At 35.5% G+C, this 71,736-nt stretch overlaps 6 protein-coding genes across 8 annotated transcripts in view; 3 read left to right on the top strand and 3 right to left on the bottom strand.

Annotated features, from left to right (window-relative positions):
• The window catches only part of LOC145566181 (putative WRKY transcription factor 72), a 4,317-nt gene extending 2,405 nt beyond the window's left edge, over positions 1–1,912 (bottom strand). The window contains exons 1-2 of the mRNA XM_081625689.1: positions 1,751–1,912; positions 1,483–1,590 (exon numbers count right to left, since the gene is read on the bottom strand). Coding sequence (XP_081481815.1) covers positions 1,483–1,590; positions 1,751–1,912 — 270 coding nt within the window. The remainder of the gene's footprint in view (positions 1–1,482; positions 1,591–1,750) is intronic.
• A 27,807-nt stretch (positions 1,913–29,719) lies between these two features.
• Positions 29,720–39,156, top strand: LOC145568432 (putative aldehyde dehydrogenase). Its single transcript, XM_081627854.1, has 16 exons — positions 29,720–29,915; positions 31,433–31,512; positions 31,805–31,908; positions 32,060–32,127; positions 32,261–32,318; positions 32,446–32,559; positions 32,874–32,957; positions 34,129–34,233; positions 35,126–35,239; positions 36,211–36,342; positions 36,423–36,512; positions 36,633–36,722; positions 37,825–38,034; positions 38,189–38,299; positions 38,696–38,775; positions 38,867–39,156. Exons 1-16 carry the CDS (start codon positions 29,830–29,832, stop codon positions 39,003–39,005), a joined length of 1,665 nt encoding a protein of 554 aa, XP_081483980.1. The 5' UTR covers positions 29,720–29,829; the 3' UTR covers positions 39,006–39,156.
• Positions 39,157–40,535: 1,379 nt separating this feature from the next.
• LOC145568431 (germin-like protein subfamily T member 2) lies at positions 40,536–41,180 on the top strand. The gene has a single exon (XM_081627853.1). The coding sequence runs from the start codon at positions 40,536–40,538 to the stop codon at positions 41,178–41,180; it is 645 nt and encodes a 214-aa protein (XP_081483979.1).
• A 672-nt stretch (positions 41,181–41,852) lies between these two features.
• LOC145567287 (nuclear ribonuclease Z-like) lies at positions 41,853–52,894 on the bottom strand. Of its 3 annotated transcripts, none has more exons than XM_081626547.1 (8): positions 52,634–52,894; positions 51,733–51,895; positions 51,545–51,615; positions 51,340–51,435; positions 50,527–50,640; positions 49,548–49,616; positions 49,389–49,463; positions 41,853–42,252 (listed from the first exon to the last, which is right to left on the bottom strand). In XM_081626547.1, the coding sequence occupies exons 1-8, from the start codon at positions 52,865–52,867 to the stop codon at positions 42,178–42,180; spliced, it is 897 nt and encodes a 298-aa protein (XP_081482673.1). In that variant the 5' UTR covers positions 52,868–52,894; the 3' UTR covers positions 41,853–42,177. The 3 variants fall into 3 exon arrangements, with proteins under 3 accessions (XP_081482673.1, XP_081482676.1, XP_081482674.1); XM_081626550.1 differs by lacking the exon at positions 41,853–42,252 and adding an exon at positions 48,213–48,878; XM_081626548.1 differs by lacking the exon at positions 41,853–42,252 and adding an exon at positions 48,213–48,860.
• A 6,525-nt stretch (positions 52,895–59,419) lies between these two features.
• On the top strand, positions 59,420–68,546 carry LOC145567286 (uncharacterized). Its single transcript, XM_081626546.1, has 13 exons — positions 59,420–61,186; positions 61,663–61,837; positions 62,784–62,896; positions 63,294–63,389; positions 63,482–63,551; positions 63,921–63,976; positions 64,403–64,453; positions 64,885–64,989; positions 65,079–65,123; positions 65,723–65,810; positions 66,750–66,955; positions 67,919–68,005; positions 68,130–68,546. The coding sequence occupies exons 1-13, from the start codon at positions 59,807–59,809 to the stop codon at positions 68,292–68,294; spliced, it is 2,637 nt and encodes an 878-aa protein (XP_081482672.1). The 5' UTR covers positions 59,420–59,806; the 3' UTR covers positions 68,295–68,546.
• Positions 68,547–69,292: 746 nt separating this feature from the next.
• LOC145566180 (pectate lyase-like) lies at positions 69,293–71,449 on the bottom strand. Its single transcript, XM_081625688.1, has 4 exons — positions 71,271–71,449; positions 70,106–70,763; positions 69,607–69,849; positions 69,293–69,517 (listed from the first exon to the last, which is right to left on the bottom strand). The coding sequence occupies exons 1-4, from the start codon at positions 71,447–71,449 to the stop codon at positions 69,293–69,295; spliced, it is 1,305 nt and encodes a 434-aa protein (XP_081481814.1).
• Between the last annotated feature and the right edge of the window lie 287 nt (positions 71,450–71,736).

Genomic DNA, 71,736 nt, shown 5'->3' with positions numbered 1-71,736 from the left:
AGTACGAGTAGTATGCTAATAAGATGGGAGAATATTTATAAACGAGTGGTAAATCGTACTAGTATTTAATTTGTGAAAAATAATTACATATAGTCTTTCAGTTTTTTTTTTTTTTTTTCTTTTTTTGCATTGCATTGGTAACAATCACGGCATGCGGAATACTATAGTACGGAAGTCAAAGAGGGTTGGATATAGGGAGGAGAACAAACAGGGTATATCCATATATGTAAGAAATGAAAATCAAAAATATCGAAGAGACAATATTCAATATTGTACGTTTGATTTTTATAAAAGTATCTTGCAATTTAGCATGTACTCCGTATATATATTGACTTAGGAAAAAAAATAAAATTAATCCCAATTATATTTGCAAAAAAAAAAAAAAAGAAAGAAAAAAAAAAGGTATTTCAAATGAAAATGTGAACCCTTTTCTATTGTATCAATAGCAATGTGTACACTATGTATTTTATAAAATACAAACTTTTTGTATAAAATATAAAAGTTACCTCTTTCAAAAAAAATATAAAGTCACCTATTTTTAACATATGAAATTTACTCATTTTACAAGAATTACACGTATAAATCACACAGTCACTCATAAGAATAAAAGTATATAACCATGCAAATATTACCGATTATAAAATATAAAGTACGGAGTATATTCCAATTAAATTACCTTCCAATTAAAAATAAAAATTATAGTTACCTTAGCTAAGGGCCTGTTCACATTTACTTAATTTTAGTTCAGTTCAGTTCAGTTCAGTTCCAATCAGTTCAGTTCAGTTCAGTTCAGTTCAGCTCTTAATTTCCCTCTCACATAAAATATTTATTTCAGCTCAATTCAGTTCAGTTCAGTTCCAATCAGTTCAGTTCAGTTCAGTTCAGTTCCAATCAGTTCAGTTCAGTTCAGTTCAGCTCAGTTCAGTAAATATGAACATGCCCTAAATCTAGTTAAAAGTTAACCTATAATTGGCCGATGTACTATTAAAAAAATACGGAGTAATGATTAATGTAAACTGATCAAGTGTACATACACAAAAGTTTTTACTTTTATCTTGAATTTTATACTAATTAACCTTTTATTTAGGTTATTTTTTATTTTGACAATTATTTAGGTTATTGAATATCCCATCCTAATCTCATCATTTTAATTTAGAATTAGAGGCAAAAAATCATGGTTTTTGTTTTCCTACATAGGTTTTTTTTCAAATAACAATAACAATAATATTAAATTTTTTTTTCTAAAAAAAGATACATCGGTATCGATTAATTAGTACTAGATATAGGGGGAAATGAATCTGAATCTAAATATATAAATACCAATATACTAAGGATTTTATTTTATTTATTTTATTTTATTTTATTTTTTATTTTTAGTTTTGCTATCTATCTAGATTTGAAGGTTTCCAAAAAAAAAGGGACCATCATGGTAGATTTACAGCATAGGAGTACGTAATACACAAAAGATAATCAATAAATTACCTGTTTATTAACGTCGGAATCTTCCTTAATATTATGCTCAGCAGTCGATTGTGTCAAATTTTCATCCTCCTTTTCAATTTCCTTTCCATTACTCCCACCTCCATCATTCTGCAATCAAATATGAACAACAATTGTAAGCTAAGAGGCTTAAAAATTCAATTAATAACAAATTATATTACGACCTAATTTATCGTTTTAGATAATAAAGAATTACGAGTAATAGATCAAATAATAGATGAATCGATTTATAATTTATATGTATGTATACCTTATGAGTTTCATCGTTGAAGCTAGTCGAGGGAGATGATGATGGATCGACTCTTTTACGACGATTATTGTTATTAGAATCTTTCTCTTCCTTGATTTTCCCTTCATCTTGAGAAGAGTTGGCTCCTCCATGTTGTTGTTGCTCCATACTCGTCGTCGTCATGCCTTACTCTTGCTTTCTCTAGCTCTCTTTGTTTTTGTTAATTGTTTGTCGTGTTCAAACTGTAAACTGTGTGTGTTCGTTAAATTATCTGCCTCTTTAAATTATAGAGGCAAGCAATGTAAGGGAGCCTTAACTGTTTGACTTAACCTATTTTATATTTCTGATTACATTTTATTAAACTAAGTTGCAACTATATGAGTTATTATTAGTCTATTTTATACGAGTATTCAACATTATCGACTATAATACTATTGTACTAATATAATAAGGTTTATGTCCTTGAAAAACTCCCTCTTTCAATTCGTATGTTATATGTTGATCAAGGTACACTTATTACCCTCATTTCTCCCTCGTCTTTTGATTTGTTTAATTTTCATTTATTACAATTTGTAGGTATTTTGGTTTATAAAAAGTCACAAAAGATATATAATGATGTTAGAGGAGAGGCTATAAAGGGGCCTCTTAAGAATAATAAAACCTAACATGTACTTCGTTAAAGCTAAGCTAGTTGATTTTCTGTATTGAATTGAATCTCTCAAAAATTATGTCTGACTTTACCCTTGAGTGATGCAATGTATGCGGTATTCGATTATCAAATTTGATTGGTATGTCATATATTCTAAAGACTTTAAAGCCCTGTTCTTTTGAGCTTCTGGGCAGAGCAGAGTAGAGCAGAGCAGATTTCAGCAAAGCAGAGCAGAGCAGAGCAGATTGAAGCAGAGCAAAGCAGAGCCGAGCAGATTGAAGCAGAGCAAAGCAGAGCCGAGCAGAGCAGAGCAGATTTCATCATTGTTATTATTATTATTATTATTACTAATATTGTTATTATTACTATTATTATTATTATTATTATTATTATTATTATTATTATTATTATTACAATTATTATTACTACTACTACTAATACTATAATAATAATTGTAATGCTTTATTATTGTTATTAAATATTAAATATTATTATTATTATGATTATTATTATTATTATTATTATTATTATTATTATTATTATTATTATTATTATTATTATTATTATTACTACTACTACTACAACTACTACTACTACTACTATTATTACTATTATTATAATCATTAAATTTTATTATTAAAAATTAATTATTATTAATAATATTAATATTATTAAATATTAATTATATTATTATTAATATATTATTATTAAATATTAATTATATTATTATTAATATTATTATTATTAAATATTAATTATATTATTATAAAATATTAATTATTATTATTAAATATTAATTATATTATTAAATATTAATTATATTATAATTATTAAATATTAATTATATACTTCCTCCGTTTTCTTTTACTTGCAACACACCTTTTAAGCACGCAGTTTTAGGAGATGATTAGTGAGGGTAAACGAGCGATTTTATCAATATAATTTTTACACGAAAATTAGAATAGAGTTAAGTATCATTTGTAAAAATTATAATGAAAAATTTGTCCATTTACATTACATAAACCAGAGCTCAAAACACGTGCCACAAGGCTGTGTTGCAAGTAAAAGAAAACGGAGGAAGTATTATTATTAATAAATATTAATTATTATTAATAAATATTATTTATTTATTTATTATTATTAAATATTAATTATTATTATCATTAAGTATTAATTATTTATTATTAATTTTATTAAATATACATTATTATTATAATAATTCAATATTAAGTATTAATTTTAAGCAGAGCAAAGCAGAGCAGGGCAGAGCAGAGCAGAGCAGATTGAAGCAGAGCAGAGCAGAGCAAATTTCAGCAGAGCAAAGCAGAGCAGATTTCAGCAGAGCAAAGCAGAGCAGAGCAGAGCAGAGCAGCTCTAAAGAACGGGGCCTAAATATGGCAAACTAAGTAGTTGATTGTAATAAATACGCAAAAATCCTTACTTATTGTCAAATAAATATTACTTCTTTCAAAGTAAAACAAGAAATGGTGTCTATTGTTATGTCATGGAAAGGGTAACATCATTCACATGTACGCCATACCTCCCTCGTGAAAAGTATAGGTTTTAATGTGGCTCATCTATATAATATACGAAGTATATATTATTCCGATCCATGTATATATATACCATACTATATTACTATGGAAGATTAATTATTAATTTATAATGCTGTATTATCAAGATATTAACATTACTTGAACTATAAAACTAGTCCAATTCAACGATTTAAAATTAGATTAGCAAAAAAATCCTATCATTTACATCAGAGTTGAAATTCTGTCAGCTGAAAAATTGGTTAAAGAAAAGAAGTGGTACAGAGAGAAGACTTTTTTGTACGAGTGAACGTTGAAGTTTCGTACATTACAGAAGTCACATGTTGCCGAAGGAGAAGGAAGTCGGATATTAATTTTTAAGGTCAAACTTCAACTTCTAAATTCTGTCTAACAGTTTTTTAAGCCATTTTGCCTTGTTAATTAATTATAGGGGGTTTATAATAATTGTATAAAAAGTAGTATAACACTATGAATATAAATAAATAGGAATAATATAGATTTATTTGTTTGTTTCTTTTTTTTCTATTTTTTATTTTTATTTTTATGGCGGCTCTTCTAAATTGGAAAAGGGATGAGTTTTCAAGTTCTATAAAATAGAAAAAGTCTCTACACCTTAATGCTTATTTATCCTTTGCAATTAACCTTTTTGTAGTCTTTGTAATTATATTATTTGTACTTTTTTGAAACTCCATACCGTTTATCAGTTGCTTTAGGCATATGTGTGTACAATTGTATATAATTCATAACTTTGAATTATTTTTATATTTTAATATAAAAAATACTCTCTCCGTTTTTAAATACTTGCTTCACTTTTCATTTCCAGCCGTTTTTAAATACTTGCCCCATTTCCTTATTTGGAAAATTTTTACAATATTAAATTAATTTCTCTCACCTAGTGGACCCAACAATGTTAATTCTATATTCTCTCTCCTTTAATTCTCTTCACTACTTTTGATTTTTACAATTTTTTATTCTTCCACCTATCCCACTATCTCCATTTTTTGTTACTTTTTCCAATTTCTCCTAAAACTCCGCGTATGGAGAAATGGAGCAAGTATTTAAAAACGGAGGGAGTACAATATAATCTTCCATCTTTATATTATTAGAATTGAATAAAATAATTATAGACATACTTCATATAATATAAGAAGAAAAAATAGCCTTTTCGATCAATATAATAAGTTTGAACACAAAAAAAAACTTTCTCCGTTCTTTTTTTTTATTGCATCATGAGTAATTTCACGCTTGTCAATGTATTACTTTGCCTATTAATATCTTTAATTATACTTTTATAAAAAATATAAAATGTTGATATTTGAAAAGTAGCAAGATTTCAAGATAAACCTAACTAGATTCTACGTGACTATATTTTTCCTTACGAATAAATTAAATCACAAAAGATGATCGACTTATGTGAGTAGGGTAGGTGCAATAAAAGAAATACAGAGGAAGTATATTTTTATTACTACTAATTTGGATCATTATTATAAATTTCAAGTGCATCATCCAGCATGGTGAATGAGTAATATAATTAACCTTCATTGCTAATTTTAGAGAAAAGATCTTATACAGATGAGATAATTGTAAAGTAGGTAACTCATTGTGTGATGACTACAGTAATAATTTTTGCAATGGTTGTCGAGTTTTCGAATTTGATTGCAAGCTTGGGTTGGTGGTGGTAGCCTGAGGTGGTAGGTTTATTAAGGATGCAAAATAGGACTAGGTGTAATTTTTTTATTGGACAAGTAGGACTTGGGGGTAAACCTGACTGAGAGAATCAAGATTAAATCAAAAGGAGCTAAGTAAGAAAATTGCCTACTATTTCTTGTACAACCCAATCCAAACAGCTTATCATCAAGGGTTATACGATTGAGTAATTAACATACTTATTAGCTAGTTGACTACTTAATTAATTAGCGTAACATGATAGATTGATAGGGATGCTAACTCCTAAGTCCTAACTGGCTAGCTATAGGATAATGTGCGCTGAACCCTTTATTTTAGCCATCATTAGCTAATTTTATGATAAATTTACGTTAATGAATGTCAAATTATTAGTATGACATTACTTCTAGTAGTACAATTCCGCACGAGTAAACAATTTAATTAAATCATGCAAACTCCTCTAATTTCTAGCCAATTTGGTATTGGTGGCGCAATTTGCTCTTTGAGAGAATAATAGGTTGTTCACACAAGAATATACTTTCTACTTGTATTAATTAAATAATTATGATACTATATTAAGTAAATAACTAAATATAATTGGTATCGTCTGCTCTACAAATTGTTCCCCATCGCATGACATTGAACCTTCATTTAGCATTTTATAATATATAGCATGATGCCATAATATATGAAATTTAATGTTGTGTTGTTCATTGCATGAGTTGAAAGAAAAAGGGTCAAACCCTTTATCTAGGGCAATTAATTGCACCCTAATTGATAGTACTTGGAGTATTATAAATCATTTTTTCCATGAAGTAGTTAGCAGCCAATTACCATGTCTCCTCAATAGTTATATTATTAATAAGTTGATAATTTCACCTTACTTATCGAGTTCGTTATACCGACATAGTAATGTGTTTTAATTTATGTCACTCGATCTATAATAATATGCATTGGTGGTTAACTTTTTCTGAATCTTGTTAAAGAGCTATCAAAATTACGAATTGAAGCAGTTAAATGTTGCCTATAATTCTAAGTTTCTAACCCTATAGTTTTGCGTACATTTATGCTCATCAATTTATGTCTTATTTTAATAAATCAGGCAAAATAAGTTTTAATACTGTAATGAAAATAAACTATATATAGTGCATGCACTCATCATATGTACTCCGTACATGCATAACATAAGGTATGCGTTTAATACTATAATATATAAGTTGAGAATTCATATGATAAATCTAGTGTTCTTATATTCTAGTGTTATTGCATGTTTGATTTTTCTACATCATAATTACATGCATTTTGCCATTTTCCTTAAAATATACTTTGGAAAATCTTCTTCAACAGTGATTACAGATTTGTAAGATTTTTGTTGATTAATAATAATGTGAAGCTAAGAATTTAATAAACTGCGAGCGTGAGAAGTGGTAGGAGCAACTTTAATGAGAGCCAAAGTAAGCATTGGGATCTAAGCCGTTGACGCCTAATAATTGACTACCAAATAAACGTGGTTTGATCCGAAGATATTGGTCTTTTCTGCCACTTTATACTATACAAATAACTGAATAAGTACATTATTATGCTACGTACTCGTAAATTTTATTTATTTATTTTTTTTTTCCCTGTGATTTTATTTAACTTATTATCTACCAGAAGATCTTTGAAGTATGAGTTTTTAGATTAAAGATTTATTCAATTAACAAGCTTGATATGGAATGTGATAACTTAGATAGTTCTCAATCTTGTTCGTTGAATCAATTACTCTTTCAAATGTTTTTCTATAACGCCATATTCAATATGAAAATGGATTTTTCGAGCATGCATGTGAAATTTAATTTTGACTTCATTATTACAAACTTATAGGATAATATATTTCCGCTTCTACTTGTGCGTCGTACAAGGCTCCTAGAAGATCGTCATATTACGGGTATACTTGTGTGGAAACACTTGTTATGAGTATAAATGTTTATGAAGACTACAAAATGATCAAGTCCAACTTTTTTATATAATACATTCGATATGACAAAAACAAACTACTAATTTGTTAACTTACATAAATATGTAATGAACATATATAAAAAGTTGTGATGAATAAACTAGTTGTGATGAATAATAACTTGTATTACTAACTTGTTTGAATATGTATGGATTATGGAATATAATTAAACTAGTCGGGATGAATAAATTTTACTAAGGATATAATAAATCTCTTACATACTGTATAAAATTGAAATAAATAGATTAATGTAAAAAATAGTTATAAGTTGACTTTTATTTATTTGTAAATAGATTGACCATTTCATTGAGTTAATTGATAAAAAGGATACGCCAAGTGATGTAGGAGACTTGTGCGGCTAAATAATGTAGCATGACATTTAGTTGGCAATATTTTCTAAATGGTCAATTAATTTTTAATGCATATAAAAATTATAAGTTGGACAAATAAAGACGAAACAAAAGAAACGGAAGGAGTCAACTAGTCCACGATTTTGCAATTTGTTTATAAATCATGGATTATTTGATCCATGTGAAAATGAGCTTCCAAGATTGAACATAGTTGTCAAATTCGAAGCCAATGCACCAACCAATAGCAAGCAATGTGCTTCCATTGACCTAAATATTTCATCAATTTTCTTACAATAAGATCTTAAATCTCACTTTCATACTTTTTATTATGCCATGGTCCTTGCAATTTATTTAATCTACAACTAGGATATAATCTTGCCAATTATATTATTTGAATTACTATATTAGATTAGATATTGTTCATATTAATTAGTGATCTAAGATATGAGCTACATACAACATACATTTCTTGTTTTAAAGTCAACTAAGTGTTCCATACTCATAATTAGAATGTCAACCTAAGTTACAACTTACAAGCAATAATACGATAATCGACAAACAAATCTTGTAGTGAAGAAATATAGAGGAATAATGAATTCCATATGACAAACCACATTATTTTTATTTATTTTTTTTTTTTTTTTTTGGAAAATTCTCAATGGTAAACACTAAAAAAATAAATTACAATGGTAATCTATAATTTGTAGAACTAATTCAGTGGTAACATTAGTTAAGCATTTTAAGAAAATATTAACCATGGTTAATGTTTTAAAAGGGGGAAAAGAGAAATGTCTAAAGTATCCCTATTTAAAAAATAAAAATAAATTTTTTAAAAAAAACCCACCCACTTCTTCTCCTCTCCCCCAACCGAACCCAGCCCCTACCTACCCACGACCCCGGTGCCGGCACCAACCCCACCGATAATTTCCTCTCTCTCTTTCGTGGCGCCCACCACCACCACCATCATCATCATCATTTTCACTATTAACAGAACACCCATCATCATCATCATCATTTTCACCATTAACAGCAACCCTAGATTTCGACGCAGATTGAATCGGGCTACGGAGGTTCAACGAATCGGGTCAATTTCGTAGGTGTATCTCGACTGCGACGGGTAGAAGTCAGTGTTAGATCATCGGAAACCGCCACTGAAGGAGATTGAAGGTTTTTTTTAGGGTTTTTCTCTCTTTTCAAGATTTGTGTTGATGGTGTAGTTTGGGTTGGGTGAGTTTTCATAGTTCCATCCTTCGGAAATTGTGACGGATTTTTGAAGAGAGAGTTTTCTGCAAATTCGAGAGAGAAAAAATTAAAATTTATGAAAAGGGTGGTGGTTGGGCTGAAAAGGAGAGGGAATCGGGGGAAGGAGATATGTGGGAATCGGGAGGAGAGGGTCGCTAGCGCCGGGGGAAAAGAGGAAGAGGGCCGCCGGTGCCAGGGGAAGGGAAGGATAGGGTCGCCGGTCGCCGTTAGCAGGGGAGGGGGCTAGCAGTGGGTTGGGGTTGGGGTGGCTGGTTTTTTTTTTATAATTAATAGTGTTATATTAGTCATTATGCCTTTAGGTTAACTATGGTTAACCTAATAATTATGGATTAATTTTATTAATATTTACAACTAATTATTTTAACAAATTATAGATTATCATTGATAATTTGTTTTTTTAGTGTTTACCATTGAGAATAAAAGAAACCTTAAGAGCACCTTTGAGAATTTTCCTTTTTTTTTTTTTTTGAGGATTTCTTTATGCTATGTACCGATCAATGACTAGCAATAGACTACTTTTATTGTTTTTAATTTTATCCTATTTAAAATGTTAAAGGAGTAGAGAGTTTGGACTACTTACAAAGTGTAGACGATGTTCCAATTTATGAGAAGTGTAGCTTCCCTGTGATGAATAATTTAATATATATTGTATTTTTTAATGTGAGACAATTTATATGTGTATAGAAAATATGAGGCTTCAGCATTATTTCATTACAATTAATTTAGTATTACATTACAATTAATTTAGTATTACTATGTACTTATTAGTAACTCTACCATCAATTATACAACAATAACATATCACTAATCTAATTTTGGAAGTTAATTATTGAACCTAAGCTAAGGAAACATAGAAATTTTTTTTTAAAAAAAAAAAAAAAAAAAAAAAAAAAAAAAAAAAAATTTACTAGTGAGCCTAATAAACTCCACATGGTAGCTGCCTATCTAGCTGGGGACCTTGGGGTAAATAACTAAATATTAAAGGTGTTCAAAATATAACTTGACCAAAATTACTCCACATGGTAGCCTAATAGGAATGTTGAATTAGTTGATTATGTGGAGGGTCATACCAAAAACTATTTCCATGCCTTATTTAAATTCTCTCCTGATAGTAAAGAAATCCTTTTTACTGCTGTTCATGCACCCTCATCTCCTGCTAAAAGGCACAAATTGTGGAATGATTTGAAAGCCTCTCTCCCTCCTGATAATACACCATGGCTGTTCTTGGGTGATTTAAATGAAGTTACTCGCCCTTCTGAAAAATCTGGAGGTCTTCGATTCAGACAATCTCAATGTGCTGATCTAAACAAACTTGCCGAGGCCGCATGCATGGTTGATCTTGGCTTCTCTGGCAACCCTTTCACTTGGAACAACGCTAGGGAAGGTCTCGATTTAATTCAAGAACGACTTGACAAGGCATTAGGAAATCCGAGTTGGCTGAATACTTACCCCAATACTCAGGTATCTCATCTTGCTCGAACATACTCTGATCATTGTCCTATTTTAATTTCTATTTTTAATAATCGAAAAGGAGGTCCTTACCCCTTTAGGTGTAAGGCTGCTTGGTTGGAACATGTGGAATTTTCTAGCTTTTTTGTTCATAATTGGGATTTGCATGATCATGATTTCCTAAAAGGTAGATCTGAATTCTTGGGTAATATTAAAAATTGGAATCACAATGTGTTTGGGAATATCACTAATAAAAAAAGGAGGTTGGTGGCTAGGATCGATGGTATACAAATTGCTTTAGCTAAAAATTACTCTACCTTTTTGGTTAATTTAGAAAAAGATCTGCTTTTTGAGTTAAATCATATTTATAAAATTGAGAGAATTATTTTTGCTCAAAAGTCGGGTCTAGATTGGAGGAAAAATGCAGATTGCAATACTAAATATTTCCATTTGCTTGCTAATATTAAAAAAAGTAGAGGAAAAATTTTATCTTTGCAAAATGATGAAGGAATTTGGATTAATGATCTCACTGTTTTGAAAAGTATGGCTCGAAATTATTTCCAAAATATTTTCCAAAGTCAGGATATTAATATTGATATGATGAAAAGCTTTCACTATCTTAAAAATAATCCCACTTGTTCTAATCCTAGTTTCAGTCTGCCTCCATCTTCTGATGAAATCAAGTCTATTCTTTTTCAAATGGATTCCTTTAAATCCCCTGGTCCAGATGGTTTACAGCCTATTTTTCTTCGGCAGCATTGGTCTTCTCTAGGTCCCTCAATCTTTTCTTTCATCTCTGATTGTTTCACTAAAGGGTCTATTCCAAACATTATTAATGATTCCTATATTTCCCTTATCCCTAAGTGTGACTGCCCTAATACTATGAAGGACTTTAGACCTATAGGCTTATGCAATTCTATTTATAAGCTTATCACTAAGTGTATTTCTAACCGGTTAAAACCAATTATGGATGATCTTATAAGCCCTTTTCAAGCTAGTTTCATTCCTAATAGATCGATTGAAGAAAATGTCATTATTATAAAAGAAGTTGCCCATCACTTTAACAAAGCTTCTAACAAAGCTAATCTTATGGCTCTAAAGATTGATCTTTCTAAGGCCTTTGATTGTTTAGAGTGGGGATTTATTAAAGACACTCTCCTAAGCATTAATCTTCCTTCTAACATTGTTAATCTTATCCTTAGTTGTGTTTGCACTCCTCGTATTTCTCTCCTTTGGAATGGAGAAATCACTGAGTCCTTTTCCCCTTCTAGGGGAATAAGACAAGGTGATCCTTTATCTCAGTATATTTTCGTTCTTTGCCTTGATCGTCTTTCAAGTATGATCCAAGATAGGGTTAATGATGGATCATGGAAGCCGATGAAAATTGCTAAAAATATGAGTATTTCTCACTTGTTCTACGCTGATGATGTATTTTTATTTGGTAAAGCTACCACTAATAACATTAACACTATGATGGAAGTTCTTGATAACTTTAAAGCTATCTCGGGTCTTTCTATTAATATTCAAAAATCTTCGGCCATTTTTCCTAAGAAAATGAACCATAATATTAGAAAATCCATTTGTGAGGTTTGCAATATCACTAATACCACCAACTTTGGGAAATATTTAGGTGTTATCATCTCTCATAAACGATTAAGTCATATAGATTTTTTCCCTCTTTTAGATAAAACTTGTGCCAAAATTAAAGGTTGGCAAGCTAAATTGTTAAATATGGCCGGAAGATGTACCCTTATTAAATCTGTCCTAAATTCCTATCCGGTGTATTCTATGCAAACTAATATTTTACCTATGAATGTTATTAATGACCTTCAAAAAAAATGTAAACAATTTTTGTGGAATAGAGTTAATCGTTCTAAATATATTCCGAGAACTAATTGGGGAGTTGTTTGTGACCCAATGGCTAAAGGAGGATTAGGAATAAGAGATTTAAAAATATGGAACATTACCTTTATGGCAAAACTTGGTTGGAAAATTCTTACTCAATCTAATAAATTATGGATAAATATTTTCAAAAATAAATATCTTAAGTATTCCAACTTCTTAGATTATACCCCTAGACCCTCGGACTCAGTTATTTGGAAGGATATTTTGGCCGGAAGAAATGTTCTAAAAAAAGGAATAATTATAAATATAGAGGATGGCAAAGACATCTCCCTTTGGTATCATCATTGGATAGGTGATTGTCCTCTTTATCTCATTCCTAACATTCACATTCCTAATTCTAAAGGTCATTGGCGAGTTAGTGATATTATTAGGAATAATGAATGGTTTTTAGATAATGTAATTCATATTATTCCCTCTAACCTTGTCCCTTTGATCTTAGCTTACCCTTTTCCCAAGCTAGTCACAGTTTCGGATAGACTTAAATGGACCTTACACAATTCTGGCCAATTTACCATTAAGTCAGCCTATAATTCCACTAATCCCCCTTTTCATCTCAATACTTCCTTTCTCACCTCCTTTGCTTGGAAAAGTTTGTGGAAAATTCATGTCCCTTATAAATATAGAATGCTTCTTTGGAACCTTATTAGAGGAATACTCCCGGTTGCTACTACCCTTAAAAGAAAAATGAACTTCATAGATCCTATGTGCATGAGGTGTGAAGCTCCTTTAGAAGATAACATTCATCTTTTTAGAGATTGTCCTAATTCAAGTACTTTTTGGTCTATGGTTTTTATGCATTTTAAAGATTTAAACATTGATTTACAACGTTTTTATAACACAAATCTTATTGAATGGTTGGATTTTAATCTCACTAATACTAGTACTTGGAAAAAGATTTTCAGTGTTGCTATTTGGCACATATGGACTACTAGGAACATGGCTATTTTTGAGCAAAAAATGATGTTTATTCAAACTACTTTTAACAAATTCTATGTTGACTATATTTGCTGTTTGAGAATACATCATGCCCCTGCCATCGACTCTCCTTCTTCATCTACTTCTCAGATTCCTAGGCTTTGGGCACCTCCTCAAAAGGGGTATCATAAACTCAACACAGATGGTTCGTGGATAAGCGTGGACAATGCAAGTGGAGGTGGGGTAATTCGGTGTGAAAAAGGTCTTTGGTTAGCTGGTTTTGCTTCCAAATTCAATGCTGTCTCTGCTGCTTCTGCTGAATTACTTGCCATAAGAGACGGGTTACTCTTAGCTTGGGAAAAGAAGCTCAAATTTGTTGAGCTTGAAACTGATGCTGATAGCCTTAGCAAGATGCTGAAAAATCCAAAGTCTTTTGAGGATGGTGACTTAGGGAACATAATTCGTGATGTGGCTTCTCTTTTGGAAAGAGACTGGGAAGTTTGTGTGTTTCATGCTAATAGATGCGTGAACTTTGTTGCAGACAAGCTTGCTTTTATGGGAAGAACCAATTACAAGACGGGAGAGAAGGTTCCCTTCTCTTACCCTCCTCCAGAAGTCTACCAGACCTATGCCATGGAGATCCCTGAACTGCAGGATCAGTAGTGCTTTTGTGCAGCTCTTCGACCCTACTGCTGCTTTAAACTCTAATTATCTTTTTATATTTTTTGCTTATGTTTTTATCTTCTGTACTAAGGATAGCTTAAGCAATAGGATAAACTTTGATAATCTTGGGTGGTTTGTTTTTACCCTTGATTATCTTCCTTTTGGTCTGTTGATTTATTTCGACAGATGTTTTCCTACAGTTGGGGTGCTGGTTTCTATCACCAGCATCTTCATGATATAATTTAAGTTTATCCCTTTTGTGTTGAAAATATAACTTGACCACGAATACAAATGGAAGGTTGACGATTGTTAGAAGTTTAAATTTTATAGGGCCAAAATTTGTACCGACCAAAGCTTGGCTTATTAGTTCACAACCATGAGTTTATTAGATTAAACATTAAATTTTTTTGTCAATATAAAAAATTACACATCAACTTTTAATTGGAGGTTGTTTAGAGGTGGCCAAGTGGGAATTCAATTCCCTTAACCTCCCCGGCCACCCCTTCCTCCTTAAGGGTTTCGCTCCAATGGAGGGGCTACAATAACGCCACAACAATGTGCTCTGTATAATTTCTCAAAATGAGGCCCACGGTCAATACTTTCTTGTCCACTTGTCATGCATCCAACATCAATTTTGATAAAACTAAGGTGGCTAACGCACGTGATGCGTGACAGGCTAAAGTCGTATCACCTAATCAAAAATAATTACCTAAGTCCACTAACTTATGCAGATAGGGAAGTAGGGTCGGATCCACAGGGAAACAAGTCTTTCTACTCCTAATTAATTAAAAATAGCCTAAATTATTAAAGTAACCAATTTGTTGTGATAATTAGCTATACTACGAAGATTATGAGTAAAGAGAATGATTAGGGAAGAAATCAAATATTAAAAGGGCCTAGGGCATAGGTTCACTAATAAACAATATTCCAGGGTAAAACACAATAATCAATCATCAATGCATTAATCAATCAGATCATAAAGGGCTTTCGCTACGTATTACAATCACAGAATTAATTTACCGGTATTAAATCTCATCTCTCGAATCTCGACCTAACCATTTATAAATTAAACTGCCTATTGAAACTAAACCTAAACATCAATTCTCATCTCTCGAATCTCGAATCAATATTGCTAAACTCATACAATTAAACCTGGCCAAATCTAATTGCATAGCATTAAAACAATCAATAGGAAATCAATTAAGCATTAATAATCAACAATCATAAAATTACCCCCTTCATATTATTTATTAGATCCCCATAAACCCTAGAAGGAAAACTACTCAGACATAATTAAAACTAAGCAAAACATAATAATTAAACAAGACATGAAAGAAAAATAGAATGAATAAAATACTGAGATTAATTAAGAGAGAAATCGTACCAAGACGGCGGAATTACAATAGAGTTGAGGAACAAGAAAGAAAATAAAAGTCTAGAGAGAGAAAGTTGAGTAGAGAGAAGGAAGAGAATAAAAACTAGAGTAAGTAATAATGAAGAAGTCCTAATCTTGCCTAATAAAATTACATTAATACTAAGCAAGAATTATCCGCTAAAACAAATTAATCGGAAATCAAATTCCCTAAAACCTACACGCGCCCGGTCGGGCAAGGGGCCGCCCGACCGGGCCCGCCTTTTCCTCCAGAGTTGGCTTCTCGCGCCCGTCCGGGCGCTCCTCATGCTTCGCCCCGCCCGGCCGGGCGCGCCTTCGGGCGGAGCCTTGTGGCTTGGGCGAGGCTTTTTAGCCTCGGTCTTCTACCTTTGGGCCTCCGAACTTGGCCCAAATGCCATCGAACTGAGCCCTTAGTCACCGATTTGATACCTCCAATCGGCCTTGGGCTATCGAACGGAGTCGCGGTCCTCCAATACTTGTAGATGCTCCTCGAAAAGCCCGGGAAATTGCTCCAAGTACGCAAATTCTACAAAACTCAAGCAAAACTACCAAAGCACTGGAAAACACAAATCAGTAATAAAAGTGGCTCGTAGGAGCCAAAAACACTACTAATTACGACCAAGGGACGGGGATAAATATATATATAAAATGAACACATCAAACTCCCCCAAGCCAAACCTTTGCTTGTCCCTAAGCAAAGAGCTCCTCAATGAACAATAAAAACATGCCTCACCCCAATATAAAAATCAAGCACAAACGATTCAAGGCAAATCAAGTGAACATGCTTCAAAATCAACCAATCCTATCCATCTAATCACCTTTACTCCTCAACAATTGTCAAGTAGAGCAAACCACAAGAGCATATAGAATTCAAGACTAGTGCTCACACACTCAACTCTCATTTATGTGGCGAGTAAAAGATGTACTCGATCGCTCTCCATTCCAACCCCTTTATGTGAACAATGCCCTCCCAAACTCACAACACTCGCGTGTTTAAAAAGACATATACTCAACCTAATAGTCGACTCGGAATATGTCAAGTCATAACTTGCATTGATAAACAACACTTTCACATTTACACAACTCTATGCACAAGGTCAAAAGGTCTTTTAAAGCTTGTAATGTAAGGCTAGGGTAAAAGGGTAGGATAAATTTGGGAATATGTGAGAGAAAAGCCTTGCTAAAAGGGAGCCATATCCTAATAAACCCATGACCAAAAATAATGATCATAATCATCTCCAACAAAACTAACTCCAACACAAATCCACCAAATATACTCCAATCATAAAAATCAATCCCAAAACTTACAAAATTCACTCATAAAAATATGATAATATGGAACAAGAGTGAATATCAAACTTTGAACTCAAACTCAAATATTTACAATGAAACTCAATTTTTTCTTTCTTTTGATAAACCTTCACTTAGATAATTTGAACATGAAACTTTTTTTTCTTTTTGCTCTTTTTTTTTTCTTTTTGCTCTTTTTTTTTCATTTTTTTTCTTTTTTTTTTTTTTAAGAAGTTCACTTTTTTTTTTTATTTTCTCACTTTTTTTTCTTGAACTTCTTTTTTTTCTTTTTCATCACACTTTTATTTTTTTTCAAATATATACACAATAAAACTCATTAAAACAAAAATATGATCAAGAACAAATAACTTCTCAAACCCACCCAAATTGTGCAAATAAAGTGCACACTACAAACTCCCTCACCTCACTCACTAATAGCTCCCCCAAGCCAAGCTTGGGACTAGTAACCAATGGGGCAAACATGGCTTGTAATGTGGCTAAAAACAATAAAAGGGCACAAGCAACAACATGGGTAGCAAGAAGGGAACAAATGTATCTAAATAAATCTGAAGGCTACCTAAAAGAACAAATGCCTTCGTCCTCCTCATGTGCATAATAATGAGTTATGAAACACTACTCATCGTTGCAAATCAATACTCAAATTCATTGACATACCAGGAACTAAACACACATTCCTAACCAAATCAACTAGTCAAGCACTATATTCACATGTAGTTGGACAAAATTGACGCATGTTAAGGTTTCAAGGCAATCAAATATCAAATCATGATCAACTAATCCACAATGCTCAAAATCAAATACCAAGAATCAAAACAATTTTTCTCAAGTATGGGGCACAGGGAAGCATGATTTACAGTTCATTGGTTCGTATTTTTTATTTTTTTTTATTTTTCAATTTTTTTTGTATTTTTCAAATAAGGAAAGCAATAAACTAATCTAAAAAGCAATAAATCTAAACTAACAAAACACACCAAAAATAAACAAAAATAAAGAAAAAGGAAGAAGAAAAATATATACCAAATCCAAAAATCTCCCCCAAGCCAAGATCGGACAATGTCCTCATTGGCTCGAAAGTAGCCCAGCTGGCTACTCATCCTCATCCTGGTCCATCCGAGAGGACCCACCTGCTCCACCACTGGAACCTGCACCATCTGCACCAAAGGAGCTACCACCAAAATAGTTAGCATGAAAAGTCCCCCCCGGCGGTCCCCCAAAAGGAATGTCCTGGCCGTACCCATGGAACGAGGAATAGTCTGTGTAAATACCATGGGCAGTGGGATCCCTATCGTATCCCTGAGGTGGGGGCTGGAACCAGTCTGGGTAAACAACATCGTCGGGAATGTTGCCCCGACGAGCGTAATCATCATAAATAGGGTAGAGCCCCCTACCCTGGTTCCTCTCTAGGTAGCCTAGCCTATGGTCGACAGAGCCAATCATCTGTCTGAACTCGGTCTGGGTCTGCTCTATGCGACCTATGGCCTGGCCAATACTCTGCAAGTCCCAAACTGGGTCAGAGTCACCGTGAGGGACGGAATAGGACTGTCGGGGTGGTGATGGTGGCTGTGGAATGAGTTGAACTACAAGCTGTGGTTGGGCCTGGGCCTGCTGTGGATCCTCACCCCTAGCATGGGCAACTAACAGGGCATAAGTGTAGGACTCTTGCCCTGAGGGAAAGGCGGTCAGGTCTGGGTTGGGAAAAGGAAAAATGGGCAAGGGTTGTTCAGTCCCTGTCCTAATGCACCCATGGGTGACCTGGTTCTCGTCTACCCGCAACCACCCAAGCTCCTCAAGGTACCTAGAGGTCATGTAGGTGTCGGGTCCCATGTTAGTCATCCGGTGGGGTCCACTCTCTACAAAACCGGCCTTCTTGATGGCTATCCTAGTGATAAGGCCACCAAGACGGATGGGGGTAGTGTGGTGGTTGCTGGCCGTAGCATGCCTACCTAGGTGGTGGATGATATACCGGGCTATGTTCAATTTCTCATACCCAAACATGTAATGGCCAATTACAGCTAGTTCATTGGTCTGACAGTTATGGGGTTCATTCCTACCTAGGAAACATACACCGGCAAATCTTTGCCACATTTTAGGGACGGGGTGGTGAATAGGCCTAGCACTAGCGTGTTGTGCAGAAACATGAGAAATGCCAGTCAAAGCTAAATACACATCCTCCATTTTAAACTCAGCATTCCATTGTTTATTTAATTCAGGTTCCAGTTCAAACAATTTACAAAATTCCACAAAAGAGAGAGTGATGTTTTTATTATTAAGCCTAAAAATTAATTTTGGACCACTTTTATGGTTTTGAATAACAAGAGAAGATAAAAATTCACAAGTTAATTCACGGTATGTCGAATAATGCATATCTACAAATTTACGCATACCAATATCGTTTAAAAATCTCCTAACAAAACCATAAATACCTAAAGCTTCTAAATTGGGACGGTGTAACCACCGTGAGGGAATTACCTCTCGTCCGTAGAGCACCTCCAACTTCTCCCGTTGCTCCGCCGTCGCGATCTTGATCGTCGGCCATTGAGGGAGTTGAAGAGCCGGGTCATATTGTTGGGATGACCCGCTTGAGCTACCCCCGAGAAAGTTTCTCGCCCTTTTAGCCGCCATTGGGAGTGTGGTCAAAAATTTAATTTGTGGAAAATGGAAATTTTTGATATAGGAATGTAGAGGATGAAGAGAGGAGTAAGAATATGTGAAAAGTTTTGGATTTGGGTAAGAAATGAAGGAGAAATCTTAGAGAGAAGTTAGAGGAAAATATGAATTTAGAGAGAGAAAGTGTCGAAGGAAAGAATGGAAGAAGGAGGAAAGAAGAAGAAAAGAAAAAGAAAGAAAGAAGAAGGAGAACCCGGGTGATCGCGCCCGGTCGGGCGAAGCTCTGCCCGATCGGGCGATCTACACGTCCAGGGTTCTTCTCTCGCGCCCGATCGGGAGCCTCACCGCCCGGTCGGGCGATTTTATTCGATTTCAAGTTCCTCTTCTCGCGCCCGGCCGGGCGTTCCTTCGCCCGGTCGGGCCAATTAAATGTCCGTATACGTCAACTCTCGCGCCCGGTCGGGCGAAGCTCCGCCCGGTCGGGCCCGAGAGTAGGGTTGGACGACTCAACTTTCTTCAAATTTGGCTAACTCTTTTCCTCTAATCTGTACCAAAAATTCATGAAATTCATTAAATTCCCTCATCTCTCCTCTCATAAGAAAAAAAGAAGAAAAAGAATAAAAAATAAAAACAAGTAAAATACGGGTTGCCTCCCGCAAAGCGCTGGTTTATCTAGGTCCCGCACGACCTTCTTACCATAGTATTCTCAAGGTGAGCTGGAACTAGTTAGGTGTAGTAGTTCAACTGCACCAATCGTAGCCCCGTCATGATAAATCTTAAGCCTCTGACCATTTACCTTGAACTCATTACCATGCTCATCAAACAACTCTACAGAACCGAATTTGTTGACCCTTTTTACAGTGAAAGGACCCGACCACCTTGACTTCAACTTTCCTGGGAACAGTTTAAGCCTAGAGTTAAATAACAACACCTTATCACCCTCTTTGAATTCTCTCGGAAGGATCATTTTGTCGTGCCATCTCCTAGTCTTCTCCTTGTAGACTCGCGCACTATCATAGGCCATCAACCTAAACTCGTCAAGTTGGTTAAGTTGTAGAAGCCTCTTATCTCCCGCTAGCTTAGCGTCCAAATTGAGCTCCTTAATAGCCCAATATGCCTTGTACTCTAACTCCACCGGAAGATGACATGCTTTACCATACACAAGTCTATAGGGAGTGGTACCTATAGGGGTCTTAAATGCGGTTCTATATGCCCAAAGGGTGTCATCCAACTTATCGCTCCAATCTTTCCTAGATTTTGCTACCACCTTCTCTAAGATGACCTTAATCTCGCGATTAAACACTTCGACTTGGCCACTAGTTTGGGGATGGTAGGCTAGCCCTGTCCTATGGTAAACACCACACTTCTTTAGGAGGGTATCTAACTTCCGCTCATGAAAGTGGGATCCTCCGTCACTGATTATGGCTCTAGGCACTCCAAATCTAGGAAAAATAGTTTTCTTGAAAAGCCTATGGACCACCTTGGCATCATTGGTAGGAGTGGCAATGGCTTCTACCCACTTGGATACATAATCTACGGCGACTAGTATATAACGGTTCCCTCTAGAAGAAGGGAACGGTCCCATGTAATCAACACCCCAAACATCGAAAATTTCAACTTCCAAAATCCTAGTTTGAGGCATCTCATGCCGCCGCGAGATGTTGTCAGTCCTCTGGCAAGAGTCACAAGCCTGCACAAAAATGTTAGCATCCTTGAACATGGTGGGCCAATAGAATCCTGACTCGTTTATCTTGGCCACCATTTTAGAGGGACCATGATGTCCTCCATAAGGTGAAGTGTGGCAGCTAGTGAGAATACCATGTACCTCCCATTCGGGGACACACCTGCGAAATAATCCATCTGCACACTCACGAAACAAAAAAGGATCATCCCAAAAATAATGTTTAACATCATACAGGAATTTCTTTTTTTGTTGGTAGGACAAGTCAAGAGGTAGAGTACCACCCACTAAATAATTCGCAAAATCGGCGTACCAGGGGTGTTGCTCTACAACTGCATACAGGTTGTCATCAGGGAATGAATCATCTATAGGGAGAAAATTTTTACCCTCATCATACCTGATTCGTGACAAGTGATCTGCCACAACGTTCTCTGCACCCTTTTTGTCCCTTATTTCAATGTTGAAGTCCTGGAGCAAGAGAACCCACCGGAGTAGCCTAGGCTTTGATTCAGCTTTGGCTATCAAGTACTTTAAAGCTGCATGGTCAGTAAAAACAATAACTTTAGAACCAACTAGATATGATCTAAATTTTTCTAAAGCATAAATGACAGCTAAAAACTCCTTCTCCGTGGTGGCATAATTGACTTGAGCCTCATCCAAAGTTTTACTAGCATAGTAGATAGCATGTAAAACTTTGTCCTTCCTCTGTCCAAGCACGACTCCTAGAGCAAAATCGCTTGCATCACACATGATCTCGAAAGGAAGATTCCAATCGGGAGCACATATGATGGGTGCCGATATCAAAGCCTGCTTAATCCTGTTGAAAGACTCAAGACACTCGTCAGTAAAAACAAAAGGGGCATCCTTAAGCAAAAGCTGAGTCAGTGGTTTAGCAATTTTAGAAAAATCTTTGATAAAACGGCGATAAAACCCCGCATGACCCAAGAAACTCCTAACTCCCTTAACATTAACTGGGGGAGGTAATTGCTCAATCACTGAAATTTTAGCTTTGTCTACCTGTATGCCCTTATCAGATACAATGTGACTTAGGACTACTCCCTCTGTCACCATAAAGTGACATTTCTCCCAATTTAAGACCAAGTTGCATTCTTCACATCTTTTAAGGATTTTAGCTAAATTAATTAGACATGAATCAAATGAAGAACCATAGACACTAAAATCATCCATAAAGACTTCCATGATAGACTCTATGAAATCAGAAAAAATGCTCATCATGCAACGTTGAAAAGTAGCAGGTGCATTACATAAACCAAAAGGCATTCTACGATATGCAAAAGTGCCATAAGGGCATGTAAATGTAGTCTTTTCCTGATCTTCAGGGTGGATCGGAATTTGGAAAAATCCCGAATACCCATCCAAATAGCAAAAGAACTTATGGTTAGCTAACCTCTCAAGCATTTGATCAATAAAGGGGAGAGGGAAATGGTCCTTTTTAGTGGCGACATTTAATCTACGATAATCAATTCACATACGCCACCCTGTAACAGTTCTAGTGGGAATTAATTCGTTTTTATCATTTTTAATCACTGTCATCCCACCCTTCTTAGGAACCACCTGTACAGGACTTACCCATTTGGAGTCAGAAATAGGATAGATAATACCTGCATCAAGTAATTTCATAACCTCTTTCTTGACCACCTCTTGCATATTGGGATTCAACCTCCTCTGGGGTTGAATGCAGGGCTTGTAGTTGTCCTCTAGGTGTATCCTGTGCATACAAAAATTTGGGCTTATACCCTTGAGATCATCAATACTGTACCCTATTGCCCTTTTATGGGTTCGGAGAACCTCTAGAAGTTGGGAAGTTTGTGGGTCATCAAGTGCAGTACTAATGATCACAGGGTGCATTTCCTGCTCATCAAGAAAAATATATTTTAAATGAGAAGGGAGAGGTTTTAGTTCAGGTTTCTTTACCTCTGCAGGTTCCGATTCCTGAACTAATTTTACTACCTTCTTATTCTCTTTGTCATCAAGTTCTTCTATGGCAAGAGCTTTCTCAATAATATCCACCTCCTTGCTCCAGACACTCGCATCACCTGCAGACAAATTACCACAAAGTATTTCTTCCAAGGGATCCCTTGCAAGAATCTGTGTCAAGCTATCCTCACAAATATCATCCATTATATCAATAACATCAATCAAACAACAGTTTTCCTCAAGCATAGGACCTTTTAAAACCTTCCCTAAATTAAAAGTAATATTATCATCACCAACAGATAGGGTTAGTTTACCATTTTTAACATCTATAATGGCTCCTGCAGTATGGAGAAAAGGCCTACCTAATATAATGGGTATTTGTGTATCCTCAGCCATGTCTAAAACAACAAAATCAACAGGGATGAAAAATTTACCAACTCTAACAGGGACGTCCTCTAAAATACCTAGGGGATATTTATTAGAACGGTCTGCCATTTGCAAAGTAATATTAGTAATTTTTAATTCACCCATATTCAATTTAGAACAAATAGACGATGGCATTACACTAACAGAAGCACCCAAATCACATAATGCTTTATCTATGAAGACATTACCAATATGACAAGGGATAGAAAAACTACCAGGATCCTTTAATTTAGGGGGAGATTTATTTTGTAACAATGCACTACACTCCTCAGTAAAAGCTACAGTTTCTACCTCATTAAAGGCCCTCTTCCTAGTCAAAATATCTTTCATAAATTTAGCATATGCAGGAACCTGTGTAATAAGTTCAGTAAAAGGAACCGTTACCTGCAAATTTTTAACAACCTCCAAAAACTTACCAAACTGCTTGTCCAACTTAGTCTTTAGTTGGCGATTAGGGAATGGTAATTTGATAACTGGTGGTGCTTCCCTACTCTCCCCCTGGGGTGCATCCTTCCCTGAGGTTGTACCCTGCAATGAATCATCAAAAATATTAGCATCAGGAATTTTACCCTGCAGCCCTGCAGGGGAAATTGGTACAACGGAATAAGGATTAGCAATATTAGTTAATTCAGGTTCATCCTCTTTGGGCATCTGGGGCCCATCGTAGTGTGAACCACTCCTTAAGGTGATTGCATTAGCATGATCCGTAGGTTGAATTCCCTGCGCTGGTAAAGCTCCCTGCTGACGAGATTGAAGGGTAGAGGACAATTGGGCAATTTGGGTGTCCATGACTTTATTATGGGCTATAATAGAGTCAATCTGTTGGTCTCTACTCTCCATATGTTTTTGCATACTGGTCAGCATTGCCCTAATTTCTGATAAAGCAGGGTCAGAAGATGTAGTAGGGGGCTGTGATGGGGGTTTCTAGTTAGCATGAGGATGGTAATATTTCTGCTGTGGAGGGGGTGCTTGTTGTGGTTGTTGTGGAGGTGGAGGATTTTGAACATTGGTGCTACGGTAAGATAGGTAGGGATGGTTCCGGTAGCCAGGATTGTAGGAATTGGAGTATGGGTTATATTGCTTGTAGGTTTGAAAAACACTAACTTGCTCCATTGAACTCCTGCAATCTTGTTCATAATGACCTACACTTCCACAATTTTCACAGAAAGCATCATTAGCATTATTAGAAACAACAGAAACATTAGCAACAGAATTAGGATTGTTAGTAGTAAGATTATCTAGTTTCTGACAAATAGAAGTAAGCTGGGCTTGCAATAAAGTGACTGAATCAACATGATGCTTGCCCTTGTTAGCATAACCTCTAGCATTCCCATATTGGGAATTATGGATTGCCATATCTTCAATAACCTGACCTGCATCATCAACGTTTAAATTCATAAATCTACCGCTAGCTGCGGAATCTAAAATTGTCCTAGATGCATTTCCTAAACCATTGTAAAAAGCTTGAATCAACTGCCACTTCGCCAAATTGTGGTGGGGACACTCCCTCTGCAGATCCTTGAATCTTTCCCAAGCTTCATATAATGCTTCATCTGTCTCTTGGGCAAAATTCTGGATAGCGCTTCTCAATAAAGCTGTTTTCTCTGCAGGGTAATATTTATTATAAAAATTCAACGCAAGAGTCTCCCAGTTAGTAATACCAAGTGCAGCTCTATTCAAACCATTAAACCATAATTTAGCTTTTCCACATAAAGAAAAGGGAAAAAGAATCTCCCTGATTTGATCCTGCGTTACCCCATTCTGCCTAATAGTATTGCAGTATTGACAGAAATCTGCAATATGAAGATTAGGATCTTCACCCTTTGCTCCACTGAATTGCTTTCTTTCTATCATCGTTATGAACTGGGGCTTGATCTCGAACTGGACTCCCTCGCGATCGGGCGTAGGAGAAAGATGTGGAAAATCCGTCAGCGATGGTTGCGAATAATCGCTAAGCTTGCGAGGTGGAGGTGGTGGTGGTGTACCCATCTCTAGTTCTGAATCAGTAGAATGCTCCGAATCACTAGAAGTAGGTAATGGATTTCTAGGAATATTATTACTCCCAAAACCTGCTAGGATCTGCCTGTAAAAATTCTTTTGTCTATGAAACGAGCGTTCGATCTCAGGATCGAATGGAATGTAACCTGATCTGGAACACCTGGGCATAAACAAAGAACTAAAAAGACAGATATTAGAACTACCTCAAAGAACTAATGTCCTTTGAGGCAAAAGGGAAAAATAATCTAAACTAAAAAAACAATTAGAAATAAAAATAAAACCGTCTCCCCGGCAACGGCGCCAAAATTTTGACAGGCTAAAGTCGTATCACCTAATCAAAAATAATTACCTAAGTCCACTAACTTATGCAGATAGGGAAGTAGGGTCGGATCCACAGGGAAACAAGTCTTTCTACTCCTAATTAATTAAAAACAGCCTAAATTATTAAAGTAACCAATTTGTTGTGATAATTAGCTATACTACGAAGATTATGAGTAAAGAGAATGATTAGGGAAGAAATCAAATATTAAAAGGGCCTAGGGCATAGGTTCACTAATAAACAATATTCCAGGGTAAAACACAATAATCAATCATCAATGCATTGATCAATCAGATCATAAAGGGCTTTCGCTACGTATTACAATCACAGAATTAATTTACCGGTATTAAATCTCATCTCTCGAATCTCAACCTAACCATTTATAAATTAAACTGCCTATTGAAACTAAACCTAAACATCAATTCTCATCTCTCGAATCTCGAATCAATATTGCTAAACTCATACAATTAAACCTGGCCAAATCTAATTGCATAGCATTAAAACAATCAATAGGAAATCAATTAAGCATTAATAATCAACAATCATAAAATTACCCCCTTCATATTATTTATTAGATCCCCATAAACCCTAGAAGGAAAACTACTCAGACATAATTAAAACTAAGCAAAACATAATAATTAAACAAGACATGAAAGAAAAATAGAATGAATAAAATACTGAGATTAATTAAGAGAGAAATCGTACCAAGACGGCGGAATTACAATAGAGTTGAGGAACAAGAAAGAAAATAAAAGTCTAGAGAGAGAAAGTTGAGTAGAGAGAAGGAAGAGAATAAAAACTAGATTAAGTAATAATGAAGAAGTCCTAATCTTGCCTAATAAAATTACATTAATACTAAGCAAGAATTATCCGCTAAAACAAATTAATCGGAAATCAAATTCCCTAAAACCTACACGCGCCCGGTCGGGCAAGGGGCCGCCCGACCGGGCCCGCCTTTTCCTCCAGAGTTGGCTTCTCGCGCCCGTCCGGGCGCTCCTCATGCTTCGCCCCGCCCGGCCGGGCGCGCCTTTGGGCGGAGCCTTGTGGCTTGGGCGAGGCTTTTTAGCCTCGGTCTTCTACCTTTGGGCCTCCGAACTTGGCCCAAATGCCATCGAACTGAGCCCTTAGTCACCGATTTGATACCTCCAATCGGCCTTGGGCTATCGAACGGAGTCGCGGTCCTCCAATACTTGTAGATGCTCCTCGAAAAGCCCGGGAAATTGCTCCAAGTACGCAAATTCTACAAAACTCAAGCAAAACTACCAAAGCACTGGAAAACACAAATCAGTAATAAAAGTGGCTCGTAGGAGCCAAAAACACTACTAATTACGACCAAGGGACGGGGATAAATATATATATAAAATGAACACATCAATGCGCACGCCATAGACAACAATATTTGGGACTTCGTTTTGGTCTTGTGTAACAACTTTATTTTTAGTAGCAATAATGAGTAAAAATATGTAAAACAAATATTTTTAGGGGTATATATGTTAGCACAACACTATTCTTAAAAGCTTTAAAAAAAAATTACCATTAATAGAGGCAATTAAGTAAATAATAAACATTTTAAAGGTTATAATTGTCCAAACACTATTTATAAGAGTTATCTCATACTTTTTAAAGGGTAGGGAAGGAAGTGTAGTTATGAAAACTTGAACTCAAAACTTTACACACAATACTCGAGCACCTGAACAACAGCCTGAGATTCATTTTTTTTTTAATTTGGTGAAACTAACTAATTAACATATATCCAAAGATTGGGCCCTTAAAAATTAGGGGTCTTGTTTCATCAACCATCCCTAAGGGTCTGTTCTCTTCAGCTTATTTTTAGTTCAGTTCAGCTTCAATCAGTTCAGTTTAGTTGAGTTCCTAATTTCCTTCTCTCATAAAATATTCAGTTCAATTCAGTATATTAGAAGAGGCCCTTATACGTAGCATACTAAAACTGAACATTTTGTACAAAATGAAAATTTAGCATATTAAAAATGAACATTTAGTACATAAAAATTGAAACAAACGCATTATAAGTATTAAACATATGAACATATGCATTGGTTCCTTGAAAGTGAACATATGCATAAAAAATATATGAACATATGCATTTAAGAAATTGAACATAAGTATTCAAAATATGAATATATGCGATCCCAGAAAGTGAACATATGAATTTCAGAAAGTGATACATATGCATAAAAAATACAGTATAAACATATGCATTTCAGAAAGTGACCATAATCATTCAAAATATGAACATATTTTATAAACACTAATACTTAAGAATATTTATCACATGAACAACAAATATTTATATTATGAACATTTCAAAACATTTTATGAACATAAGGTATCCAAATAATAAACATGCACTAATATAGACTAAATTGGGACTTGCGCCTCGTCTGAGTCGTCTCCAACAATATATATATATATATATATATATATATATATATATATATATATATATATATATATATATATATATATATATATATTCTGTATATTTTCAAAATATTTTATGAACATAAGGTATTTAAACTATTTAGCGGAGATAAAAAGTACTTTGTTTAATTGTTAGAGACAAAAATCCACATGGAGAAGAAATTAAATTCATAAATTTAATTTTGAAATGATTAAAGTGTTTTTTTTTTTTTAAAAAAAATATAGCAGTTGAGAAGTGATGGGTTTTTTGTAAAATTTTGTGTAGGTGAGCTGCATTTTTGTTTGGGTCGCATTTGTAATTGGACGCGTTTGTAATTGGATTTCTTCAATGGGTTGACTGGTATTGCATCTATTGTAGCTGCACAAGGGTGCGGCTTAGACTAATTGCTCCCTTTTCTAATTTAAAACACAAGCCCAGGGGCCGAGTTTGTGTTAAGCTGTAGTCACTTTGAACAATTAGAACTGACATGCATGTGAATCATGGACTAACTAACGGCACGATTAGTCAGTATGATGAACTACAAGTATATGAAAATGACACCATTGAAAATCCCAAGTATAAATTAATTAACAATTCATTTACAAATACTTCGTATTAATTAAAAAAGGTTAATCTTAATTGAAAACAAAGTCTTTAAGCAAAGTCCATCCTAAGTTAAACACTTGTCACATAACCAAATAATGTACAAATTTGCTTGCTACTCTACATGCGTTGAATGATTCCCGTAAATATAGATCTGATTGTAATATGACTCACCAACTTATCTAATTCTGTATCAGTCGTGAACAACGGTCAAGGTTTCATAGGAATCACCAAATCCACTACATTAAAAATTTTAAACGTACCATTTCACATGTTACTGATGTATCATGTATGTTTGTTAGTCATACAGGAACCGAAAATGTTAAAGCACTTAAACTGTCTTCCTTTATAAAGTTATAATGATGTTAACCCGTTTTGACGATGCTCGTACAGTCCTTATATACTGATTACAAAATGCAAAGTAAAAAATTTTGAAGTTGGGTTTATCATAATCAATCAACATAATCCGGAAAATAGTCAATCAATTTTGTCCAAGTTAGATACGTGGATCAAATTGGTATAAATTCATTTCAAAAATAGCTCAAACAATTCAAATCTTATCATTTCTACCAAGGTTATATTAAGAAATGACAATCGTATGACAATTATAATACATGACCATTATTAGATTAGCGGGATGAAAAACGAATTTAAATTTTTTGTTTATATAGAAATAAACTTTCATGACAAGGATAGATCACGAGTTGAATAAAATGCATGACAGATTTAATCGGATTTATTTTAAGCTAAAATCTCAATCGAATATTTTCCCACCAGTCCGTGAAATAGTAAACCGGGTTAAACCCGAATAACCTAATGAGTGTTTCCATTTCTATTTAAACTTTTTGGTAAATTAAACCCATGTTTAATTAGTTCATTTTTCTATAACTCCAAGGAGGAAGTCAGTCTCAGTTAACTTATAAAGAAGAGAGACAAACAGAGAGACGAGGAAAATCGAAATCATCTTTTTTACACGGAGTATCGCTTAATCATCATGCATAGATTTGCAATTCGCAGAGAAATGAGGACGATTATTTCCAAAAAAGCTGTTTCTTTGCTTGATTCTTGTAAATTTCCCAGGTATTTTTAATTTTTATAATTGTAGAATTAATATCAATTGATCAATCAATTATTTTCAAAATTTCAGTGAATTTTGCAGAGAGTTTTGGTTTCTGGGTATGATTTATATGAGTTAATGTATCTGGGTTTTTGAGGGTTTTGTGAAATGATGAGAATTTAGCTTGATTGAGTCATCTCAATATTTTGCTATGTTTAATGATTGAATTTTATTTTGTGATTGTACTGTTTGATTGATATTAATTTATTACTTTATGATTTTTTGCGTCAATTCTGAGTTTGGTTTATAGGTTTGGGAAATTAATTTAATTGATAAGATAGTAATTTACTTGACTTCAAATGAATTTTGAGAATTTTTTATATTGATAATCATCTCGAGTGAGGGAAAAACTTATAAATCTATAATTAGTGTGTGAAAGCCGTATGCCCCTTCTAGGAATTGGAGGGATTAGATATTTTTTCTAGGCACGTAACATGGTTGTTTTCACAGTAGTTTTATATTTATGGTTTAAAAAACAATTAGTTTAACACGATATAACTATTGAGATACCAAGACGTGACCAATTGATTTAGGTGGTTTAGTTAAAGTAGTAAATCAATGTGCAAATACATATGAACAAATTCGGTCATATTTATGTCAAGAAGAAAGCAAGAGGATTTGGTAACTTCATCTTACATCACATATGTCATACTTCCTCTATTTATAGAGACTACGCACCAAAGTGAAAATGTGTCATTTCACCGAGACACATTGCGAACAATTCGACCTAAATGTGTCGGGCAGTCGGGACACATTGTGAACAGTCTACCACTAAAAAAATGAACTTTCTGATCACATATATATATGTTGTATCTTCTAACTGGCAAAGACTGTAAACAATTAAAATATCAGGGCAACCATTGTTGGCATGCATAAGGTAATTGTAGTAGTCAAGTAGTTTGCACATTAGAACAAGGTTATAGGGAAAACGCTTGAACCGATAGAAATGCCATCCAGTGTGAGTGCTGCTTAGGAGAAGTTGTTGGTACATACAAACTTCTTTTGCATATTGCTGTTCTTGTAGCATTGTACTTAACAAGTTGAGCAATAATAGTGGCAAGTATTGGAAAGTACTGTTGAACATTAGTAGTTAGCAATTAACAACTCATTTATATGCCTGCTTGGCTTGATCGTACATGTAAGATGTAGCTGTGGTTGGTTAATTAGATCAGGGAACAAGTGTTTGCATATGAAATGATACCTAGTTGTCACAGTATGAGGGCAGATCACCAGTTTGGTCTTTGAATCCTCAGCCCAGCCTTCCCCACATGTGCAGTCATGCAGATTACATAGAAGCACAACTAAGGATGAGAAATACAAACATTATGGGATTTCTTGTGCTTTATCCCCTGTACTAATTTTTTGTTTTAGAATGTCAATTGCATATGCAATAGCTTGTATGATTGACACATGTTTATACAACTATGAGAGGATCACTTTCTCCTTCAGTCTAATTTATCTATAAATCCTTCTTGTGCAGGTATATGAGCTTGGCAGCTTTTCAAACTGTAGATGCAGACAAAGTATCCGGTTCTGAACCAGCTAAAGTGCTTAACTTGGGTATGTTTGAAAAAGTGTAGATGTGAGGTTTTATTAAAATTTAAATAAACGAATTGGGATATTTGCTGTCACTCTTGTCTATTTAATTCAACTATATCATTATGTCACCCTCCTTGCCTTGCTGCTACTGACCTTAATTTCACAGGATTCTGATACTAGTCTGATACTGGTGCTCTTAACTTCTGTTCTTTTAGGATTGGCATTAGTAATTTTTGTTAAGCAGTCCATTCTTAAGAAAAACTTGCACATTCAGTCTAAGCTGTTTTTGATAATATAATTGTTTGATCTTCAGTGAATGGGAAATGGTTCGAGTCTCCTTCCTGGAATACAATTGTGGATCCATTGAACGGTGAACCATTCATCAAGGTTGCTGAGGTTGGTGAATCAAATATAAAGGTATGTCATGGTGCTCTACTTTTTACCTTCTACTAGTGATAGTTAACAGCTTTTTCATCTCCCCTTATTTCATCCATTCTGTGAAATCATTTCGGACACTATGCATATACTCATCTGATGTTATTATTTTTCATGCTTACTGCCTATACAGCCATTTGTAGATAGCTTATCCAGGTGCCCTAAACATGGTCTTCATAATCCTTTCAAGGACCCAGAAAGGTTTGTGCTTATGTCATTCTCCTATTTGTCTTCCCTTATATGATTGTTGCATTATGCTCTCTCCACAGTTTCCTATTGACCGTTGTGCTCTTAATTATGAGATTTTTTTATGCTAAAGAGGCTGAATTTTCAGATATCTTCACTTAGGAGCCATATCAACTAAAGCAGCTGACAAGCTTTCTCAGCCTGAGGTATTCATTGGCTCATTTCTTATCTTCTTATTTTGCCGTCTTTTTAACCAACTAGTTGTTTGATGTTACTTGCCTTTGTTTTAAAAAAAAAAGAGTAATTAGTAAATTTATTTGTGTTACATTCCAGATTTCAAAGTTCTTTGCTAGGTTGGTTCAAAGGGTTTCTCCAAAGAGTTTTGAGCAGGCTATGGCTGAAGTATCTGTTACACAGAAATTTCTTGAGAATTTCTCTGGTGACCAGGTATCTGGAGAATTGTCTTAACAAAAACACTTCATTACTAGCATTTTATTATTTAATAGTAAACTCAGTTTTATGTTTTAGCTGGTCGCAAACTAGAGGCTGTGTCCTTGAAAGTGAAAATTAGAAAGCATATTTTGTATTATATGCTGTAAATATATACATAGAAAACCTTGTTATGTTAATTTCTTATCTTTCCCAATGATGTTGTAGATCCTTAATCTAATAAGACCTTCTCAGTGGACAACTAATTATAATAGCAACTCATTTTTCTTCAATTCAATATGTTTTTGTTGATTATATTTACTTTTGGACAGGTTCGTTTTCTTGCAAGGTCATTTGCAATACCTGGGAATCATCTTGGTCAGCAAAGTCATGGTTTCCGTTGGCCTTATGGTCCGGTATGTTACCATCTTACACTCATTCCTTTATTAATTTTGAGTTTTTTTTTTTTTTTTTTTTTTTTTTTTTTTTTTTTTTTTTTTTTACACCAGTAGAATGCAATGTCAAGTTGGAGCAATGGAGGCAAAGGTTGGAATCTAGAGGGTTTAAGCTAAGTCGGAGTAAGACTGAATATTTGGTATGTCGTTTTGGCACTCAGAGGGGGACAAGCAATGAAGTGGTGAGTTTGGATGGAAAGGATTTGACCATGAGTGAATGTTTTAAGTACCTAGGGTCGATCATCCAGAAGAATGGTGACATTGATCAAGACGTGACCCACAGGATTAAGTCAGGGTGGCTTAAATGGAGAGCGGCCACGGGAGTGTTATGCGACCGCAGCATTCCCTTAAAGTTGAAGGGAAAATTCTACAGGACTGCCATAAGACCAGTGTTGCTCTATGGTACAGAATGTTGGGCTTCTAAGAAAGAGCATATTAAAAAGATGGAGGTTACGGAAATGCGCATGTTAAGGTGGATGTGTGGAAACACTTTAAGAGATAGAATCAGAAATGAGGTTATTCGCAAGAAAGTAGGTGTGGCGGGCATTGTAGATAAATTAAGGGAAAATCGTCTGCGTTGGTTTGGACATGTAAGACGGAGACCCGAGGGTGCACCGGTGCGAAGAGTGGAAGAGTGGGACCATGGAGGGATTAAACGAGGAAGAGGGAGACCAAAGATGACTTGGTTGGAAGGAGTGAGGAAGGATATGAAGTGCATGGATTTACGTGAGGATGAAGTTTTGGATCGTAAGGGATGGAGGAGAAAGATTTATGTTGATGACTACACGGAATAATCAAATTTGGTTCATGTTAGCCGACCCCACTTTTGGGATTAAGGCTTTGATTGATTGATTGATTGAACACCAGTAGAATGCAGCATACTGGGTGGAATTAGAGTACCATGGTTTTCCTCACCACAAAATGCATTTTTTGATTTGGATGCCAAGGACGTTTTAGCATTATTTGCCACATTTTCTGAAAGTTTGATCGCATTTTTTTGTTGTGCATAACTCAATTGTAGCTAAAAATGTCAAATCTTTGGACATTATTTACTTACTACGTATTTACAATGCCCACAAAATCGAGTTCATGCCTCTAGACAGCTTTTTTTATTAACAATTTATTATTTCAGGTGGCTATTATTACTCCATTCAATTTCCCTCTAGAAATCCCAGTGCTACAGTTGATGGGTGCACTTTACATGGGAAACAAACCTCTACTCAAAGTGGATAGCAAGGTATTTTAAAAAGGCATTTGTATGGATTTCAAGAGGCTATGTTTTAATAATTTTTTAATTTTTGCTGCGAGTTACTGTTAGGCCTCATTCATATTGACAAGAGCTGGTGTGATGTATGAAATTATCTAGCCCTAATTTGGTGTGGGTTGGTGGGGTCACCCTGAATCCTTAATACCCTCCCCTCTCATTCTCTAAAAGAAGAAAGAAAGTGATGAAAGAAAGAAAACTACATAGCAACTCTTCCTTTTTCTTGTAGAATATACACAGCGTCTTTATTGATATCAGTTTAAAGTTTAGAGAGAGCCATTCATGGCATTGTATCTTTTTTTTCTTAAGCTATTACTCTGTTTTTTTTAATTACCCAATTTGACCTTTTGCAGTATTAACGTTCTTTACTTTGACCAATGTTGGTGATTTTTATATAAGAAAAAATACTTCGTAGTAAACTTATATAATTTTTACTTACTAATAATCAAGATATTAATAGTTTAAATTTTGAGCCGGCAAGTGTGAAAAGTCGAATTGCATTAATTGAAAAAAATAAAACGTAGGAAATGTATGGCTCTGGTATAACAATTTACCAATGACCTCTTGCTCTCAAAGAGACGTATCAGATTCTAAAAGAAGGTACTGCAGTGCTCGGACAATTAAGGGAACATTTCGATGCAGAATTTGTGAACCAATTGGCAATGAGACCTCAAACAATAGTAATTATATATGTGACTATGTGTATATATAGATGTATATTTCTTTATAGCATGTGAGCATGACATACTAACATATAATTGATGCCTATAGTTTGCTGCAACTTTTATTTCCCGACTTGCTTCTTAGATCTGTGATCAGAAGTTCACAACAGAATTTTGACTCTTTATATATTTCTGCCTTGTAGGTTAGCATTGTAATGGAACAAATGCTGCGCCTGCTTCATTTATGTGGGTTATCTACTGACGATGTTGACTTCATCAACTCTGATGGCAAGACGATGAACAAGCTGCTGTTGGAGGTTTCATTCTGCATCACTATTTCAAAAGAATTTTAATTATATTGCTTTTGTTCTGTGGAAAGAGCATTCAAGTTTATAACTTGCCCCACTTATTTATTCCCCACCCCCCCCCCCCAACCCACACACACACACACACACACACACAAACGCAAACTCACACAGATAAGCGGTCTGTGGAAATTAGTTGTTCTGCCTGGAGCAAAAGGCACGTTGAGATTGAAGCAGCAGTGGGTATGTAAAGTTGATGTTGATCTTTTGAGATCTCCATCAAGTTAGGATCAGATTTTATATTTCTTTTGGGCAAGGATTTGAGAGTTTAGTTTGCTGTTCATTTATATCTGGGTTAGTCTTTTTTATAGAGATCAAGACATTGTAGAAGTTTTTATGGCTACTACTGCATAAAGAGATTGGAGCAACATTAGGGGTGTAATATCGTTGTTGATTTTGTGGAAATTTCATTAGTGATTAGGGTAATGTGATGAACTATGGATAACTTGTGGTTTAGTAACGTGACAGAGTTGATAGATCTGTTAACTTGTGGTGTAATAATGTGATAGAGTTGATAGTTGTAAATTTATTGAATTTGATTTATGATAAGGGGCATGGGGAAAAAACATCTAGATACTGAGTAAACATGGTGGCCTTATGACTGTACTGATTACCTGTTTCTTACAGAATTTCAAGTTAGTAAAGTGTTAGATCAGATCTGTTTTTCATAAGTTGCTGTTTTATAGCATCTTTGTACCTTTTGCCGGTGATTTGATTAGTATCAGAATTCTATTCATATCTGTTGGTAATTCATAAGACCTTGCTTAAAATTCTGTTTAATCTCCTGCTTTGAGATCCATTAATTGTGCCGTGCTGTCTTGGTTGAAGATTGGGTCAAAGATCCCTAGGACTTGTACTTCCATTCTAATGAATCTGATTAAAGCAACTTAAATTCTTGTTTACAAGCCAGATGTCATGTACAGGCAAATCCTCGTATGACCCTTTTCACTGGAAGCTCTAGGGTAGCAGAGAAATTAGCTGATGACCTGAAGGGCCGAGTTAAATTGGAGGATGCAGGATTTGATTGGAAAATCCTTGGCCCTGATGTTCAGGAGGTTTGCTTCTGTCATTCTTCATATGATCTCCATCATGATCTTGGTTTAGTAATTCTCATATCCCCTCTTCTTGTTGGCAGGAGGATTATGTTGCCTGGGTTTGTGATCAAGACGCATATGCATGCAGTGGACAGAAGTGCTCTGCACAGTCCATCCTTTTTATGCATGAGGTAAACCCTATTGAAAATAATGGATATATTTTACAAAAAGGAGTGATTTTCTGTAATTCCAGTGTGAAACCAATTATACATGTATATTTATATTATCTTTTTCTCTGATTTTCATTGCAGAACTGGTCAGCAAGTTCTCTTATTTCCAAGTTGAAAGATCTTGCTGCTAGAAGGAAGCTAGAAAACCTGACTGTTGGACCTGTTCTTACTGTAAGCTCCATTTGCATAATTTGCATTAGAGATGTTGCAACTCATGGCTTCTGTAGTATTTGGGAATAATAAGAGTCATTGGGGATGAAAGTTATTATCTGTGTTTGTCAGGATTGAGAATAAGATGCGCGGGGGTTGAAGGGGGGGGCTTCTGCTCTTTTTCATGTTCTGAAACCTCGGAGAAGGCTTAGGGTCATTTTTTTTTTTTTTTTTTTCTTTTTTTTTTTTTTTTTTTTTTTTTTTTAACCAAATGCTTTATTTGTTTCACTCTAACACCTATGTACTAACATAAGGAATGGAATTTTTGAATTAGTTTCTTATCCAACAACAAAATAATCAGTCTCATCCCAAATCTACTTATTGATTGCCACAAAACTGTGAGGAGCTGTGAGAATGTCTTTCACTGAGCTGCTCATTATGTCACTGAGTTCATCAAGCTAAACATCAATTGGTTGCATGAACTGCTAAGCATCTTTACATTTTGTTTACTTTCTGAGAGATCATTGCAATCACTAGTAATGGATATTGATTGTGCTTCTCTATTTGTTTCCTACACAGTTAAAGTTCTTATTGAATAAAGATTCAACCGGTTATTTTCTATTACCCATGTCATTTCTGTTGTGGAAAATGGGATGCACTTAAGTTTGTCTCATTTGTTCAATTATATCCTTTACCTCTTAAAGCACCTGCCTTTTATATGGAGAGGGGAGAGCCAGAGGATGTTCCCTTCTTTCCTCTGGATGTGTTTGTACTGTAACTGTGTTTTCTTTAGTTGTATTGTGTGTGTATCAGGCTTTTACCCTTTCTTGCGATTGCTTTTTGGTGATAACTTCTTGAGGAATTGATCTCCGTAGTTGAAGTTCTAGTTTGTTGATTTTAATTATCGCTCAGATAGTAGAGAGCTACAGACTACTTACCCTGTTACCCATGCACATTGTCAGAAAATATATAGTCAATATATGGTAGATAATTTTGCCCCAGGGGTGACATTTTGTATGTTTTCCAACATCTGTGAGGCATGCAATAACAATTCTGCAGTGACTTTGGTTTAATGCTTTTGATCTTATGCTTTAATCTTAATGATTTTGGTGTTATCACATAGGTCACAACCGAAGCAATGTTGGAGCATGTGGAGAAGTTGCTAAAAATACCAGGATCGAAGGTACTATTTGGTGGTGAGGCTTTAGAGAATCACACTATACCCTCAATTTATGGTGCGATTAAGCCTACTGCTGTATATGTTCCCCTGGAAGAAATTTTGAAGGACACAAATTTTGAGCTTGTGACTAAAGAAATATTTGGACCATTCCAGGTGAGTTTGGTTTATCTTTCTATACCCTTCCCCACTTCATGCTCTCTTTGGTGTATATCTGCAAAGAGAACCTAATATTAGTATTTATAAATGGCTATCCGCCTGTCCCTGAAGAAAACTGTAATCTATTGCTCATGGACTTTGGTACTTGCAGATTATCACTGACTATAAAGCGAACCAGCTTCCATTGGTGCTAGATGCCTTAGAGAGGATGAATGCACATTTAACTGCTGCGGTGGTGTCAAATGATTTGCTATTCCTACAGGCAAGATGTGTTAAAAAATTGCTTTCTATTTTGTTTTTACGCTTTTCCTTTCACAGAACCGGGGACCTGGGCCTTTTGAAAGACATCTCACTAATGTTTAAATCGATGTGATGGTGGGCATGAAAGATTCACTTACAACATTAAAATAGTTTTATGGGTTAATCACTGACGTAAATAACACTGAATTTGTATAATTGAGATGTATTTAAGCCAAAAAATGTATATTCTGAATAAATTACTTTTGGAAATGAATGAGGGAAACAGAACTTGTTCATTGATCTTTATAGTCTTTTGCCGCAATATAATCATAGAACGTAGGGAATTATGTAATCATACAAAATACTGATTATGAAACAAATATATTTCGTGCATCTGAATTAATTCGATCAATTGCAGAAAGTTATTGGGAATACAGTGAATGGAACCACTTATGCTGGCTTACGAGCAAGGACTACAGGAGCTCCACAAAATCATTGGTAAGCCTTAAATGCTATTATTAATTATTATATTAATTATATATGGTGCATAGTAATTTCTTATTAATATTTCTTGACCGGAAATCCTCAGGTTTGGACCTGCTGGAGATCCTAGGGGTGCAGGAATTGGAACTCCAGAAGCAATCAAGCTAGTGTGGTCTTGCCATAGAGAAATCATATACGATGTTGGTCCTGTACATTCCCAGTGGAAACTTCCACCATCTACCTGATGTTTCAATGCTTTTGCATGGTGGCAAGTTAGGAAATGGAGTTGAGTACATTAGTTTAGTTTTCAGAGACAGTGGTTTAATATAAAAACCGTCATTTTTACTGTGACCAGAATTACATAATCTTAAATAAATTTACGCTCTTTTGGTGTCTTGATGATCTTGTCAGTGTTAAATCCAATCTTATTATAGCAATTTTAATTGAATGTTTCGTGAGTATAATGCTCAAGACGAGGTTTAGTGTCTTTATAATGGACTAAGTAGATGCTGCCATGCTGGATTGCTGGTAGTAAAAAGCTGTGATCTCTTCACTACTCATCTTGAATCAGTGGCAATACAGTGCCCCAAACAAACAAATATGTCCACATAATTTGTCTGTCTCCTGATTTTTGTTGATGCAGAAACATGCAACTATTCAAGCATTCAAGAAATATTAATAAGTTGTTTCAACTATGTTATGTACTCAGACTCGGGTACCTATATCCAATATGGGTACGTGTCCAACTCGGCAATTTTGTTTAAAAATTATGATTTTAAACTAACATGAAGTGTCCAAGCGTCATACCTATGTCAGAGTGTCAAGAGTTCAACACAGATATTTGAGATAAAATAAAGAGTCCGAGTAACATAGATTTCAAGTGTACAAAAGATTGTCATCTTACTCTGTTGACGTAGTATTATTTGAAAAACTCTCAATAATTAAGGCTCAAGGTAGCACCATTCCATCTTTGTGGGGTTGCTAGGTCTAGAAAAAGTGAAAACCTGATTTTAGTTGTGTTGCTTGACCATGCTACCATAACCAAAATTAACCCTACTTGAAAATAAAATGTTGATATTGATCTATTTAATTAGCTAATTAACAAACAAATATGACTCAAGTTTTCATAAACTAAACAATCCTACCCACAATGACCCAATCCGAATGGACTCAGTCACTCAGCCATTTGGCTAGTACCCATATTGAACAATCCAATTGCCACCTCCAAGGATCACAACTGCTAACTCAGCCCCCTAACCCCCTTAACAATCCATAATGATTGAAGAAACATCATGGACAAATACAAAAATCAAAATGCTAGGGAATATCTGAAGATGAATTTCAGATGAGTTTCGAGTCAGGAAATGCTACAAGGCAATAGCTTGTACACAGCCTTCTGTTAAACAGCCTAGAAGGTTTCGACTTTCGATTCAGTAAAAAGGTAGCTGTTCATATATTGAATAATCTACGGTACGTAGTTTCGTAACTGATTTAGTTCAATGTGTGAAAGCCAGATTAATCCTAAACAAAACATGAGCTTCTTCCACGTTCAACAAATTGAATCAGTCTTTTACCTCCAACCTCCAACCTCCAAGTCTACAACCACTACAACTTACCATATTGAAAAAAATCATTTGCAGCAGTCTTACAGAATTTGATATATTTTGCATATTAATGACCTATATAAACACCTTAATCTTATTTTTCATACACAAACAAAACACTCTAATCTTACTATTCATACACAAACAAAACTCTCTCACAAATACACACTCATGGCTGCCTTATTCTGCATTGTAGTTTTCTTGCTTGCTCCTTTTATCTCCCACGCTGCTGATCCTGATCCCTTGCTGGACTTCTGCATTGCAGACCTCAGCTCATCTCCCTCATTTTCCAGTTTTCCTTGCAAGCCTGCCTCAAATGTGACCTCTGAAGACTTCTTCTTCGATGGATTGATTAAGGAGGGCAATACTTCTAACATTTTTGGATCGAAGGTCACACCAGGGAACGTTCTCACATTCCCTGCCCTAAACATGCTTGGACTTTCAATGAACCGGGTTGACCTTGCACCTAATGGGATGAACCCACCCCACTCCCACCCACGATCAAGTGAGAGTGGAGTGGTGATCACAGGGAAAGTTCTAGTTGGTTTCGTGACCACAGGGAACGTGTACTACTCGAAGGTGTTGGTTCCAGGGCAGATATTTGCGATTCCCAGAGGATTAGTTCATTTTCAGAAGAATGTGGGGGATAAGAAAGCAGTAATAATAACATCTTTCAACAGCCAGAATCCTGGTACAGTGATCATATCCACAACTCTATTTGGCACCCAACCTTCAATTCCAGATCATGTTCTATCCCAAACTTTCCAAGTTGATTCAAGTGTTGTCCACAGTACAGAATCCAAATTTGGATCATAAATTTAGTATGAAGATCATGTCAAAAAGATTTTTTTTAAAAAAAAAAAAAAAAAACCTACTACTCTATGAAGATGAACTTTATTTATTTATTTATTTTTACGATTTTTGAGAATAACGATTAGAGTTTTATGCAATTGAATTATAATCAATACAATAAATGATGTAGTTTTCGAGTTGTTCGCCTGCTTATTGGCAAGAGAAATCATATATATCTTTGTTTTTTATGCAAACTTTTGAGGATATGAAGCAAATCTTAGTAGGTCATCCTTTACATAAGAAGAAAGGCAATTCTAGATTTAATACAAGACTTAGCCTTTTAAAGTATAATTTAAGATCCAATGCACACAATTTAGTAGACTATATTTCAAAAATTCAGAGTATGAATTAAGGCATCATAACCGATTTAAGGTTTGTTCAACATAATTGTATTGGTATAGACAAATATTCAACACTTTTAACAACCTAGGACACTTCAATCTTAGTTACTAGTTAAAGGGTCATACAATAAGGCTGATGGTTAAATGAAGCTTAAAACATTATTAAACACTAATTTAACAGTTGAATGGAGTTCCTTGACTATCAAATAAACAAGACACCAGTTGAGTTTGTTTACCGACCAAGCGCAGCCATGATACATTAGCTTTCTGAGATTAATTTCATTCCATTTAAAACTAGATTTACACCAAGTTAATAGTTACACTTTACTAAGTTTGTACAGTACTAGCCACTAGGGTGAAAATCAGCTATAATGTGATGTCAAAATTGAATTCATGGTTCACTGTAGAACTTAATTCAGTAATAAACATCTTCATATTTTGTAGTTACTAGGGTGGTAGTACACTAGTACATGTCATATGGAAAAATGCTTGTATTTCTAGTGAGGGCAAAGGGGGAGAAAAGAAGAGAAAAGAACCAGTTCTATAATCTTGCACAAAAACAACTCAACTTCTGTACAGGAGATAGATGTGTTTCAAAGCCCTCATTATAACACCAATCATTAAATCCCTTCAGTGAGTGCAAAGATCCGGCCGGCAAAAGCTAATGGCAATCTCGAAATGGCATCTTCAATTTCCTGCCAAAGCTACATAATTAATAGCTGGATTTTGGCATCTAAATAGATTTACTGACAATACTTACAATAAGTGATAGTACACAATATTGGCAGAGCAGTAACACAGCAGTAGAATTAAATTTAAGGGGTCAGAAGATGTAATTTGCAATTTTAGGTACAGAATCAAGCATCACTTTTATAAATGGAGCAAATTAAATTTAAAATATATGGCTAAGAAAAGGCGAAACTGAGGTACTCTGTAACATTCATGAGAGAGAACACAAATCAAAATCAGGCTGAGAAATATAACTGTATAAGATGACTTTTGTTGTGGTGGGTATGCATACAACAGGACCACAAGGTAACAACATATACACACTAAGCTAAAAAAATGCAGCAGAAAATCTGAATCTAGATGCATTTTTTAACGCAACTAGTTAATTTTTGCTCCCGAATGAAGATCCAAATATTTTCTCCCTCCATATCTCCATATTTGGAGGCATCAAGATCAGCTCTTCACCTGTTATGGGCCAGATTTTTCGTACAAGCACATCTGATGCCATTTATTATAGCTAGAAATCCCAAGTTCCTCTAGTATTGCTATTTGTCATGCCAGAAACATGACAATACCCTAACTCAGATGCCCTAGAAATAAGGGAGGACATAAAAGATATTCCCTGGCACAATTAGCACAACATAATTGTTTAAAACAAAAACAATTTTTCTGACCTATACAATCTTCTACGCACAGAAAGCCCAGCAAAGAATTCTTCAACACCTTTTTTTAATCGAGAATAATTTTTCTGACGAAAGATAACTTCTATGCACAATTGCACAGAAATCCGAGCAATAAAAAATATACATAATACTCATCAATCTTGCGCTCCAACTACCCACACTGCCACCTTAATCCTTCAACTCTATTATAAGCCATTTCAATCTATAAATAACCTTTACTTCTGCAAGGCAAGCACAGTGTCACGGTCCGGATGTTTTGACACCGGGTCGTGCGGCGCGCCCTCGTCTATTGAGGACCAGGACGCAAGCCTAGAACGAAAGAGGTTCGTGAGCACACAGCAACACGGACCAAGGGTATCTCAAGGGAGCACTCGTTAACCACGGGTGCGGAGTCGAGGCTTGTGACGGCCGATGCTTCAAAGCGGGCACAAGCGGAACCGACGAGAAAAGGCGTCTCTTGAAGGTTTCTTAGTTTGGTGGGGGATGCTTCAAGACAAGGCAAGCACAATATCTATAAAGGCTTAAACAACAACACAAGTCTTAAAGCAAGGCAAAGGGGTAGGGAGCTTAGATTCAATAACCATTCGCTCCCTATAGAGCTTTATATAGTATTACTGAAGAATTACAAGTGAACGTTGGAATGACAGTAACACAATAATTCTCCCTAGAACCTAAAAAGTGAAAAGAAAGACTTAAAAGACAATACATGAAGGAAAATACAATAAAAAGGGAAGGGGATACATAGAGAAAGAGGTGGATTCTAACATCCTCCCCCACTTAAGCTGTCGACGACCTCGTCGACTTACAAAACATTACAGATTAATCTTCTGTTGCTGGTGTAGACCTCACCCTTGTTCTGATGTTGGCACGGTTGCTGGTGTTGCGGTTGCTGTCTTCTTGATCTGGATGATAGGGCTTGAGACGACTGACGTGGAACACTGGGTGTATCTTCATCCATGTTGGTGGCTCAACCTTGTAAGCATTCTTCCCAATCCGTTTAACAATGCGGATGGGGCCTTCATATCTCCTGATTAGCCTACGATCTCTCCCTCTGAGGAACTTCAATTGCTCCGGTAGAATCTTCACCATTACCATGTCCCCAACATCGAATTCTTGTGGCCTCCTATTCTGATCAGCCCATTTCTTCATTCTTTTTGCTGCCCGCTCCAGGTAAGCGCGAGCAACTTCCATATTTTGTTGCCACTCTTTCTTGAATTCCCGGGCTTCACGGCTTCTCCCTTCTTCTGACGTTGTAATGGTGTGAGGTAAAAGGGGTTGTTGTCCCATCACCAATTCAAACGGACTTCTATTGGAAGCGGAACTCTTTTGTGCGTTGAAACAGAGTTGAGCGACGTCAAGGAGTTTCACCCAGTCTTTCTGATTGGCGCTGACGAAGTGCCTCAAGTATTCCTCTAAGAGCCCGTTGAATCTTTCTGTTTGTCCGTCGGATTGGGGGTGGTGACTTGAAGACATGTTTAAGTTCGACCCCATTAGCTTGAACAACTCTTTCCAAAATATGCTCGTGAACCTGGTATCTCTGTCGCTGACGATGCTTTGCGGCAGCCCCCAATACTTCACAATGTATTTGAAAAATAGCTCTGCTGTCTCCTCCGCACCGCAAGCCTTCTGTATAGGAACGAACGTAGCATACTTTGAAAACCTGTCGATCACCACCATCATAATTAAATATTGATCCACCTTAGGTAGACCACTGATGAAGTCCATAGACACGCTCTCCCACGGACGCGCCGGAACGGGAAGAGGATCTAACAGGCCTCCAGGCTTCTGACGATCAACTTTGTCTTGTTGACAAACTAAGCAAGTTCTGGTGTAGTTGATAACGTCCTCCTTCATCGCTGGCCAGTAATAACCCATGGACAGCAAGCTCAAAGTCCTCTGCCAACCAGGATGTCCAGCCCATAGGGTATCATGACATTCTTTCAAAAGCATCCTCCTCAGGCCTCCCGCCTTTGGAATGAATAGTTTGTTGCCTTTGGTGTAGATGAGTCCATCATCCATCCAAAAGCGTCTTGTCTCCCCTTTTTCAATCAATCCCTTGAGGGTGCTCGTCATGGGGTCTCCGTCGAGGTGTTGCTTGACTTGATCTTTGACCGAGGTGGAAACATTGCTGGCCGCTAACGGGGACAACATCTGCATTACCGCTAAGTCGGCTCGTCGACTCAAGGCATCCGCTACCCGATTACTGGCTCCTGTCCTATAGGTGAACTCCACATCAAAATCAGCAAGCACTTCCTGCCATCTCGCCTGCTTCCCTGTCAGCTTTGGTTGAGTGAGAAAGTGGCTCGCTGCGGTATTGTCAGTACGGACAAGGAACTTGGACCCCAGCAGATAGTGTCTCCACCCTCTCAGACAGTGGACGATGGCCAGGAGTTCCTTTTCTTGAGCAGCATATCTTTTCTCGGCTCCACTCAGCTTCCGGCTTTCATAAGCAACTGGGTGGCCATCTTGAAGGAGGACTCCACCTAGAGCAAAGTCCGATGCATCAGTCTCCACTTCGAATGGTTTGTTGGTGTTTGGAAGGGTTAGGACAAGCTCTTTCGTCACCGCTTCCTTAAGCTTAAGAAACGCTTCCTGTTGCTCCTCTGTCCAATTCCATTTTCGATCCTTCTTCAGCAAGTCGGTGAGGGGGCTTGCAATTGCTGAATATCCCTGGATGAAACGGCGGTAGTAGTTAGCTAGCCCCAAGAATGATCTTAACTCTGAAACATTCTTCGGGGCTTGCCAGTCGTTGATGGCTTTAATCTTCTTTGAATCCATTCTGATGCGACCCCCACCTACAAAATGACCGAGGAAGCCTACTTCTTTCTGAGCGAAAGCACATTTCTCCCGCTTCACAAACAAATGATGCTCTCTCAATTTCAAAAATACTTTTCTCAGATGCTCCAGGTGGTCCTCAAAGGTGCGGCTGAAGATCACGATGTCGTCCAAGTATACCACAACAAACTTGTCAAGGTATTCGTGGAAGACTTGGTTCATCAACGAGCAGAATGTTGCTGGAGCATTTGTTAACCCAAACGGCATAACTAACCATTCGAAAGCCCCATATCTGGTGACGCAGGCCGTCTTCGGTTCGTCTCCTTGGGCAATTCTGACTTGATGATAGCCTGACCGGAGGTCAAGTTTAGTGAAGTACACAGCATCCCCCAATTGGTCGAATAAGTCAGCTACCAAGGGTATAGGATAATGATTCCTCACGGTCAGCTTGTTTAAGGCCCGATAGTCGATGCACAATCTCAAACTCCCATCTTGTTTCTTTTGGAAGAGAATTGGTGCCCCGTACGGTGCCTTTGATGGTCGGATGAACCCGGATTGGAGTAACTCATCAAGTTGTCTTCGTAATTCAGCCAACTCGGGTGGTGCCATTCGATACGGACTCCGCGCGGGAGGTCTAGCTCCAGGCACCAACTCAATGGTGTGGTCAATGGCTCTTCGCGGAGAGAGTGTTTTTGGCAGCTCCTTAGGAAGGAGGTCCGCAAATTCTTCGAGCAATCCCTTCATAGCAGGAGGGAGGTCAGTTTGTATCTCATCCTCTTTCAGCGAGAGGGTAGCAAGGAATGTTGGTTCATTTCTCTTCATTCCCTTTTTCAGTTGCATTGCGGACAAGTGGGAACCCTTCTTATTTCTCCCCGCTTCTCCTGGTGAGCATGTTCGTAAGAGGCAAGGATGGTTGCCGGCAACAAGTAGGGAACCCAAGTGGGGCATTGGGACAGCTTTGCTGACACGGAGGAAATCCATTCCCAATACCATCTTGAAATCATCCATCGGTGCCACTGTGAAATTGAGGGTGCCACTCCAATCCCCAATCTTGGCTTTAACATTCCTGGTGATACCGTGGATAGGTTGAGCTTCTGCGTTGACAGACTTAATGCGGCCTCCGCCTTGTATCACTTCCAACCCCAAATGGCTAGCAATCTCCTTGGTGACAAAGTTGTGGGTGGCTCCGGTGTCAACCATAGCTTTGACCATCTTCCCATTAACCAATACTTCAACGTACATCAATTCTGACGCATCTGTTCCCATGGAGTACATGAATCGTATTGAACTCAGTCTTGAGGTTTCCTCTTCGTCATTCTCCACCTCCTCCCTAGTTTCTGTTTTCTCAGGTTCAAGTGATATCGAGGAGAGTTTCTTCTGAAGGTTGTCAATTTCTCCTTTGTGACGACACTCGAACCATTTGTGAGGCCCGCGGCAAAGGATACATGAAAGGGGTCTATTCCAGGTGGTGGAGCTTGAAGCTGCACTTTTGTTCGTCGACGCAGACGATCCGTTCCTTCGGGGGTCGTCTCCCCCGCTTTTGTACCTACTCCCCATGCTGTTTGAGCTAACATGGGAGTTCCCAGTGGTGCCTTTTGGGGTACTGGATGCTGACCCACTAACAACTTTCTTCTGATTCAATCCCTTGTCTGACGAGTAGTCCATCAACCTTTCAGCTGCGGCTATGGCCCCCGACAAGGTGTCTATCTTCTGGCGCCAAATCTCTCTTTGGGCCCAATCCTTCAAGCCTCGTACAAAATTGAACAGGCGATCCTTCTCAGTCATATCATGGATCTCGAGCATGCATGCAGAATATTCCTTTACATACTCCCGAATAGAGGTTTTGTGTTGTAAGGTGGCCAACTTTGTACGAGCCACGAACTCTGTGTTCTCTGGGTAGAATTGTGCCATCAGTTCCTTCTTTAAATCCTCCCAAGTATCTACCGACGTTCTCTTTGCTTGAATGTCGGCGTACTTAGTTCGCCACCAGAGCTTCGCGTCGTCTACTAAGTACATGGTGGCATATCCGGAAGATCATCCTCCAACTGGCATATCCGGAAGTATTGTTCCATATCGAAGATGAAGTTATCAACTTCTTTTGAGTCTCTTGTGCCATTAAAAGTTCGAGGTTTGGGGGGTTTTATCTTACTTCCACCTCCCCTGAGTCCTCTTTGGGCACGCGCCAAGGCGGCACATTTATCTTGTGTTTCATCCGCAACTCCTTGAACAAAATTCAGCTGTTCCGTCAACCCATCAACTATTGACTCCAGCTTTTCTATTTGATCGGCTTGTTTCATCACAATATCCTCGAGTCTGGGCAACCTTTCTTCGAGCATCGCCCAATGTTCGGACTTGCCTTCAAGCCAAGCAAGTCGTTCCTCAATTGTGTATCCATGCATCTCTCCTTCTTCTGCCATATCTGCGGCAAGCTTGGCTCTGATACCAACTGTCACGGTCCGGATGTTTTGACACCGGGTCGTGCGGCGCGCCCTCGTCTATTGAGGACCAGGACGCAAGCCTAGAACGAAAGAGGTTCGTGAGCACACAGCAACACGGACCAAGGGTATCTCAAGGGAGCACTCGTTAACCACGGGTGCGGAGTCGAGGCTTGTGACGGCCGATGCTTCAAAGCGGGCACAAGCGGAACCGACGAGAAAAGGCGTCTCTTGAAGGTTTCTTAGTTTGGTGGGGGATGCTTCAAGACAAGGCAAGCACAATATCTATAAAGGCTTAAACAACAACACAAGTCTTAAAGCAAGGCAAAGGGGTAGGGAGCTTAGATTCAATAACCATTCGCTCCCTATAGAGCTTTATATAGTATTACTGAAGAATTACAAGTGAACGTTGGAATGACAGTAACACAATAATTCTCCCTAGAGCCTAAAAAGTGAAAAGAAAGACTTAAAAGACAATACATGAAGGAAAATACAATAAAAAGGGAAGGGGATACATAGAGAAAGAGGTGGATTCTAACACACAGCCCTCAACCAACAAGCTCATCTCCTGATTGAAGCAACTTATTTCATTACCAGGAAATTAGGAATCCCCCCACTTCATCTGAACATTGCTCACCAACCTATTTAAGTGTGAATTTGGGAGAGGATAGATTGGTATACCTGCTCAATTAAAGATCACTATTATGAAATCAGCTTCAAAACTGAAACCAAATCCAGGAGTTTACATATATTAGACATCTAAATAATACCTTCACATTAATGCTACTCTAATCATTTCTATTTAGCTTAATTAGCTGCTTAATAGAAATGATTAGAAAACATAGGCTATTCATGAGAGCCTGAGGGCTTCCTCAATAAAAAAAAAAAAAAAAAAAAAAAAAAAAAAAAAAAAGGAGAGCCTGAGGGCAGAGAGTAATAAGTAAAGGGCAGATATAACCAGGTGTAGGATTTGCTAAGTGAAGAAAGATGAAAAACAAAATTGTTAGAAAACTACTTAAGGCTAGAAAACCAAGAAGAATTGACAAAGGCAGCAAAAGATCCAATTTTCCAAGTCATCTCCTATCTGCGAAATGCACTTATTCTAGTGAATATAGTTTCAAATCCATATATACAAACAATAAATCAAAGTATAAACAATTCCAAAGCCACTAGAAAGAGCAAACAAGGTCGGATTTTAGTATCTTTTACCTCTACGTAGTATCTAGCAGAAAAGTGGATCAGAAGAATTGCCTTATTCAGAAATTTTTCAGCATACTTTACAACCTGTATGATAGTTAAACAAACGATATCAATGAAGAAAATGCAGCATCATTATACAAACATCAGATACAAAGGATGAAAAAGAACCTCATCCAGATGTGTATGTCCATAATCTCTTGCATGCACCACGTCAACTGCTTTGTCTAAGAAGGTGCACTGCATGATAACATAAAAGGCAGAACACGCCTATTTAATCAACTGAATCTTAGGAAAAAAGACACAGCTATTATTCTCCTAATAAGCTACTAGTGGAGAGAATAAGTTTAAAACGAAACAGTAGTCGATAGAGGATTCAAGCAACCTTAGACATACAAGTACCACAAGGTCCACAACCAACTGAAGTCCCTGCCATAATGGGTCTGCGGATTTGTGCCTTGAGGAAGGATAAGATGAATATATCTCTAGACCCACAAACAGAGGTTGCTTCTAGAATTAACATTGAAGTTGTGGAGAGCAAAATCCAGCACTATTAATAAGCTTCTGCTATGCACATCTAGCAAACTCACAGAGCAAAAATCCAAACTCAACACTCTCTAAACACAAAAACATTTGTTGGGAGGAAAGGCATTTTTGGTTTTTAAGTAGTACTAAATAAAGGAAGACGTTGTGCCATTTCCAAAACCAACAAACCGTTGACTTTCAAGTTCCAACTGTAAGTGTTCCCTTACTAAAACTCTTCAGCTAAGGATAACAACAAAGAAAACTCAAGTACCCTTGCTAAATCTGCAGATTTCCCCAATAACACCAATACCAATTCATAAGCGTTTATCCAAGAGTTTTAAGACTGAAAGTATTCCTTCTCCCTGTAAAACTTGTGATAAGATCATGGTACGCAAGAGAGAGCTTATAAAGATAGGTTGCATGGATCTTACATCACAATTCACCAACACAAACATCATATACATCCGTTTTGCATATCGAACAACCAGAAATTCCACAAACAAATCAACAAAGAAGGCAGAAGTTCAAATAAATTAAACTTACTGGTATTAAGAAACATCATTGATTGAACAAGTAACAGCCAATAAGTAAATCTGAAAAATCAAGTGCTCATAAAGCGAGTTACCTCCATCACAAGAATCTTTGCCCTCAGCACATCAACATTAGCTGGATCAACAATGAAGTCAGCTGTTGTGTCTCCAGTAAATGCTATCTCAGGTGATGTAGTTGTCGTGGTAATCTGCCAATGTGGAACCAATACATCAGACGCAGAAGGCAGCAGAAACAAATGCATGAGAAAGAAGTATGCTAAGTTGCTGACCACTTAGGCATTTGCATAGCTCTTTTATTATGAAACTATTCTAGCTTTACAGGGTTGGTATTGGGGGAAGGAGGAGGGGAGATGCAAGAACAGTCTAAGAATTTGAAAGGCCCAGCACATCACAAGAAGGCGTCAAATATGTAACTCCAGTTTCAGCTGTGACGACATGTGTACAATTTATCAAATTAAGAAGGACTAAGAAAAAGGATTCCAGCTAAATTAATGCTCCAACTGACCCTTAAGATACCAACTACAGAAAAAGAGGGCCACAAGTTAATAGGCAGTCAGCTAATACAAATTTGTACTTCAGAGTGTTACTGTGTTTGTCTGGCAATTACAAACTACATCCACCCCGACATATGACTAAATGGTTGCATGGACCTCACTAGATGGATACATCTAAAGTAAGGAAACAATGCCAAAACAGATACAAAGTATCATTTATCCCTTACATAGTCCAAAATCTCTTCTTATCATATATTCTGACTAATTTCAGATATAAACCGAGAACACAAACTTACAGTCTCATGATTGAGCAAACAAACTTTTTGAATAACAGTCTACCCTATCACCGTAGATGCAACAATTGTCAGTTGATAATACAGTTATCAAACATACCTCCACACCTTTATCCTTCAAAGCCTTTATCTCATTTCCAGGAAGACCAATGTAATCCTGCTTAAGCTTGTGCTTAACTGAATAAATTACATATCCCTGCAACAAATAATATGAGTGAACAAAGTATACATGGTTTATAGCTCGAGGATGTCTTTGATCCACACAGATGAGATCTTAATAGGAAATATAACTAAGTAATTGGTACCTGACTGGGAATGACATGATATGTCTTAAATGCTTTTACTTTGAGATCCCTCCTAATATAGAATTCTTCTCCTGAAACTTATATAAATAAAAATTTTAAGCACAGTAATTAAGTTGGCATGATCATTGAAGAAATCAAGCCTGGATGGAGCTAATACATTGAAAATGTTGATCTAATACGGACATTACCCACGTCTAGACCAACTAAATTATTCTTCAGCTCAGATTGGTCCATTGCTCTGTGTACATCAAAAAGCCTTTCCACATCCTCTTTTATTGCTTTAGGCACAAAAATTGTAGGAGGTTTCATAGAGAACAATCCACGAGTCGCAACATACATCGGTAATCCTCCCTAATATACACATCATATTACACAATACAAATAGTATTTAGGAGATATACACAATTCACAAAATACTCCATAGACTGTCTATTTGAAAAAGCATATGTCAAAAAAAAAGAACGAAAATCATTTAAAGAATTCAACTTTAACAAAACTGCAGGATTCACAGTATCAGTAAAAAAAACTATCCATTAATTCTTTATCAACCGATGATTAAAGAGACAATATGTTCCCTTTGTTATACAATTACTCCAACAACGGAGGCACGGGGAAGGGAGGTAATATACATCCTTAAAACAGAACATAGTAATTCAGTAAACATTTTTAAAAAAATCCTCCAAAAACAACCACCAATTCAAAAATCAATGTTATTCCACTCACGAATTTCATTGATACTCAAACAAATCTCAAACAGTTCCCATTGCAGTGATTATACATATCAAATTTCTCAATGATTATAAATATGACATAATCCAGAAAATATTCCAAAACCCAAAATAAGATAATAGCAGAAACTTCTCATAATACATTAAGCAAAAATCAGACTAACTCAAAAGCAAGGAAGCCCACAAAATACTCTCAAAAAAATAAAAAATAAATAAATAAATAAAATAATATAAAAACCCAAATCAAGAATATGGAAAAACTCGACAAAAGTTAACCAAAAATCAAAAATTTCAAAAACACAAAAAACCCATGAAATATTACAAAATAAAGATCAAAAAGAGAGCAGAAGAAAAGACATACAATGTGGTCCATATGACCATGGGAGATAAAAAGGAAGTCTTGAGAAATGGCGCGTTGAGGGCACCTTCCGATATCGAAAGCGAGGTTGAGAGAAGGGACGATAATGCATGTTTCTTGGCCAGCAATTGATAAACCCTCAATTTGATAGCCTTGTATATTTATTCCCCTTTTCTTCTTCTTTGTTGCTGAGTTTGCTTCCAAGTTCGTCTCGTCATTCTTCGGCTCCATTGACATATTTGATACTATTGCAGCCTTTGACTAATGCCGACTACCTTTGCCTAACAGTCTAACACACTCGTGTTTTTTTTTTTTTTTAGGGAGTGAAGGACCATGACATCTTAAGTTTTACGATTTTTTTGCTTCAATTAGTGAGTAGTCCAGACGTTGTGCCAAAATACTACTTTTTATAGTTATACAACTATTAATTTTTAAAAGCATTTAATAATATGTAGTATATATTTTCAATTCTTTTTACTATAATGTTATTTAGGCCCTGTTCTTTTGAGCCTCTAGGCAGAGCAGAACAGGGGTCAGTAGAGCAAATCAGATTAAATTTCAGCAGAGCAGATTTCAGAATAGCAGAGCAGAGCCGAGCCGAGCAGAGCAGATTTTAACATTATTATTAATACTATTATTAATGTTATTATTATTAATGTTGTTATTATTATTATTATTATTATTATTATTATTATTATTATTATTATTATTATTATTATTATTATTAAGTGCATATTGAGTGAAAACATAAATAAATGTATACCATATTTAACATATGTTAATAGTAGAAAGATAAAAGACAACAGTTTACTTATATTCATTTCACAAAAATTTTAAAATAAAATAATTTAATGAGTAATAATGATTTTACTTATAAATATGTCTTAATCATATATTTTAAACCCTCAAAATAACAATGTACAAAGTACTACTACGGTTTATTTAAATTTTTAAAAATATATATTTTTTTATGTATGTGCTAAAATTTGTTATATATTTAGATAAAATTCATAATATCAAAAGATAATATTTTATATTTAATTAATTTAAACTTAAAAATCTCATTCAACAATTTTGCTTACATGGCATTTGAATTATTTAATTTTAAAAGAAATTAATAATCACTTATTTTATTGGCTACAATTAAAATTTATAATCCTACGTGGCGCGTTAAGAAAATTAAATCCTATATGGCTCTCTAAAAACTCGGGAAAAAAATCCCCATATATATATATATATATAATATAATATAATATAATATAATATAATATATATAATTATTATTAATTATTATTATGATTAATAAATATTAATTATTATTAATATTAATAATTATTATAATTATTTTTAATATTAATCATTATTATAATTATTTAAAATAATAAATTATTATCATCAATACAATATTAATTATTATAATTGAATATTAATTATTATTGTTATTATTAATTATTATTTGAAAATAGAGCAGAGCAGAGCAAATTTCTATTGAGTAGAGCAGAGCAGAGCAGATTTGATCTGAGCAAAGTAGAGCAGAGCAGAGCAGCTCTAAAGAACGGGGCCTTAGTGTGCAACATTAAAGCATAATTGACTATTAGCCTAGCTGGTTAAACAATAACGTTGCTTCCAAGAGGTCAAGTGTTCGAACCTTTTCATCCATATATTTTTTTCAATATAGTTAAGACAACATGGAGTATTGTTGGTAGTGCGAGTGACGTGGCATATTGAGAAATTAAGTAGATGACATGGCATAATAAGGAGTTGAGTTAGTGACGTGGCGTAGTGAGGGGGTCTACGTGGCATAGAGACGTTTTTAGAAGAGCGGATAAGAAAATTGATATCCTCAAGTACCCTTACTTGGTAGGATTCGATCCCCAAATCTCTAGGAGGGGAAGCCAACAGACTTTAGAGTACTCTTTTGTGTTTTTTTAAATGTTCCTAGTTTGGTCACCACATTTGCCACGGATTTTCATCAGTAAAAACAAGTTAATTTTCTACACAATTTGAACAGTTATGGTAGATTTGAATGACCAAATCTCTCCTGCATCTCTTTCCACAATCGAGCAAAAGAATTCTCAAACAAGAAACACTTGGCTAGTTTGTAGAATTCAACAACTAGCTCATCAATATATAATCATTTCTCAACCATTTCTGATAATATGATGAACTAACATCAGGTGTAGGAATATTGATATCAATAAAACCTAGCTTTTTCCTAGCAATCATCGTCTTTCTAATTGTTCTACTCCAGTTAATGAAGTTTGAACCAGTGAAAACATGCTTTCTAGGTTATATACCTAGATGATTGTCATTCAAGATATAGTAGAAAATCGTTAAAATTGACTCCAAAACTATGAGAACCAACTCCAGATTCATTCAAAACCATTCTTGAAATCAGTTCATCGAAGAAGAACAAATACAATAATACAAATTAATTGATAGAGAATCGAAGAACAAATACAATAATGTAATTTCATTAAAAAAAATTGTTCAACAAAAATAAGGTAGAAAGAACAATTTGATCTAAATCATTAAAATCTTAGGAAATCAATAATTCTCTATGCATATTAAATAGTGCAAAATTGTTCATTAGGAGAGGAGCCAAATCTGGAAAATTATGAATAGAATTGGAAGGAATAGAATTGGAAGGAATAATTCTTTTTAAAGAATTTACAAATAATAGAGAATAATAAAGAATTGAAGAACAAATACAATAACTTAGGGCATGTTCACTTCAACTTAATTTCAGTTCAGCTCCTAATTTCCTTCTCTCATAAAATATTCATTTCAGCTCTATTTAGTTCAGTTCAGCTCCAATCAGTTCAATTCAGTTCAGTTCAGTTCAGTAAATGTGAACAAGTCTTTAATTTATAAGAGATAAATTAATTTCAGTAAATTTAATTTTAATAAACAAAATCAATAGCATCGAAGAACAAATACAATAATAGTGAATCAGTAAAATATAATTTTTAATCAATATAATAAATTTAATTCGGCAAAAATAATTTTAATATTTTAAAAATAATTTCTATTTAGCAAAATTAAGGTGGAAAAAACAAGTTTTCATTTAAATATATTTGGAAATCAATAATTCTCAGTGCATATTAAATAGTGCAATAATTTTCATTAAGAAAGGATCGGAGCCAAATCTAGAAAATTATGAATAAAATTTGGAAGGAAATAATCCTTTTTTTTTTTAATAGGATTCATTAATAACAAACCAAAATCATAATCATATGTTAAAGGACAATATATTTTAGAAAAGGAAAGGAATCATATAATTATTAGGAAATCAACAATAATATCATAATCTACTAGTATATAAAGAGGCCGCCAAAAGCATGAGTTATGAAGGGTTTTCTCACAAGGCTTATTCTTTATGCTTTAATTATATATAATTCAATTTTTCATCTCCATAACTCTAAATACAAGCAATAAGAAATTATAACAAATGGTTGGAAAGAAGTTCTTTGCGTCTCTCATGCTAGTGCTACTAGTTATTCTACTTTGCGGTAAGCGTTATACATTACAAAGTTTGATAAATCTCCCTATTATGAATTATGATTATACTTTCTATTTTTATATGTAGTAAATTTGTAGAATTTAATCTAATATAATTTTCAGACATTGATTAAAACTTTATATGCTTTAAAGTATTATGTGTGTTAAAATTTAAACAATATTAGTGTTAAAACTTTAAATTACTTTATCCTTAATTTAATTAATTTATTACTCCATAATATTTTACTTTTAATTCATTTTTATTACGGAGTAATATTTTTACAGTTTATATATTTTTTTGACGGGAATCTACAGAAAAATAAAAAAAGCTAGATACTTCAGACATTCGCAAAAATTAAAATGTGAATCGAATCCGAAAATTTTCTTATCATATCAACCGATGATATTGCATGTAATCATCAAAGTTACTGATAGTAGTGGTACTCGTATTATTTATTTATTTTTTATCATATTGGATAAGTGCAGGTTCTAGTGCTATGAGTTCAAGATTTGATAAAGTGTTCCTTCAACACATTGGAACAAACGATGACGACGACGAATGTTCACCTTTTCCAGGTTGTACTCAAAAAGAGTGTCAGACTGCATGTAGTAATGATATTGCTCAATGCATTGAGCCGCCTTTCACCGAAAAATGTTGTTGTAATCCGGGCTATCCGGCATAGTTGCGGTCAAACTGTTAAATAAATAAACGCAGCGTCTTAGTAAGTGCAAAAAACTCGATCTACAAATTATAATTATGGACATTTTTACAATGTTTAAAAAATGTATCATTGCAAGTGAAAGTGCAATGCACCCTACAAATTTAATAATGGATGTTTTTATTTTTTACACTAGATTAGTGCCCATGCGATGCACGATAGTAATAATCTTTTTTCATATAACTAATTTGTGATAAATAAATATAAAAATGAGGCAAGTCGTGCAATAACACAAATGCGTGCAATGCATAAAGAAAAATGAAATAATAAGGCAAAAATTATCAAAACTACAATTGAGAAAAATAATATTATTGTTGATTAGTTGTGTTTAAAATATTTAAAAATATTATACATTATATTAAATTAATGATGCATGTTATCCCCAATAAAACTATACAATTTAGATGTAGTATGACTTTTTTTTTTTTAATTTTTCTTTTAAAAGGTGTAGTATGACTTTTTATTAATGAATTAATTAACTTAGTTCAAAAAAAAAAATGTACTTCCAAATAATAAGGTAAGTGAAATAATTAAAAAAAGATTTAAAGTTGACATCATATATTATACTAGCGGGAATTTTTTTTAACGATAGCTTGACATATGCCCAAAATGATCGATGTAAGCATGACATATTTTAGTAATAGTTAATACGAGTAGATTTTTTGAAGGAAAAAAAAAGTTATAACTTGGTAAAAAGGAAAAGTATTATGTAGAAGGAACTCAAGTGAGTCCAATCATACAAAAAAAAAAAAAAAAAAAAAAAATTGTTAGAAATTAGATAATAATGGTAAGATATTAGATAATAAGTGTTAGAAACTAGATAATATTGACCAGGTATTAGATAATAAGTATTAGAAATTAGATAATATTGGTCAAATATTAGATAATTAGTATCAGAAATTAGATAATAAGTGTCATAAATTAGATAATATTGGTCAGATTTTAGATAATAAGTATAAAAAATTAGATAATATTGGTCAGGTATTAGATAATATTGGTCAGAAATTAGATAATAAGTATAAGAACTCAAGCAATCCTACGATGCAGAAGACTTCAGCTAGTAAAATAATCAAATCTTCATGTGTTGATATTCTGGGATAACCAAGAACGGCCCTTTGATTCGTTATCTACAGTGGCATCTTTAACAATGCTGTTCAAAATGGTTACAGCAAAGCAATCCAAACCCTCAACAACTGCTGCATAGGCGGATCCAATGCTTCTCATGGCGTCAGGAGCCTCCTCGTATAAGAACTCCAGCAATCCCACGATGCAGAAAACTTCAGCTATTCCGATGAGGCAGTATTGTATTAGCAGCCAAAAAGCACTCAGATCTGACATTGGACTGAGAAAACTAGACTCATACCCATTTTTTATTGCATAATTTCTCCTGAATCTCTCAAACACCCCAGCTAATCCGATGAGGATTTCCCATGATGCGCCTTGATATAGGGACAAATACATAATAATAAAGGCAGCGGTCGTCGAGGTTTGCGTTCAACAGAGTCCGCCATTGAAGAAGAAGAAGGAAGCTTCTACGATGAGGTAAGGATCCGAATGAGGAGGAGAGAGAAAATGTGAAAAAATGGTGATGAATGAAGGATTGTAAAAATGGAAGAGAGAGAAAATGGAATTGGTGTGTTTGAAGGTTATAAAGTGGACTCACGTGAGTTCGTTTTACGCAAAACCTTCTCTGGTAAAATTATTACAGAAATATATAACAAAAAACTAACTCAATTATATTGGTTCATAAGATTTCAAATCAACACCATGATATATATATATATATATATATATATATATATATATATATATATATATATATATATATATATATATATATATTTCCATTGAATCCATTATTGTACAATTATACATATAATGATAATTTAAATGTTAATATTGTATTTTTGGCTCCTTATTTTATACTCTCCACCACATTTTAACCTTCTAAATTATATCTTATCCCTCCTTAATTAAAACGTCTTAAAATCTTGAGTAACTATTTTAAGTAAGTTGAACACGAATTAAAAAGGAATACAATTATTATAAAGATAATGCATTGGATTATGGAGTGTTATAGTTGTATTATATAAATATTCCAAAATAAAAGATTTTTGCTAAAATGGGAGGGAAAGTTTTGGAGGGGAAAAAACAACACCTGGATGTGACATGTGTCATTTTCGGTGTCTGTAGTATTATGTTATTGATGATTAGAAATGACACTTAATTTTGGGATGGAGGAAGTAGTACCCTAATGATTATACAGATCTTGTGATTATAGCATAAACAATGTTCATAATACAAATACCATTTAATGTTTGTACATTACCAAAGAAAAAAATGGATTGTCAAAGTTTAAAGTATAAACGTTTCGTAGGTAGAGCTAAACTGTTGTGAATAATTTTTCCCGCAAATAATTAGATACAAGCATACAACCACACACCACTCTCTATAGCTAACCACTATCCCCACAACTACATCTGATCTTGTCGAATAGATCGAGCTAAATGTCACGTGATAACAGTTTCTCGGATGACCTAACACAGCAGATCCCATATGAGGCAAACTGGCAAACCTTTTAATACCTATGTGCCTTACAGATGCACGTGTTTGTGGTAATATTGTGTCATTTTGCCGTTCCTCGGAGATTCAGACGTCGCACGGGGGTTCTGCGCTCTTCCCGTGACATTAAGCTTAAGCCGTCCCAAATCAAACCACACCAAATCTTTAGAAAACCCAGATTATAACACAATTTGATTTTGAAGGCAGTTTTCTATGTTCATCCCCTCCTTTAGTTTCTACACCCACCCATCCTACTAAAAAGTGAAAACATCAACACATAAATCTCAGAAAATCTTTAATACTACTAGTCCTTTCAATTTCTCTATTTCTGTGTTCCTCGATTCAATCGACATTTTTTTTTCCTGCAAATTCACTGCAAATCAGAGCTCAATCAATGGATCATTCATGGCGTCCTCACCCAACAATCCAAGGTAACATCTGCCCAACTTGTTCAATCTCTCACTTTCCCTTTTGCCCTCCTCTTCCTCACCCCTCTACATATTCTGCTCCTAATTTGGATCCCAATTTTCGCCCAATTAATATGAATCGACCCGTTTATAATAATACTAATCCTAGTGACCCATATTATGATCCGGGGTATAGTAATCGAAACCCTAGTTTTCCTCATGTGGGTAATTTTGGGAATGTTAATGGAGGTCCATATTCAATGCAAAACCCTGGTTTTGGGGATGGTAGTTATATGGGGAATGATTATTATAACAATGTGAATGATAGGGGTAATAAGAGATTAAGGGTTGTTGGGAATTATCCTGGGATGTATGGGGTTCATGGCGATGGGAATTATCCGGCATCGAAAATTCCGGTGGAGGGTGGTGAGAGAAGGTTAAAGATGGTTCATGATCATGGTGGACCGAATCCGGGGTTTGGTTTTGGTGGGGATATGAGGGGGAATGCTCTAGAAAGTTCGGGTTTTGATAGGAATGTTGATGTTCGGGTTCCTGGGAATTCGAGTGAGTTTGGAGTGAGACCGTTGAGCAATGTGGAGATGAGTAACAACCCTGCTGGGGTGGGGCATGGGGTGCATTATCAAAGGGATGGAGTAGAATGCCAGACGGGGTATGGATCACGGTATAGCGTGAAAAGGAGTGTGTCGGATGTAGATCATGGTTATCATCACTCGAACTATGGAATGTCGCATGGTTCAAATGAGGGGTTTTATGGAAGCAATGTGGAGCCTATGCATTCTCACAATGCTCCTATACATTATGATCAAAGGAGCAATTTGCCTACAGCAAACCACTATTCCGGTGGTCATCCACCACTTCCTCCTGCAGTGCTGCAACCTGGTCAATCGAGATATGATTATGGTCCTCCACGCCCTTTAAGTGATTTAAGGCCACCAATTGAAACTAGGCCACCCCCTCCTGATGGTTATCAGGTTCCAGCTGGTAATCATATTGCTCCTGCACGACCTCATTACGGAGCCCCGCATATGGATTACCAGGGTGGTTATGGTAACTCTATTTCAGAAAACACGGGTCATTTTCATGCTTCACAAGGATTTGACATGCAGCCTCCACTTCCAGCTTCTCCACCTCCACCTCTGCCTATGGAGCCACCAGGTCCCTGGCCAGCAGATCACAAGCTTTTAACTTCACCACCCAGAGCATCTTCTTCATTGTTTCCTGTTCCTGTTGGCTCTTCAGCTCCAGTGCACTCTTCACATGCTCCGATTCCTGAATCTCACACACGGGCAAATTCACATCCGCTGAACTCTCAACTTGGACATATGTCTCGTGGTGCCTTTCAACGGGTGAGTGAATCCAAACCTTCCTTTATTTATTGTTTGCTTGTAGATGTCATGGTATAGTCATAGTAGATGTTGTTTCTGAGATACTCAATAGACTACTGGAAGGTAGGAGAAGATATGTACCCAATATTCATATATGCCAATTAGGTTGCTGAGTGATGTAGCCTCTCAAGTCATGGTTAATTGGTATCTTGGAATACATGATTGACAGCCTGCTAGACTTCCCCTCCCTCCTAAGGAGAACTTTCTTTGAACTCTTGAAAAATACAAAGTACTTGCATCATCTGTTATGGTGCTGCTAGTTTAATTGAAAAACAAGGGTTTCTCCTATTTGATAATTTATGATGTTTGTGTCTATTTGACTCGTTTTGTGGAGTTTGCTACTTTTTTTTCTTTTCTTTTTTTAATTTTTTATTTTTAAAATTCTATTGCTTCCCTATTCCAACAAACTGTTACATTGGTGTTCTTTCTTTCTCCAGGATGCTCAAGGACCTTTGACATCATTTGGACAATATCTTGGAGATGGCCAAACCATTCCATCAAAGAACAATTTTCCTGATAAACCAAAAACTATAGATGCTGCCCACTTATTCAAACCACCTCATCGGAAATCTCGTCCAGACCATTTTGTGATTATACTCCGAGGCTTACCAGGTACTTCCATTGCTAGACCCTTTTGCTGAATCTTGACGTTCTCTTCTTCGTGAACTTTTAATTTGGTCTATGGAGTATTTTTTATCTGTTTGGTACCAGATGGATAAGAACTAGAAATGTTTTAAGCAGCAATATTTTTTAAAATATGTCAAGATACACTTTTAATTATTTATTGGAGAAGATGATATATACTTCCTCCGTTTCTATTTACTTGACCCATAGCCTTGAGCACAATATTTAAGGAGAAGAGAGAGAAATTGTAGCTTTGTGGCCATTGTTGCACATGGCCTTCCTTATTATCCCCAAAAGTTGTCCCCATGTGCACTTTTTGAGGGTAATTTAGAGAATTTATCCCCCAAAAGTTTACCACAAATAGTATGGGTCAAGTAATATGACATTTCCATTTTAGGAATGTTAGTCATGTAAATAGAAGCGGAGGAAGTATATATTTGATAGCTCAAACAGACTTAGCAGAATCCAGGTGTTCATTTTAAGTTAAACAGTCCAAAATTGATCAATTGATTAAATAAAAAAGGCTAGAGATATACTTGAAACACAAGTAAGGGTGAAAAGATAATCACTATTAACTCCTAAAGAGATTAAGACAAAACTATATGACCTTAATCTTAGCTTGATCCTGCATACTGTAACAAAAATAAGTCACCTGAGGCTAATTATCTAGGAAATCACCGGAAAAAGTTTTAAAATATTTATTCCTACTTCTAAAACAATTTGAAATACATCTAATCCTCTAGCCATATTCGTAATTTCGTAAAACCCAACCACATCAGCTTGTTATAACGAGTAAGAAGGGGGAAAAAAATCCTAATGTGTATGTGCATGAAATTAGCACAGCACTATGCACATGCACATGCAGTTAAATGAGTAAACATTATCTCAAAAAATAAAAGGATGTGATTCCTCACCATTGCAATATTTTACACAGGAAGTGGAAAGAGTTACTTGGCTAAGATGTTACGTGACTTGGAGGTTGAACATGGTGGCAGTGCTCCCAGAATTCATTCAATGGATGATTATTTCATGACGGAAGTTGAGAAGGTACGTTTTTGGCTTTTTATCCTCTCATGTTCCACATAAAATGTTCAGTTTGATTTGTTATATGCGGTAAGATATACTAGTTTGATCCTTAAGCACAGTGTATTGGTTTATAGGCCTATAAATCATATTGAAGGGATAACACGACAAGCATAATTTAAATTTTGAATTAGAGGATGTTGTTGAAAATTGGATGTGATGAGTATGTGAAAGCTTAGTAAGTGCGCTTTCCTAATTATGGGAAGATGGACATTCGTTATGGGGTGAAGTGTTTTATTAGTTTGGTTACTTTGGTAAAATATCCTTTTACAACCCTAATCCAGTTGAGATGTTTATTTACACTGTTTTAAACTTAAAATCTGAATAATTCATACTCATGTAGTCATCTTTTGCTTCATAGGTTGAGGAGAATGAGGCTTCAAAATCTTCTGGAAGGTTCAAGAAACCTACCATGAAGATGGTCTTAGAGTACTGTTATGAACCTGAAATGGAGGAGGTATTGCACTAATTGAAAATTATAAATGTCTTTCTCTGTTGCTCAGATGTTCTTGGAAGTCTTGACTTCTGAATTTGTTTTTGTTGCAACAGGCTTACAGATCAAGCATGCTAAAGGCATTTAAGAAGACTCTTGAGGAGGGTGCTTTCACCTTTGTAATTGGTATGATTAATGATTAGACTAGTGAATAACAACTGATCTATTTTCTTTTGCATCTTCTAATTTTATACTCTCTTTGTAGTATGACTTAATCGTATTTTATGAAACTAGTAATGTATGGTTTGGCTTTCCGTGCTATAAAATTATGCTTTCTATATGCTCTTTAGAAAAATCATAGGCATAGATATACAAGAGGTCATGAAATAATATTCCTGATTTATATAGGAATTCACGAATTTCCATTGTTGAGTTTAGCTGTGGGTCTTAGTGGTCATGTAGTGCTGTTGCACTGCTTTTATCTTCACTGACATCAGATGCAGTTTTCATTGGCAATTGACCCATTTGTCGCTGATTTGTTGTGCCTCGTCTTAGTGGATGACCGCAATCTGCGGGTAGCTGATTTTGCTCAGTTTTGGGCAACTGCAAAGGTATATTCTGTTTCTTTAAAATCAGTAATGCGAGATTTTGTTGTCTGTTTCATGTTCTTTTGGGGGTCTGGAAAAGGATTCTTCTCAAGCTCAGATGGGAAAATACCCATGTGCGCCAGTTTGCTACATTTTTTATTGGCCTTGCTTCACTTGTCTTTTAGATGTTAATTTGTGACTCTTTGCTGTAATAATATTGCAACATCAACAAAGGTTAGCAGACGTTGATGCTGCTTTATACTCATTGGCTCATTGCTATATTGATATTAATGCTAATGGCTTAAGCTTGTTATTTGGTTTGACTTTGCAGCCACTAACTGTCCTTTTGCTGCTTTTATTTCTGTTTTAACTGAATTTCTCCATCCTATCTGAGTTAATACTTTATACTTTATGCTTTAACTAATGATTGTCTTTTTATTTTTTGCTCAGAGGTCGGGTTATGAAGTTTATGTACTGGAAGCACCATACAAGGATCCTGCGGTGAGTTTCCTTTAGGACGTTCATGTATTTGTTGGTCATAGTTTAGGCTTCTCGTGCTGCCTTTAAAGCATGGCTTACAAGTTACAACTGGGGATGATGCATACCTCTTGTGTGAAAATTTTGTCTCTTATACTGTCACAAGTTGCCTCTTTCTCCGTCTTTCTCTCTCCTTGTTCTTTAGCTAAGGTACTGTTGAATGGAAAGAATAAAAACAAGGGGATGGGATGGGGTGAGGGAGGAGGATCATAGAAAGTCTCTGTTTGTATGGCATTTTAAAATATTTCCTTTTTTAATCCCCTCATCCCCTGCGGTCTTTGATGATTGGAATGTTTTAGGGTATTGCATATTTTTTGGGGGTAGTAGATGAGCTATCATTTCTTGACTTAAATACTTTTACTTTTTTTTTTTTTAATCTGTAAAAAAAATTTCAGGGTTGCACTGCTAGGAATATTCACGGCTTTAATCAGGTTGATGTGGAAAAGATGGCTGCAAAATGGGAAGAAGCTCCATCAATGTACTTACAAGTGGATGCTAAGGTTTAATCTATGGTCCTTTCTATAGCCTTTTCGAATTATGGTTAGCAAGATTGTTCTAACTTGATATGGGTGTAATACATTTATGACAGTCTTTATTCCATGGAGATGATTTGAAGGAGAGCAATATAGAAGAGGTAATATAAATTACTTTAAAAAAAAAAAAAATACCGTGAGTCTTTTAATTTGTACTTTGTATTATCTTTAAGGGTCATAATCTGTTGGCTGATTTGGTAGGCCATAGGCAGTTATATGTGATGGTAATACCAATGAACCTGTGTTTATTTGCAAAGAAGTCCCTAGTAATGCAACTTTAATTCCGTGTATGTTATGTCAAATTTATTTTCATTATCACATGGACATTCTTGAAAAGAAACTCTTAGTGGTGGAGAAGCATAACCATGGACAATGTTTTCAGAAGTTTCTTGCAAAATTTCAGACTTCAGTAATTTGTTAAAACTGCAAATCTGCAATATGGGTGGATTCACTTTTTTAAATGTGAGTAGAGAGATGAAAACAGAAAAAATGTGATGAAGAGAGATAGTGAGGACCATCATCCAAATAAAGCGATTTTACAATTATTTTACTTCCCAACAAGAAAAGTGTTGCAATTTCAATGAATGGATGGAGTATAGACTCAATACAATTAGTCAATTACCATCATTTATCATTGTCTAGTACCTGCCAAACTAGCTGTGTAAGTCTTCTTGTTGTGATGACAGTTTCTGCATTCCAGGTTGATATGGACACGGAAGATGGGGATGTTGATGAAAGAGTAGCCGAGAAAATTGTTACATCTTCGTCTGGAGACTTTGGGTCTTATGGTATGATTCAAAATTTTTTTAATCAAAATTTATTACTTTTACATGTTTTAAAACCTTTTTTTTTATACTACATTGGAGGAAGCCAACACCCAGTTAGTGTAGTCATTGTTAATCAAAATTTATTACTTTTACATGTTTTAATCAAAATTGTTACATTGTTACATCTTCGTCTGGAGACTTTGGGTCTTATGTAGTATATAATTTGAAAGCCTTGCAAATTAACAATGCAGTTGGGAGTGGATTTTTTTTACCCTATTCCACTGCTTGATACTAGTTCAAGACACTATTTAGCAGATGATTATTTCTTTCATTTGGTGGGATCATATTTCTATGAGCAGTTTATATTGTGAAATGCTGCCTGCTGTAAATTTGGCTTAAAGCTGTATTATGCTTGCATTTGTGACCCTTATGTAATACTTCCTCCGTTTTCTTTAGTTGACACATTCCTTTTTAGGAAAATTCTTTAAGTTGACAAGTCTCTTTTTGGCAAGTTTCTTAATGTATAATCCCATTTTATGCTCACTAACATCTTTAAATTGATTTGAAATATGGTGGGCAAGGGGTATTTATTGGCTTTTAACATCTTTTGACACACCTTCATAAATGTGTGCCTAGATGAAGTGTGTCAACTAAAATAAGAAACATAGGAAGTTATTTTTAGTGTTTTCCAGATCTTTTGAATGCTTTTTGGTTCATTACTTCTCATGATTGTATGTTTTTAGCTGTTTATACATTGTTAGCTTCTTCGCTGGGTCACTCATTAAAAGTTGAAGATTTTTAGAGGGTAAAGGATTATATTGTCATGACTAGCTTTTAGAATTTCTTGCAAATTTTCAAGCTGTCATTATAATCATTTTGGAAGTGACATCAATTGTATAACATAAAAATCCTGAATAGAGAGGAAGGGTATGTGGTTAAGTTTTGGTCTTCAAAATACAGTTTCCCAAAAGGATGAGAGGAACTGGGATTCCCAGGTTGATCATCCAACAGAAGAAGTCAAAGATTTAGGACGTAGTAAATGGTCAGACAATTTGGATGATGACGATGATGAGATAAATCAAGTTTTGAAGGGCAAGGCCACTGTTTTGTCTGGATTGGTCAGAACATATGGGAGAGAAGGTAAATCTGTTCACTGGGGAGATCAGGTATGCTATTTCTTTTCGTCTTTCAATGTATCTACATGCTTGATCTGTAATTGTCTAATTGATCTATACTCTGCAGTCATGCATAGTGGTTTCCACTTTTCAACTTTTGTATATTGTGGTTGTGACGTTGTGTATAATTGTCTTCTTCACTGTCTTTCGTTTTGCGATAGTGAAATCAAAGTTTGTCCATGTTTTACATTTGTATATATATACTCCAGAAAATCAGAAGTGTTATCTCGAGAGAGGAGTTAATTAAAGGTCTACGGTCTACCATTAAATGGTTATTTTGGTGTCCTTTTGGTTAAACTTTGATGGCTCATTTGTGATAAGTTAAACCTTCCAGGAGTAGTAGCTGTAACCATATTGTGCTTGTTTGTTCTGCAATATCTTAAATTTTTTCTGTTTCTTTTGATAAACTGTGTTTCCGTAGCTATACTTATTGTGATTCACCTGATTTTGTTAGGTAGTTTGAATGTTAAAATTCTATTTTCTGTTTTCCCCTTTGACTCAATTGGCAGAACAATGGGGAAAAGAAGTTACAATCTCCTCTCCTCTCTAAATGTGATGCTGTTTCTTGAACTTGATGGTTCTACTTGGCATGTCCTTCCAAGGATTTACCCAAGAATTGTGATTGCGGGGTATATTGAGTTATGCTGATAGATTTAATCGAGAGGAGTTGCTAATATTTGTTCCTCATTCCCATGCCTGGCTTGTCTAACAATCAATTAGAAAGCTGCAAACCTGCTTTGTCAATGACATGCTAGCAATTTTCTAATGTGGAGCTACTTCCAAGTCTTCCATGCTTGGAGTTATGCTTATTGCTTGTGGATTTCCTTCTATACTGTGTTGCTTATTGCTTGTGGATTTCTTTCCATTTTTTGGGTTGCATGTTGCTGACTTGCTGTATGCTAAAATACGCTGACCTCTGGTTCCTTGTTAACTGTATATAATGCTGTTTTATAGGGTGGCAATACTGGTTTTTCCATTGGTGCTGTCAAGAAAGCAAATTTGGTGTCATTAGTCATTGGCCCGGGTTCAGGTTACAACTTGGTGGGTTTCCAACTTGAACTTCATTGAATAATTTAAAGGACTTCAATTTAGTTGTATTGTATTAAAAGGACAAGTAGTTTTTTTTTGCAAGAATATTATAAACTTTTTGCCTTATATTCTACAGAAGTCAAATCCACTACCTAAGGAAGAAGCAACAGCCGGAAAATCTAGAGAGACGAAGAAGCATACCATGTTTCAAGAAAGGCAGCGTGCAGAGCAAGAGTCCTTCAGAGCTGTTTTTGACAGGAGGCGGCATCGTATTGGTGGTCTTGATCCAGAGGAGGACTGATGTGTCGCATACAGTTTTGTAGTTAGTTTCCATTTTTCACGATGTTGTCCCTTTGGATGGGATATGCTCATTCCCTTGTATAACATTGTATTGCCAATTTTCCAAGGCTTGCTTGTAATCATGTTTATAATACAATATCATTTGAGCAAGACATAAAATGAGGTTCGTCAAATGCCCAAATGGTAAAATCTACAAAAATATGTTTTTTACAATGTGCAAATGCTCATTACCTTGTCCTAAATTTCTCTTAGTTTGTTCTCAAAATAGAAAAAAAGGTCATTAATCTAAATTTGATAAGTTAAAAATTTAAGTTTTACATATGACCTTCAATGATTATTTTATTGAAGCTCCATTTTTTTTTAAATTTTTTTTTTTCCTTTTTTTTAAGAAGGTAAGATAAAAAGATATTAGGATGCCCTCCTCACGAAGGGTATACTGAAGCCCTAATTGAGTTGTAGAACTTTATTAGTAATGTGACAGTACAACTTCCAGTGACTTGGATATGATGTAAGCCTCTTCTTAATGATCAGACTTCATTTGCTAGAACAACTACTTGATTTAAGTTTTGCTCTGTTTTTATTGAAGGAAATTCAAGTTATGCTCTATTTTTTAAAGAAACTACAAGACTCGATTTATGGTTCACTTCGGTAAAGCACACACATGATTCGTACGAATGTATGCAAGTATAATATGCAATTTATCCTTTCAAAACTACAGTTTTTCCTAGGAACATAATCATGATATACATACTAAAAAAAAAACATTGCCTTTGCTCCTAGATTCCTTGCATTTTTCTCCTTGTTCTTGCCTCCATTTGTAAGCAAGAAGCAAGCCATAAAAGAGGGGTACGTTAGCTAAAGCATACGACTAAGTACAATCAACTTTGTTTACGCATCTCCTATTGCTCACAAATGAGAGTAGCTAACCCCAAGGCCAGTAGTTATTCTAATGGATCGAGAAAAAAGTATAGCTATCTATTGAAGAAGCTAAGCGCGATTTTAGCATGCTTCGCCTTCCTTACAATTAAGAGCACCAGCAAAGCGTGTAAGACGCTTGACATAACTTCCGGGTTTTGCTTTGATCACGTCTTGCCTAGTGTAGGCAAATTTCTGTGTATTATCTCCAGATTGATTGAAGAAAGCTCCATTCAACATTATATCTTCATCCGATGTCCATAGCCAATTCTTCCACTCACTATATGGTGCATATTCCCTCTTAGTCACCTACATTCACCAACATGATATCATTAATAAAAACTTTAGGTTATATCCATTTTAAGAACATAAGCAAGTACTAGTGTTGATAATGTTACCTCTTTAGCAAAGAGATTAGGAGGTGCTATGAAGCGATTTCCTTGACTAATGATAGTAGGGTGTTGGCTTCCTCCAATGGCATACATTTCCCAGTGAGTGTAGTCATTGTTAACAACATGGAAGAACCCATATCTACATCTTGGCATTCTTTGTATCAAACGCTTCCCAAAATGGTTGAATGCTATTGTTACTTGCATTAATTCATCCAATGTATTACCATCTCTTGCTCCAAACAACATCACCTATACATATATCATTAAATTTAGTAATGTTCTGATAATCCAAACTTTCTAATCACGAGACTAGTAGAATAACTGCTATCTTATCAACTGATCTAAACACTTGTTGGTCATATCCTAGATTTTAGTATTATATCTTGTAAAATTTTGTAGATGAAACGAAAGACTTTAAATCAAATCTTGTCTACATTATTGCCCAATGTGATTACCTATATAACGACTCAAACATATAGCACATGGCTAGGGAGCGTATACTTACATCATTGTGGTCAGTGAAGTGGCAATTGGAGATGGTGATAGCAGTAGAAGCCTCAATAGCATCAATCAAACCATCCATACAATTAGACATAGAAACATGGTCAATCCAAATATTAGTAGATCCAAATATAGATATACCATCACCATCACTAGCAGTCCTAAACCCGAAATGGTTCATAGAATCTCTAATAAGCCCTCCATTTCCCTTCTTAATATCATGTATATGTACACTATGTATGATCACATTATCCACATATTGTAACATTATACCAGCCCCGCCAGCTATGTGTACGTGCCCTCCACGGCCATCTATCGTCTTGTTGCTCGAAACGAGGAGCTCTTCACTTAGCCTAATCACCATGCCATGCTTGAAAGTGATCCAAAGCGGTCCATCTTGGATGACTGCATGGCGGAGGGTTCCTGGCTTAGGGTTTAGTAGGTCACCATCCGAGTCATCGGTCACAACATAGATTCTTCCCTTTTTACCCCCATTTGTCTTGTGACCGAATCCTCTAGCACAATCAGCTAGCTTTTGACGGTTCATGGACCAGTGCTTGTCACATCTCCAACACCGGTCTATAGGGTTCGCGGCTAGGCAATGACCATCATACTTCCCTAAGCCCCTCCTTGTATTGTTGTTGCTCGTCTCATGGTAGTTTCTGTGTCATCAAACATATAATCAATATTATTTCCCTCAAAAAAAAAAAAAAAAATCAATATTACTTAAATTAGTATTATATTAGTATCATTAATACATCAATGATTGGAAGCCTTTGAAAAAAAAAGCGTGTGATCAAAAAATTTATTGCAGAGGCGGATCTAAAATACTAAGCCTGCAGGGACAATTAGTGAATAATTATGTAGATATAGTCTTTTATATATAATTAATATAATTAAATTTTAAAACAAAATAAAGAAATTAAAATATTTTTGGTGGGGCCGGTGTCACTTAGGCACCCACCTAGATCTGCCATTGCTTTATTGCATCTATAAGGATGAGTTAGATTGGGTTGACGTCTATGTTGGTGATCTAACATCAACTTATCAATCCAAATTTAAAAGACTTCTTATTATCAAGTTGAAATTTATTAGGTCTCTATGCCCCTACAACCAAATGAGTAGAGCATATTATTGTAAGAAATGAAAGTTGAATGGTAATAACATACTCATGAACTAGTTTATTAAGCGTGTGACACGCTTCTTGTGGATTTGGATCATAAGCCTTAGCTGCATTCATTTTTGCTTGCTGTTCTCGACTTTTCCAATGGTCGTCGAAATCACCAATGTTAGCCTGTACATGTAGGGGAAGGATGATTGAAACAAATATGAACAAGAACATACACATTATTGTCATTCTTTTATCTATGTTTTTTTTTTTTTTTTCGCCTTCTTTTATCTCCTTACAATTTTATTTCTTTCTTTTTTTTAAAAAAAATAATATTTTAATATTTTGAGAGTGTTTTTAATCTATTCTGAATTTCCCAAGATTGAATTTCCATATTTGTTAGTTGCAAAATAGTGGTTTAAAGGAAAGGAATTCTAAAACAAGGAAGGAAAGGAAATGGGAAGCAGAGAGTGAAGAAAGGTAAATGTGACAAAAATTGGTGAAATAAAAAAACAGAAAAAAATAAT

The sequence above is a fragment of the Chenopodium album genome, chromosome 11 (assembly GCF_948465745.1).
Source record: "Chenopodium album chromosome 11, dcCheAlbu1.1, whole genome shotgun sequence".
NCBI lineage: Eukaryota > Viridiplantae > Streptophyta > Magnoliopsida > Caryophyllales > Amaranthaceae > Chenopodium > Chenopodium album.
The sequence above is the reverse complement of the archived record's forward strand: the minus strand, read 5'-3'. Positions and strand labels throughout refer to the sequence as shown.

Excerpts from the sequence above, each read along its gene's own strand:
- LOC145568432 (XM_081627854.1), top strand. The coding sequence starts at position 29,830 with ATGCATAGATTTGCAATTCGCAGAGAAATGAGGACGATTATTTCCAAA. Across the intron at positions 31,513-31,804 it reads AGCTAAAGTGCTTAACTTGG|TGAATGGGAAATGGTTCGAG; the intron begins GTATGTTTGAAA and ends TTTGATCTTCAG. Across the intron at positions 31,909-32,059 it reads TTGGTGAATCAAATATAAAG|CCATTTGTAGATAGCTTATC; the intron begins GTATGTCATGGT and ends CTGCCTATACAG.
- LOC145568431 (XM_081627853.1), top strand. The coding sequence starts at position 40,536 with ATGGCTGCCTTATTCTGCATTGTAGTTTTCTTGCTTGCTCCTTTTATC.
- LOC145567287 (XM_081626547.1), bottom strand. The coding sequence starts at position 52,867 with ATGTCAATGGAGCCGAAGAATGACGAGACGAACTTGGAAGCAAACTCA. Across the intron at positions 51,616-51,732 it reads TTTAGTTGGTCTAGACGTGG|GAGAAGAATTCTATATTAGG; the intron begins GTAATGTCCGTA and ends TATAAGTTTCAG. Across the intron at positions 50,641-51,339 it reads TGAAGGATAAAGGTGTGGAG|ATTACCACGACAACTACATC; the intron begins GTATGTTTGATA and ends CCACATTGGCAG.
- LOC145567286 (XM_081626546.1), top strand. The coding sequence starts at position 59,807 with ATGGATCATTCATGGCGTCCTCACCCAACAATCCAAGGTAACATCTGC. Across the intron at positions 64,454-64,884 it reads CACCATACAAGGATCCTGCG|GGTTGCACTGCTAGGAATAT; the intron begins GTGAGTTTCCTT and ends AAAAAATTTCAG. Across the intron at positions 65,124-65,722 it reads AGGAGAGCAATATAGAAGAG|GTTGATATGGACACGGAAGA; the intron begins GTAATATAAATT and ends TCTGCATTCCAG.
- LOC145566180 (XM_081625688.1), bottom strand. The coding sequence starts at position 71,449 with ATGTGTATGTTCTTGTTCATATTTGTTTCAATCATCCTTCCCCTACAT. Across the intron at positions 70,764-71,270 it reads CTTAATAAACTAGTTCATGA|AAACTACCATGAGACGAGCA; the intron begins GTATGTTATTAC and ends TTGATGACACAG. Across the intron at positions 69,518-69,606 it reads CTAATCTCTTTGCTAAAGAG|GTGACTAAGAGGGAATATGC; the intron begins GTAACATTATCA and ends TGGTGAATGTAG.